The sequence below is a fragment of the Zophobas morio genome, unplaced genomic scaffold, assembly GCF_036711695.1.
Source record: "Zophobas morio isolate AGI-343-1 ecotype UQ-CSIRO unplaced genomic scaffold, CSIRO_AGI_Zmor_V1 ptg000017l, whole genome shotgun sequence".
Classification (NCBI taxonomy): domain Eukaryota; kingdom Metazoa; phylum Arthropoda; class Insecta; order Coleoptera; family Tenebrionidae; genus Zophobas; species Zophobas morio.
The window spans coordinates 16,018,730-16,090,818 of NW_026972122.1; the positions used below are offsets into that span (position 1 = coordinate 16,018,730).

The 72,089-nt window shown below is 34.5% G+C and overlaps 4 protein-coding genes across 4 annotated transcripts; 3 read left to right on the forward strand and 1 right to left on the reverse strand.

Annotated features, from left to right (window-relative positions):
- Positions 1–4,994: 4,994 nt before the first annotated feature.
- LOC135130060 (alpha-tocopherol transfer protein-like) lies at positions 4,995–6,218 on the reverse strand. Its single transcript, XM_064057374.1, has 4 exons — positions 6,028–6,218; positions 5,809–5,968; positions 5,379–5,754; positions 4,995–5,316 (listed from the first exon to the last, which is right to left on the reverse strand). Exons 1-4 carry the CDS (start codon positions 6,164–6,166, stop codon positions 5,062–5,064), a joined length of 930 nt encoding a protein of 309 aa, XP_063913444.1. The 5' UTR covers positions 6,167–6,218; the 3' UTR covers positions 4,995–5,061.
- Positions 6,219–18,808: 12,590 nt separating this feature from the next.
- On the forward strand, positions 18,809–25,274 carry LOC135130252 (uncharacterized). Its single transcript, XM_064057608.1, has 8 exons — positions 18,809–20,085; positions 20,137–20,209; positions 20,260–20,427; positions 22,546–22,632; positions 23,371–23,715; positions 24,547–24,772; positions 24,823–24,912; positions 24,966–25,274. The coding sequence occupies exons 1-8, from the start codon at positions 18,932–18,934 to the stop codon at positions 25,013–25,015; spliced, it is 2,193 nt and encodes a 730-aa protein (XP_063913678.1). The 5' UTR covers positions 18,809–18,931; the 3' UTR covers positions 25,016–25,274.
- An 11,526-nt stretch (positions 25,275–36,800) lies between these two features.
- On the forward strand, positions 36,801–38,757 carry LOC135130331 (centrosomal protein of 78 kDa). Its single transcript, XM_064057694.1, has one exon. It carries the CDS (start codon positions 36,897–36,899, stop codon positions 38,703–38,705), a length of 1,809 nt encoding a protein of 602 aa, XP_063913764.1. The 5' UTR covers positions 36,801–36,896; the 3' UTR covers positions 38,706–38,757.
- Positions 38,758–46,845: 8,088 nt separating this feature from the next.
- Positions 46,846–51,553, forward strand: LOC135129969 (uncharacterized). Its single transcript, XM_064057239.1, has 7 exons — positions 46,846–46,895; positions 46,940–47,015; positions 47,110–47,327; positions 47,682–48,131; positions 48,181–48,853; positions 48,913–49,076; positions 49,183–51,553. Exons 1-7 carry the CDS (start codon positions 46,846–46,848, stop codon positions 51,551–51,553), a joined length of 4,002 nt encoding a protein of 1,333 aa, XP_063913309.1.
- The last annotated feature ends 20,536 nt before the right edge of the window (positions 51,554–72,089 follow it).

Consider the following 72,089-nt stretch of genomic DNA (forward strand, 5'->3'; position numbering starts at 1 on the left):
TGGACTGAGGGTGGGTATTATGAATTTAGTCAATAGATGTTACGTTATATCAATAAACGTTAATTACCACAAAATACTAGCGAAAACTGAAAGGAAAAATCTGCCAAGTAAATAAGCAATCATTAAGATTATAATTTTCCGGAATATGTACAATACCCAAAATCCTATTCATTGTGAAAACTAACAGAAACAAATGCTGAAACCGAAAAATGGTCCGATCGAACTGCGATGAATAGGTACACTATCTCCCCGTGATTTATTTGTAACATAATAATTAATTAGTAATATATCGTCACTGAGCCAGGCTTCGCATAAAATGACCACATTATAATCCAAGATAATTCCGAAAACATTTTGACGTTTTAGTGTGAAGTCCATAAATATTCTGATAAAACAAATATAATGGGTACAAACAAGTTCATTTTTTTTAGTTATTGTTGGTACCCTGTGATATAACGTATTGTTAAGTATTGGTCCCCGATATTATAAGTAATAGGTATGCTGACTAGTCCCTTCAGTTAGGCGGGCTTTACTTGCTTCAGGTACCGTACTCAGTATTCAATAGAGAGAATGTTTGTAAACTTTTTTTTTTAATCTTTAACTGGACTACTATAATTTTGCTAAGTAATCAGATTTTTACTTTTTGCGTCGTGTACATTAAAATGTCATTAGCTCATGAGGAATAGTTGAACAGGGTTGTGGAATAGCTTAATAAAAAAATATATATACTCTATCATCTTTATTCTTAGTAGTGTAAGATTTAATATTACACTACGTTAATGTTCTTCAGCAACTTTGATTTATATTATGTTGGGAAACCATGTATATGTTACAGTGAAAGCTGGAAACCTGTCAATGCCAACAATCACTAGGGCATATTAGCATTTACTGAGAACTTTTGACTAGTGTATGCTAGCATTCCTTAGTGATTGTTAGAATTGACTGCATTTCACTGTAACATACAGGGTTAGTCACGAGTGAATTACTTCTGAAAATTATTTTTACCCAACCCAAAATACTAATACCCTGTACCACTTGATATTATCTAAATTTAAAATGAAATGCCTAATCCATGATTGCTTTGACTTTGGCAGTGTCACTTTGACGTTAATTAATTTTTAACATTTTTTTTTCATCGTTGACTCGCCTCTAGAGCCCCATTGGATCGACGACATACAGTCAGATCAATCTGGGCTATACTGAAGCCGTAAGTGCTCTACCAATGTTGTTCGCTGCTAATGTGCATGTGTTAATTCGCCATCTCTACGTCACCTAGAGCCACTTCGAAGTGCAAATCTGCAACTTCTGGACTTCTTCGGCCATCCATTTACAAAAAAGCCGTAGCATCCCCCCAAAATGCCCAACATTTTCAACAGATTAGTAGTTAAATTATTTACTTACTTGTTTGAGTTTGTGTTGTAACCTTTGAATAAAATGCAGTAAAAGGAATTTTTAGAAATAATTTTCTCGTGATTAATCGGTTGTAAAAGATCAAGAAGCACACTGACAAATTTATTAGCGGCGCCGGAGGAGATTTCCGACTGGCTGCGGTACCACCATGGACATTCGCGTAACCTCCGTTTCCACAATTGTCAAAATGAGATTGCCAAACTCAAAGCAATCATGGATTAAGCATTTCATTTTAAATTCAGTTAGTATCAAATGGTACATGGTATTCGTATTTTGGGTTGCGTAAAAATAATTTTCAGAAGTAATTCTCTCGTGACTAACCCTGTATATACTAAATAGATAGTTCAATAAGATGAAATTTTTTAATATTTCGTAAGTTGCTGTATTACAGAAGTATACAAAGTTCGAAACTAGTTCCTTTGGAACTAGAAAAAAGGAAATTTAAGTTTCTTATTCGCAAACATATTATTATTAATATTATGCATGTAAAACTTGAAGAAAAAAGCCTTAAAAAATAAATGTGATCCAGAAACAATTTTCATCTTTGATCTTGATTTGATCACTTCATTTAATACATTAAAAATTTCGAAGGACCACTGCTACGCTCCCGCAAATGACGACGAAAAATATAATTTGTTTTGCGAATATTAGAATAATGGACAAAGATCGTAAAAGGTACTTGAATAAAAGAAATGTGGAGTACAAAACTTTCTATGAAAAAAATACAAGCTTGTTTTTTCGTACGTAGGCTTCCCATGCTTCAAAAATGTGAACAAGTATGAGTTTACAATTTTAATAAAATGCTCCGGGTTTCACCATACTACATATAGACTAGCAAATAATAAATAAACATGTTTCTTGCATATCGACAATATACAAAGTAGAAAAATGATTCTGTTCATTAATAATTACCTCAGGTGATGCAAACGTCACAGATTTGGTTCAGTTTTAGAATGTATATATTTCAAAATAGTCAATACATACACGGCACAGAATGGAACAACAAATTTTTTATGCACCTATAAAGATAAAGATAACTGACACAAACTGTGTTACAGGACAGATTATCAGTTTCATTTTTATAACAACTGATCTGCTCCTGTATGTATACTATCCTCAAACATATTTGGCGTTTATGACTTCACACCAATTTGACTCCCATTATAATTCAATAGGCCGTCACAACCGGATGTCTTAAACCCGCTCACCGATACCTACCTGAAAAGACCTTTGTGATTTTGTTTGTTAAAATTTTCAAATTTCAAAATTTCCTTACAGAACATGATTTATACTTTGAAGAAAATTACACAAAGACACAATTATTAGAAGTGTTACACACTCGAAAATTTGAGAAACAATATAAAAAGATGCTATGGCGCGAGATCGTGGATTTAGGGTGATTAGACTTCCGCCGTACCATTGTATATTTAACCCCATCGAACTAATCTGGTCGCAAATGAAAAATAATATAAGAAGGAATAATACGGCACCAAAATTTAGTAGTGCAACAATTGACATAATTAGGGAAGAAGCTTCTAAAATAACTGCCGAAATGTGGGCCAATTGTGTACGACATTCCACAAAAGAAGAAGACCAGTACAGGGCACGGTTGATAACACCGTTAATTATTAATTTAGAAGAGTCGAGTGATGATGACAGTGACTATTTCGATCAATAAATAAGCAGTAGTAGTTAATAAGTAAATAGTTGTGCTGTAAAAAAAGATGATTGAGTACAAAGTTACTTTGTTTTTACTTAAAATAAAAAACTCGAAAGGCGCAGTTGTCGGTAAATGCAAAACTCAGTCCTGCCCTGTGCTTTTACCAGAAAAGGTCTTTTCAGGTAGGTATCGGTGAGCGGGTTTAAGACATCCGGTTGTGACGGCCTATTGAATTATAATGGGAGTCAAATTGGTGTGAAGTCATAAACGCCAAATATGTTTGAGGATAGTATACATTGTTGTGGGGAAATATCTCGCCATCAAACATGTTTTAAAGAAATCATATATTCTGTTTTGTTCTTAAGCATAAAAGTATTATTATAATAACAAACCAATCAAATATAATCAAAATTAACCGCCGAACTAACGAATCATATGTTGTCGTTCTACTAATATAGATTAATACATACGGGTTTATTAAAACAGTTATTTGATGACGTCGCCGTTGCAATGAACTTCTAATAAGATTTACAAGACTGTTTGTGGTTAGGCTTTTATCTTTACCCACAAATATTTTATATCATTTGGTGCATATAACAGTGTTTGTGCTGTATCATTTTCTCGAACTAACCAAATTTTTCTGCGTGACGTGTATAAATGTGGGTTTTTTTTATCTACACTAAAGGTAAATTTACTTTCACCTTTTGTCTGGTACTTAGTTAATTTGTTTTAGAAGTAATGTACAAGCACAAATTTTAAATATCCACGTTTACGTTAAATCTATAACTGTGTGTGTATACGAGCTTCACTTCTTTTCTTTTTCGCTTTTTTTCATGAAGAATCTTTTTGGAGACTTTTTGTTCAACCACTCAGTATTTGTAATCTCATAATATTTCAAACTAAGCGCATCGTATTTAAAGGCCAGTACTAGAAAACGTTAATATTTTTTTTCGCCTCATGAATTTTGAAGTTCACTTTACAATCGCAGATAGACCAATCGTAACTTGCTTTTTACACAAGTAGTGTGTAAAAGCTCCAGCAATGCGGGAAAAACATCAAAAAACACTGGCCTTTCAGGAGTATATGCAAAGTTTAAAAACCCAATGAACTGAATTTAAAATGACTTTTTCTTACATTTGAAAGTACGAGTATTACATTAGTAAGTTTAACATTTAACCCGTTTTATAAAACCGAAATCGTCAAAATTAAATCTCGGCTTTGAAACAACGGAATGTTCTCGATTATAATGGAAAATGCGATGTAACAACTGAAAATAGTCATGAAACTTTATTATTTAGACATGTTTTTCTAGATTAGTGAATTTTCTGTGGTTTAAGAGTTATATTTTGTATTAATAATTTTTAAGATGCCTAAACTGCAAACGCATTCACTAAAATGAGCGTATGGAGCTGTTTTCTACCTAGTTTTCTGAATTCAATGTGGTGGTGGTCAGTATATGTTTAAACTGATTTTAAACTTCATTTTGTGCATACTTTTTCCCATATTTGTAACCCAAAACTAACGCCCTAATCTAGGGACATTTTTTCATTTGAAAATAGAAGATATGGGATTTTCAAAAGCGTCTTTTTTCATATTTGTTAAGATTAATATGCTAATCAAGGATCGTCTTTAAAATTTGCGTCCTGGTGAAAATAAAACGCCCTACTCAGTTGTTGTATATGCATAAATAAGTACGATTATTTTTAACACAATTAAAGACTTAAACATAATTTTAGATAAAGAACTGCCATTTCAGCCAAAGTACAGTGAAAATTCATGACATCAATTATCTAGAAGTAATAAATTTTGTTAGACATTTTTTGTTATCTATTATGGTGCAATCAATACTCTAACGTTGATTATATCAATTCAAACCATTTGCAGCCATAGATTTTATGCATTTGCAAAAAAGAGCATACGAGAATTACATAACATAATTTATTTGTTCCTCTTATTGAATTCTGATAAGATAAAGACCAATGTTTATTTTATTAATCAACGGCAAGCTGTCGAAAAGAACCGTCTATTCCATAAATCGATTCAGAGGTTTTCGGTTTTCCTGGTCTATTCTTCTCATTTGTTCCATATTTAGCATCTTCAATAAACCAATCACGATAGCTTTCAACTTTGGTCTTCCAATAGGCTACGATGTCTTCTATTTTGCCACCTTCTCCACCTAGTTCTTCCGGAAGTACTGATTTTGGTACAACTTGATGTAAATCCTCTGGAGTTTTACATATGCGCATCTAAACATAATTTAAATATGAAACTAACAATAAACGCGTTTTGAACTGTTGCCGTCACTCACCCTGTCCCGCACTTTTTCAGTTAAAAATGGTTTAAACACTCTATGAATTGCGTCAAAGACAGGAGTAACATTGAAAAAAATGGCACCTTTAATTCTATTCGGATAGCCATGTTGAACACAAGTCATAATTTTTTTCACCAGTGATGGAGAAACTGTTGAAATTATGTGAGTCATCGATAGATTAGACATATCATGAAGCAAAGTGGTTCCAGCCACGGCAAGATTGTCATCTTCTAGTAACAGGATGTCCTGTATCATTGCACTAACTTTAAAAACTGCAGCTTGATCTAAGTCATGAATAGAGACAAGACTATTTCTTGCTAGATTATAGCGCGGCCCAGCTGGATGAGCAGTCTTTGGTAAGGGCAACATTGGCCTAAAATTATTAATTCAAGACATATTTAAACAATAAATCTAATGTATTATTTACCCGACAGACAACACTTTCTGAATTTCTGGTCGTAATGGATCTCGATCCGCGTAGATTTCCGGGGTAATAGTTTTTAAGGTGTAATGCATATCTATTTTTTCTTTAGTACGCTCTAGACTATATTTGCAGCCTCTTAAAAATGTTAAAAGTAACTGCTCATCTACAATTGAAATAGTTTACTAAGTGGGAACATTTTTCAAAATAAAATTAAAAACTTACCGGTCCTTGCTGTTAAGTACGCCTGTTTAGAAAGCCAGGTTTTAATGTGAGCCAAATCATCAGGAATTCTTTGGGGATCTTCATTTAGCTCTTTTATGGCCACGTCTTGCAGTTCCGTAGAGAGCTCTCTTAAAGGCATGTTGCTTGTTTAAAACCGGTAACAGTGACTGTGTGTGAAGGTTATGTCGATGGGTTTAGAGATAGTAAGAGACAGATAAAAAGTTATTATCAGCTGATATCAGCACTTAGTCTCTATGCAAGTGTTAGCTGATAACATGTAATTACTTCTACCCGTACAATGGCTTTACCAATTCCCTTGTTACACCTGTTAATAATAATAAATGTTAAACTTATGTTACGTTTTTAATATTTATGTGGTCAAAACGAAATACTAACAGAGATTTTTATAAAACAATTTATTAATGATGTGCTAATGATTTTCACAATTAATCAGTAACTACAACAGTGTAACTACAGGTACAAAAAAAATAGAAAAAAATTCTTGTTGAGTAAACCCCTTAAAAAAAAACTGAGGAGTATTTAAATGGCTGTTGTACAAATCGTTGCAGGCAATTAATTATCTACCATCGTTTTTTATTACTCTTTGTACCCTTCATTTCATAAACGTTCCTTCGTGATAAAAAAATTATCTTTATCATAATAAAAAAATACGCCCTGCAAATGCATACTGTTGAACTCTATTTCGTGCAAAAGTACGTACTGAATTACATATCATGTGTTTATACCATAGATGTACGAGTATAGGCGAACTTAGTGATCGTTAGCTAAAAAGACAACTTTTTACGCTGTTGGCCATTTTGAGACATATATTCATATTATTTTTAGAAAATAACTGATGTACTGACCTCAAGGGAGTAACTTCTTGCTTAAAAAAATTATGTAGGTACACATATTTTTGAGAGGGAAAAATTTTAATAATTAATAATACATAGGTAACAAAGTCGATTAAAGTCAGTTATTATGAAATTATAAATCAAGGTCGAACTTGGAAGTATATACTGTCGTTTCCAAAAAATGTTATGAATACATAATTCAGCAGTACATCTGAATACAAGTTTTACTTAACCTAAGTTAACTGTAGAAGAATTTTCTACTAGCCTTGATGGGAACCCGAGGCTATTAGCTAATCTGATCTTGTACATCAGATGCATCAATTTACCGCTACTTGCCTATAATGATGCTTATTGATATCGTCTTTCTCTGTTTGTAAAATTGCTGGGCTCTTCAACATCCGTGATGTAATCAGATTGCATTTTGAAAAATCAAAAAGTTCAAGCAAGTTATTATTATTATTATTATTAGCGATTTATTTCCAACGGGCAAGCCCTTGGAAATACACTTCCACAACATTGACTCATCTTAGTGTTACCACTTTCAAGGGAACATTTAATAATTTGCTTGATTTAAAACAATCCTGAATTCCGATTTGCTCCTCAAGAAAAACTTCTACGTCCTGTGAATCCAACTAAGCCGTTATCTACGAACACAGTTAATATTAGCATTTCGTCCTTTTTTACCTTGATGTATAAACACGGAATACCTTCACTGACTCTAAATCCTAATTTTTGCAGAAAACTTCCGAAAAGGTTCGTTTCAGCAGCTGGCTCTTACTTGACTCTGATTTAGTTGGCAAACTTAAGTTTGTTGTATCTTCTTGATTCTTTCATGTGTGTAGTTCTAGTTCACCATGCAGAAACCGCGTTCATACTTCGAACTACACAAGATGCAGCATGTTCTATTGCAGCAATGTAAGAATTGCGCGAATTGAGCGAATCGTTCCCAACTTTATTGCTGGATTGAAAGTTAGTAAAGCCACAAGACTGACTAACCATTCAGGCCTTATACAAGCTGTTATTGAATTGAATGCAAAAAACTTAACTGGTTGTAGGACTCATTATTAGCGTAAACTTTTCTATAGGAGTATAACATTTTGTTCAAAACTTAATTGTTTTACACCTAAAATTCGAAATACATGAAGTATGAAATCGCCCGCGATGTGTAGTTAACAAATTAATACCTACATTCTTCAAAGCAACAGAAACCATCCGGTAATATCAGGTAATAAGGTCGTCGCTCACATGTGTTCAAGAAACAAATAATAATAAATAAAAGAAAACCTAGTTTATTTTCCAAAGGGCTCATTTATTAACAACAAAATAAATACATGTTGTTCACTGTGGTACCGTGCGTTGGAACAATAAAAACATAAAATATTGGATAGAATTACAAAGTTTTTGCAAACTTATAACACTCGACAAATAGTTTCATTTGAACGATCACAATAAATCATCAAATATGTAAATGCCTCTAGCACCGCAGGCATTTCACTTATTTATAAAATTCGCTCAAAATACCATCCTTCTCTTTTAATTTATGCTTGAATTAGCCGGGTCATTGAAGTCTGTATTCTGTCACTGGATTTTGACGAATTGTTTGAGCCACCACAGCATTCACACGTGTAGTTACTTCTTCCACAGAATTCATGGCGATCGCGTACACTAACTAAAAAAATAACAGCGAGTTAAGTCCGGGGAACGAGACACACACGTTAATGCAGTATGGATGCAATTCTTGTTCGTGAAGGGTCCGTTCTACAATACCCGTACAAAATGGCAATCGACAAATGCTGATATTGACCTCTTCCACAAAAACATCCAAAATTTCGGGTTCCAGATCCAGTACCCGATCTGTGTGTGAATTTCCTGAAATCACGTCGGTGTGAAACTGCTGCAACAAACGTGTGTCCAGCTGGAAGGTTTGTGGTTTGGGTTTGGGAAGTGTACACTGTACTCAACTCTCACCTGCTGGGTATTGTCCGCAGCTTCACAGCTACCCAAGTACCATATCCGTGTATTTTACGTTGGTATAAATCATTGTACTATCTTTTGCACTGCAAAAATTACCCGAAAACTGAAAATTCACCACCCCAATTGCACGTTTGTAATCAAATCACAACGGGCTTAGTCGCTTTTGCGGCAAAAACTTGCACTAAGTGTTTAGCCAAACGAAAATGAATTGATATACTGACCGGTTCGTCAACACGAAGGGGGGGTAGGGGGCAGGCCAAAAAAATGAGTTTTCGGATAAATGCTACCTAGCGAAGTTTCATATATGTACATATTTATGAGTTCTAGTATCAGTTCAATTGTTTGCATTCAATTCCACAACAGGCTCTATGTGTCGATTGTACTATCAGGATTACTTTTTTCACGAAAAATGCATTTATATGGAATCGTTTTTAATCAAAATTTATTGAATTAGCGTCAAAATCAACTATGTCATCTTTCGGCATAGTCCCCATTAAATTTTATACAGGTAATTCACAGTTTTAGAAGAGCTTGAATACCCGTAGAAAAAACTTCTTCTGATCGCAAGCACAACTCCTCATGCACCGCCTATATTACTGTATCATTTATCTGATTTTTTTTTCACCTAATGCCTCTTTAAAGGGACTAAAGGAATCGTAATAGGGTAGGACTACGTTAGGACTGTTGCCACCATGGAATCTGGAGGATATGGCGGTGCTTTATTGTAGTGCAAAAAAAATTCCAACACTCAAAGACCCGTACCTTTCGGTCTGATGGCCAGCTTTGAGACGGTTCTTTAGGAGTTCTCAGTAGTGCTTGCTCTCTTAATCTCGAGAATACACTACACTTAGGACTCATTTCCAATCACAGTCATTGCTAAAAAGACATTATTTTTTTATTTATATCGTTACAGGAATGTTTCACATAGTATTATTGACGTATTATGTCAATATTCTGGTGTAATACTCCAGTGAGGTCCCCATTTTTAAACTGCCACTATTTCAACATTTTACTTACCGAGCGTAAGCTGAAGAAGTATCGTAATCGAATCTGTCGGACGAATAGCCACTTTAATGTTTTTTGACGTAAATTACGATAAAATAAGTCGCCCATTTCTGTTTATCTGTCTGTTCGCCGTCTGTGACAATTTTTATTAGAATCTCGAAACCACAGGACCGATTCTTCTCAAATTTTGTGTGTTACGAATATGATGTAGGTGGTAAAATGCTAACAAAACATTGCCTAATTTGCCCCACCAACAATGTGATAAAACCATCTCCAATTTTTTGTCAAAAGGAAGTTGTTAGTTCTACACAAAGCGTTAATAAAATAATTTTTCTAAAGACGGATCCATCTTCTCTAACTGCTCTTACTTTCAGTGCCGCTTTGCTTGAATAATCATCTTCAACTTTTTCTAGGGCAATGTTATTACCATTACTGATGAATGAGCAAAATAAACGTCAGAGCGAGTATGGAACACAGGTATGGATCGAGTTCACGATCTTCGGTGGTAAGCTTTGGACGTTCTGTGCCTAGTTTCCGTATGACTCAAAATTTTCAATTCTTCTCTTCGCCAATAAAACTGTACTTTTGCTGGAATCCAGTTCATCAGCAATAACTTTTAGAACTCGCGTCAAGTCTTTGTCAAATTATATGCTTCTGAAAACAAGTTAAAGGCATTTGTAGATTTCTATTGCCAAAACTTGAAACTGTCAAGATGACAAATTAAATTTTTTATTGACAATCCAACTCTAAAATTCTTAACCAATAAAATGGCAGGATTGTTCGAAATTTGTCCAATGGCATTCACCGAAAAATGTTTTCAGTGAAAAAACATCCTTCTGTTAGGCAACAACACTGTTTTTCAGCGAAAAAATGTATGTCAAATTAATTTGTCAAACTTGTAAAATGAACTTTAATAAAAAATGATAATGGAACATACAAAAATACATTTGAAACTGAAATTACTGATTACTGATTGGAATAATAACAATTCAAGGTACAATTTTTATAAATCTTATTTTCCTTTTCATCTTCTTTTTTCTCCACTTTCGACAGCTGTAATATCTTGCCTAAATGTTGTTACAATTTTATTGTGGTGAGAACTGTCTAGCTGCAAATAAGGACGGATAGATCCTGCCGAAGAATGTCCTGTAATTTTTGTTAATTGTTGTTCGCCAATTCCAGCTTTTGTAAGTTGACTAAGAGCTGTCGAGCGTGCAGAGTGATTTGTGATTTTTCGGCTTTTTGTATCCAATCCCACTTTTTCAGCACTAGTTTTAAACCGTTTACTGAATTCGTTTACACCAACTGGTGAATTTTTGTACCAAGACGATGTCTTCCATGAAGGATTTTCTGTCAAACATAAACGATCCGTTTTAATAGTCTTGCCTTTCTTTGCCAACATCTTCTCTAAAGTCTAAAAAAGATATTTCTAGAAAAATAAAATAAAAATGCTGTTATTGTACCTGACAGGGCACAAATCTGGATCTCCATTTGGTATTAACCATTTACTTTAATGGCGTAACAGTCAATTAGTGAGCTGTTAACAGACATACATAACTCCTAATTTTATTTTCTGAATTTTGCTTTGTTTACATACGATAGTTTCTTTATTGTCCACGTTCCAGTGAGCGCCACAGTTAGTTCGAGTGTGATGTGCTGTGAGGGCGCCTCCGTGGTATAGGTTTTGTGGTTTTGTTTTGTTTTGTGGACGTTTCAATAGAAATTGTTGCACTAGTTTTGTAAATTAATACCTTCTCTTAAACCTCTTTTTTCTTTTCTTTTAGTTATTATTATTAAAAGTTGTATCCCGGTTTCTCATTTTCTCCAATATGGGCGTTGTTTGTTTATTTTGTGAGGGTGCCGTAACACCTACAACTCCATCCGTAAAATGTGGGTCATGCAAAAAGTACGGGCACATTAGATGTTTGAAATTAAACGAATCTGAGATTGCTGAAATAATTAGCAATCAATCACCATGGTTATGCCCTAAATGTTCTCCACCTTACACTTCAGTTATAACTGATAAAATCGAAGAAATCATGAAAAAACAGTTAAGTATTTTGCAACAAGATCTTAAACAATATATTGACAATTCTTTAAAAAGTATTAATGATAGACTTATAACTGTGGAAAACAAGGTAAGCTTAATTCAGGAGGAGTGGGCTGCATTTAAAACATCACATCCGGTATCAAATATTAATCACTGTGATCTCGATTTCAACTCAATAGCAGCGGAGATTGAAGACCGTAAATTGCGTAGTTCAAATGTTTTATTATCTAATGTACCAGAATCAACGGCGTCCTCTGTTGCTCAAAAAATTGAGGATGATTTGCAACAGATCTCCACGATCTTGTCTCCTCTAGGGTCATTCCCAAATCCTAAAAAAGTTGTTCGCATTGGTTCGTTTAGACCTAACAGTGCCAGACCTTTAAAGATTGTTTGTGAATCCGAAATCGATGCTAAAAATATTCTTAGATCAAACAAGGCTAATAGTAATCGTAACAATCATTTTCGTCCTGATTTAACGAGATTTCAACGCGATTTTAACAACAATGTACGAGATGAGTTTAAGAAAAGGTTGTCTAATGGTGAAGCGGATATAGATCTTCAATATAAAAATAATCAAGCCTTCATCGTTAAAAAAGGCACTTCCCGAACCACTTTTCCAAAAAAGTAATAAATTTCTATTACCAGAACGTTGGCGGTCTTAGGTCTAAGATAAAGGATTTTTCTTCGAAAGTTAATTTGTCAGTGTATGACGTTATCATTATTTCAGAATCGTGGTTATGTAGTAGTATTGGTAATAACGAGTGGTGTTTAAATAATTACAACATCTTTCGTGCGGATCGCAATGTTCATTTTACAGGTAAATTACGTGGTGGTGGGGTGTTGATTGCCATTAACAAATTTTTTCAATCTCAAATTATACTATCCGGGCATTCTGTTGAAAGTATTTTTGTTCGTTTAACTTATAACGATATAGATTTGATTGTGGGTGGGGTATATATTCCTCCTGCATCACCACTTTCCATTTATGAGGAATACTGCAGTGGTCTGGAGTCAATCTTTGATCGTTTCCCCAATTCATCCTACATAATCGCCGGAGATTTTAATCTCCCCGATCTTATCTGGTACGGAGATGATGTTAGCTGTTCTTCAGTTAGTCAGCAGGAATATTGCGATGCTATAAGCTCAACTTCTGCGCTTTTGAACCTTAAACAAATTAACATGATTCCTAACAGTCGAAACGTTTTTTTGGATTTAATATTTTCAAATGTGGTTGATATACAAGTTTCGCCTGCGCTAGATCCTATATTTGTACAAAGCATTCATCATACTCCTTGTTCATGGCAGATGTCCACCAGTGTTACACCATCATTACGCTTCGAATTTTGTATTTATGATTTTGCAAAAGGCGATTATAACCTCTTGAATGGATATTTTGCTTCAATTTGTTGGGATTTTTTATTGACTAGTAGTAATCTTGATGAGAAAGTGTCAATCTTCTACGACATTCTATTTGTTGGTTTTGAAAAATATATCCCATATAAAACGGTAAAGCATAATGCCCAGAATTATCCTATTTGGTTTAATAAGGAGCTTAAGGATCTTTGTAGAAAGAAAAGATCAGCACATTCTAAATATAAAGAATCCGGCAAATTTGAAGATTATCTGTACTTTAAATTGTTAAGATCGCAGTGTAAGGAACTTAGCAAACAACTCTATGAGTTATACATTTCCAACGTTAATGCTAGTATTTTTAATAACCCTACATTTTTTTGGAAATTTATTCGTGACAAGAAAAGGAATGCTAGTACTTTCCCAAAAGAAATGTCTCTGGATCAGCGTTCAGCAAAAGGGGGTTATGAAATTGCGAGTTTGTTTGCTGAATATTTTTCTTCAGTTTATATTGTGGATGATAACCGTAACTTTAATTGTGATTTTGATTCTGTTAGTCAAGTTAATGAAGCCGGTCTAACTATTAATCTCCTTGATGTTTTTACGCATATTTCTAACTTGAAGTCGTCTTGTAGTTCGGGTCCAGATGGTGTTCCGAGTATAGTCCTTAAAAATTGTATATATACATTGTGTAGACCTTTGTTCACTCTATTCAAAAGTTCGTTAAATGAAGGTGTTTTTCCGAAACTGTGGAAAAGAAGTTATATTGCGCCTATATTTAAATCGGGGCAGCGAGATAAAATCAACAACTACAGAGGTGTCTGTAATCAATCTGTTATTCCTAAGATGCTTGATTCTATTGTAACTACCCAGTTGCAATGGGCATCCGGGTCGGTAATTTGTTATAAACAACATGGTTTTTGCCCTGGTAGTTCAACATTGTCCAATCTTACTGAATATCAGACGTTCCTAAATGAAGCACTCGCTAATCGGTTTCAAGTTGACTCTGTGTATACGGACTTCGAGAAAGCTTTTGATCGTGTGAATCATCGTTTACTTATTATGAAATTACACAGATTAGGCTTCAATGACAAAACGGTTTGGTGGTTATCTTAATTTTTGATTGGCAGATCTCAACAAGTTCGCATTGGGAATTACAATTCGACTCCTTTTTGCGTCACATCTGGTGTTCCTCAAGGCACACACTGTGGACCTGTTCTTTTTTTGTTATTTATAAATGATTTGACTTGTGGCTTCCGTTATTCTAATTATTTGTTGTATGCAGATGATTTAAAATTATTTAAATCTGTAAATTCGGTTCAAGATGCTGAACAACTTCAGATGGACCTTAATGTACTATTTGACTGGTGCGACAAAAACTGGTTGCTTCTGAATATTAATAAATGTCAGGTAATTTCATTTTTTACAACGAAAATACACACTATTTATGATTACCATTTAGAAAACCATAGTGTTACACGTGTCTCAGAAATAAAGGATTTAGGAGTGATTTTTGACACCTCCCTTTCGTTTAAAAATCATTACTCTTTTGTTATTAAAAAAGTTTTAAACATGTGGGGATTTATTTGGCGTCATTCTAGCGATCTTTCATCCTCAGCATTGAAATCTCTTTATTGTTCATTTGTTCGGTCGAATTTTGATTATTGTTCTCCTGTATGGTCCCCGATTTATAAGGTAGACTCAGAAAGGTTAGAAAAAATCCAAAAAAAATTTCTTCGCACTATGGAATTCAAATCTGGGCATCGACATGTTAAGGATAGTTACAACTGGATAATGAACATGTTAGATATTCAGTCATTATTTAGGCGAAGATTGATTGCTGATGCCTGCTTTTTTCACGGCATTATCAATGGGCATATTGATCAACCATATTTGTTAGGAAAATTATCCTTCTTGTTGCCTGTAATAAGTAGCCCGATAACACGCAGTAAAAACATTTTCAGGGTTCCAACGTCAAGTACAACTCTAGCCCATTACCATCCGCTGAAAAGAATGATGAAAGCTGCTAACGAATATTCAAATCGATCTGAAATTTCTGTTTTTGAATTGTCGAAAGCTCGGTTTAGGTCTCAGATTTCATTATATTATAATAAGTTATAGTTTTATTTTATTTTAGCTTAGCTTTTTTGTTATATTCAGTTTGATAGTTTTTATTACTTCTTTATATCATTTTGTATTTGTAGTAATGGTAGGAAATGATTATTTACTTTTGTTAGTTTACCTTGTTTATATATATATTTTTTTAAAATGGAGTTTTCCGTAAATAAAGTAAACATAAACATAAACATAAACTTTCACGTGTCAGACTTGCACCCCCTTGCCGAGTCTTGGAAAAAATTGGATTGTATTCATAACGTCCAGTTAGATTACCACAACTATCAACTTCGGGTTTAAAAGAGTGAAGAAGACAATGAGCTCCTTCACCCATGCTAATTCCTTTGCAGCAATGAAATACATTTTTTTCTATAACTGCAAAGGAGTATCTTCGTCCCAATGATTAATCATTTTCCTCTAATTTACTTCGTCAATAGCACATGAACTAATTTTCCTTTTTCCGGGATAGCTCGCAGCTTTTTTCTTCTGGAGTCTCTGGTTTTACGTGCACTCTCAAAGTCGATATCCATGAAAGGATCCATTTTTATATTAAACTTTTTGAAATACCACCAATTTCGCAGTAGTATTCCAAATTGTTTTAAGAGTAGCTTCTTTATATTCAGATCCATATTTTCTGTTGGCGTTAAAGGCATAATCTTCCAAAATACTGGCCATCTCGTTCATTCCGACAGCTTTATTTAGAGGAAACTTCCGTATTTCACAAACTTCTGTAAACTGCTTACAAATTGCATCTTGCGTTCTTGCAGTGTTTCGGTACTGACTTTCTTTCACTGCATTTCGAATTTAAAACACAGTCTTGTTACCAAATCTTGCTGCCATAATTAAGAAAATCAACCAGCAGCACACAGTAAATTTCATGTTTAGAAATTTATTTATATTTTGCCTTGTTGTTTTGTTACTATTTAGAGTAGGTAGGTATGGTTACTCAACTACTACGCTAACTATTAATTATGTGAATTATTGTCCGTAAAAAGTAAATTAGCTATTTATGGTATAAGTGAATAAAAGTGAATTTTATCCAACGAAAAAACAGTTTAGCACACGAGGCGAAGCTAAGTGTGATAATGTTTTTGAGTGGATAAAATTCGTTTATTCACGTGTATCATACAAGATTTTTTCCAATTTTGCAAAATTTAAAAAAAAATATTGTTTAGGTAATCCATATACATAAATATGAATTGTACTATTACTAATATGATGAACATTTGAAGAAGGTAAATTGCCTAAGCTGCCTGTACTTTCGCCACGGTCAAATTCAAACGATGCCCCTGGACTTTCATTAGGATTGTTTCACAGGAGGTGGACTACCAAGCGTTGCAAATTTTATCCATACCAACGAAAATTTCAGTGGTAGTGCGAATTTTTAGTTTTTTTACTTTATTCGTGTTGTCAATGACAGTGTGAATAAAGTGTTGCTATAAACATTTTATTCATCCTTTCGATTAAACTATTGTTTTAATAGCGAGATTTAACATACAAAATGAGCATTTTATTAGTAGAAATTGGAAAAAAAAATTCTCTTTAGATTGTCAAGTCGAATATAACTCGTTATCTGATTTTTTTCTACAAAATTTGTGTGAAAATTAACTCGTAGCTGTTGCTGTTGGAAAATCACACTCGTCTCCTTAACAGCTACTCGGTAATTTGTGTCACAAATGTTGTCGGAAAAAATCAGACCACTTGTTATACTTATTGTAGTTGACAATTGATTAACAATTAATCAGCTTACTACACACTGAAAAAAAAATTACCTGTACCAGTTTTATATGTATGTGTGCACCGACTGTATATCACTCTGAATAGGTAAAGTGTAACACTAATAATAATACTGCATATTCAAATTTTTGGGAAAATAGGGTGAGCCATTCTTGCTTTCAGCGATACAACAGACTGCCACATACTATTAAATGTTTGCCACCCTGTACAAGTAATTCTAAAAAATTTTGCAGCTGGCACAGTTTTGAGTTGACGTCATTTTTTTGGAGGGATATCAACGCATAAATTTTTTTTGACAATTTACCATACTTAGAATAACCTTAAGACGTTTGCAAAATTACAGAGCATTCGGTGTTATTAATTTACAATACTTTCAATGCCACTTCGTTTGACTGATTTTCATCTCGTTGTCGTGCTTATGTTTATTCCTAAGTAGACGGATTATAAACATTACTTGACAAAAGTTAATACTTTTATGGTAATCCGCTACAAAAAAAAATGAAATTAGGATTGCCACTTTCGACTTCTCCGACTATACATTACAGCAAATAATAAAATCCAGAATTACATATATCAAAGGCCAGCTTTTTTTAAAATTATGCTATTGCAATATATGAAGAAAAAATATTTGTTGTAACCGCTGATTTACAATTAATTATTTACATTTATTTGTAGTACATGTATCGTGTTTGATATTATAACGTGCGATTCTTTAAATGCGGATTTTAGGTAGGCTTTGGAAAAAAATTCATATCGTTCATAACACCAGTATTCAACGTGTTCAGTTTTTTAGGTGAGATATCACTATTTCGCACAAACAGGTTTTATATGTATAGAGGGAACACAGTGCAACAGTGCTCATTGTTTTGTATCACACATATACAAGTTCTCTCTTCTGTTCGTATCGTGTTCGTCCACATTCGATAATAATGGACGGATAAGCGAATCAGTGGCGCAACTAGACTTTATTGCTGTGTATTAGTTGTAATATATTTTTTGTCATTGTTCTAGGTTTTCGTGGATGACCAGAACGTGTGGGAAGTGTATTAAGCGCATTTTGTTTAAAAATCAATATTTTTTTGTTTTTCTTGAAATTGTATGAAACTGAAACACGTCAGGTATTGTACTGCGGTGGAATAAACCTCTCGCGCCTCACTCCTCTCACCGGGGAGATGGCGGTCACACTTTGATAATATGGACGATATACTCTATCTATACCTACCTATATTCAATATTTTTGACTCCGCATTTAACTTGACATCGACATATGGTGTACGCACCCCGCATGCGCATTATATTTCTAAACTGTTAGCCTACCTTGATTTGAAATTAAAAGAATTGCATGGTATATTCGACAAGCTCTTACATGCCTAGAAGTGATTCTCCTCCTTCAAACTAGTTTGTGCTACTGCCAAACTCGACCTGCACCGTAGTGCACCCTCTTGAATTTTCTATTACTTCGATTAATTATTATAAAAAAATACGTTTCGAAGAAATAGATCACAAATATTATGTTTTAAACTAATACTTCATGTACTTATCAGATAAGTAACGACAAGTTAACACATTTCGTATTACATTTGCAGTTTTAAGCCTAGCATACTTATAATGAGTAATTTTTTTAATCATTGAATGATTTCGCAGTTCAGTTCGAATAAATGTAATCTTTAGTCGGCACGCAAAACGTACTTTTTAAATATATGTAGGTAATCTTATCTTATCGCGTCAGACATATTTGTGCTGGTGTGTTTCGGTTGTACGTCGTGTGAAAAGATAATGTGTTAAATTTACGACAGAAGAATAAATTTGAGGGAGACCTATGTCTTCAGTATCTGCCTTAATTTCGCACTTCGAAAATAAAGGTAGCACTATGGACTCCAGAACAGTCAAGTTATCGAGAAATAAGAGTAAGTCTCTGCACGAAAACCACTCAAGTAAAGTGAAACGGCTCGTCGCAGAACTGACAGATATAAAACGACCTGCAAATAAACAAAAATTGACAACAGAAAATATTAGTACAGAAATAAAATACCAGACACTGCCCAAAAATTTTAAAAACGCCAAAAGTACTACTATGACAAACGAAAGAAAGATTTACAGAAAAGTGACTAACAGTATAAATGAGGTAGAACGTGACTCTGTCAAAAGTGTCAGCATTGTTAATTCTATTAAGCAAAAATTTTTGGAAGAATCTAAACAAGAGATTGAAAAGAAGGTAGAAGAATTTGGTGAATTACTTAAACACAAAAGACAACACGTACAGATATCAGAACATCCATATGATATTTGCGAACAATCAGGATCCAGTCAAGAAACAACAGATGATACAGAAGAAGTCGCGTACAATGTTCACTGGCGAGATAAAGAAGAAACAGTTGAAGATATGTTTGGTGTCAATACGTTTGAAGATAGTGAGAATGACAATTTTATAACGGAAGCTTATAATAAAAAAGGTTTTGAACTTGTAATTGTTGCTTTAGATATAAAACGTCGTACTGTGATACACAATGAAATTGACGAAGAAGTCCAGAATTTAATCAATCGTTCGGATTATGTTTTTCATGAAAACATTTATGACAGCAGGAGCAGCAGTAGCAGCAGCAGCAGCAGTAGTAGCAGCAGCGGTAGCAGCAGTAGCAATTCAAGTGCAATGTATGAAAATGTCATCAACGAATATGAAAAGGAAGAAAATATGTTTGAGCCTTCAAAGTTCTTATACAACAGTTTCATACAGAATTCAGATTCACGTTCAGAGAAAGATATCCTTTGTGACGAACCTCATCCATCCTCATTTTATTTTGAGCATTATGACAAGAACACAAGTAATAAGGAAATAGAGGACGAAGAAGAAGAAGAAGCAGAACACGACGAAATAGATCGTACCTATGAAAACATGAGCAATTTCTCCACATGCGAAGATATTTCTGATATACCAGTTGAAAATTCTTTCCCAGAAACAGAAAAAAAAGAAAAGTAAAAGTTAAAAAAAAAGTTAAACACAATCTATTTTATTTTGTTTTCCAGGATAGATCATTTATTAGAAGAAATAAAAAGCACAGAAAAAACTTATATTGCTGGACTGATGAAAGTAGTCAAAGTAATAAATTAAGATTAAGGAGTTTTCAATCTAAATTGCGTTTTTCGTAGGACTATATGCCATTTTTACATAAAAATACACCACAGGACCTTATTGGGCGTACTGCTTATCTTTTTGGAAACATAGAAGAAATCTATGAAAACGCAGTAACATTTTATAACTTAATGAAAAAAAATAGTGAAGACCCAGACAGTTTAGCACAGATATTTATTGATTCGGTAAGTAACACTGGCCGTACCAGCATGCAAGTTACTCCTATAAATTAATTCAGTACTAATTAAGTTCTAGTTTGAAAAAAAAAAACAATCGAAGAGTTTATTACCATTTTTTTTTTTCATACGAGAACTCTAAACTACGAACGTAGAAAGTTTGTATGTTCTTGGATGGAGTTGTTACTCTAAATAGACATTTACAGAAATTGTATGAGGAGGAAGAATGATAAAAATATATTATTAACCAAGGTTGTGAAGACAATGATTCTAGACCGAGCGCAAATTAGACTCCGAGACACGCAACGTCCAGGGCTCTAAAGCGCGAGTCTAGAATTGGCTTCACAAACGTGGTTAATATACTATTTGTTTCACGAGTAGAAACCGTATGACAAATCGAAAAAAATGAACATTAAATTTTTGGATGCAAAATAATTTTGTTTTGATTTTTAATCAAATCTAAGTTAAATCTTCAAGACAAAGAAAACTGTTTACACTTCACTGAATTAATTTTATCTTCCACCATCTACCAACTACCAGGCGTATACTCAACTAATGTCGGTAGCATACACTTATTCATTTTAAGAAATTTACATCAAGTATTTCCATACATAACCTATATCTTCTTTTTACTTCCCGAGCGTAAGCGAAGGAAATTTGTAATCGATCATTGAGTCCGTCGGTCGACTCTCTGTCACTGTTCCTTTAAAACTAAGAGCTAACGACCGCCTTAATTTGTATTTTCAGTAGTTGAATGTCCACTCTGGCAGCTGGTATCGGGAAGAATAACTAACCGCAAATGCTCAAAGATTCTTTGCCCTCTTTGGTCACAAAATTTTGTTCTGGCAATTAGAATTGTTTATCGGAATTATTTACCTTTAACTACATTTAAATTTCACCAGTGTTGAAAAAAACGAAAATATAAAAAAATCTACACTTTATTATTCAATTAACGATTGTAGGGGTGTAACAATAATATTTATATAATATTTTTTCTTCACAACATTCATTTCAAATGATAGACCTCTTGCATTATATAAATGATAATTTTTTTAAAGCCTTAACCCCAGCTGCCAGAATGGACATTCCTTATTTAGTAGACAAACGAGACTTCTCCACTGATTTTCATGACTACTGGAATATACAGTGCATCTTTTTTTAAAAATGGCCATAGGGATTTCAATGTTAAATTTCATACCCCATGTTAACTTAAGTTTGAGTAAAGAGTCAGGGTTGAAATTTTTAGTTAACTGGATGAAATTTGCCTCATCTTTTGTCGATTTAATTAAAGATTATATTTTAAATTAAACGACTTTTCTTTAAAAAAAAATTAAATTATTTGGGTATTTTTGCCATTAATATTGTAGGCAGCCATGTAAAAATAGACATTTACGTGACATTTCTAAAATTTGAATACTCGTTTTTTTACCGGTTTTTACCATTTTTACTGACCGGAATTCGTCAACATGAGGCAGTACACAGTTAAAGAAAAAGCAGAAATGGTCACTGGATACATTAAAGGCTTATCGACCGGAAAAATTGCGCAAAATTCTGCTGCAGCATTTTCACATCGTCCCATACTCGGCAAAGGCAGAATTCAAACATTTTATAACATATTTAAAAAAATAGGTCATCCCGATCTTGGACATCAAAAACGCAATTTCAGTTAAATTATCTTTTATTTTCTTCATTTATGTTTGAATTCCATCACTCCGCTTCTTTTCTAAATACTGCAGCAAATGTGTTTAATAATTAAATTAAAATTATGCTGTCAAAAATGATAATTCAACATGATAAGTCAAAACCTCCTATGATGTACCTAAACTTTGTAACCAAAATAATGTTTACTTTTTAAAGCAGAAATTAACAATTTACTGCAAAAAGTGGTAATGGAAATGAAAGTAGAACACTTGGGCTATTTCCACCGTCAAAATCATTTCTGAGTTTTCACCCTAACAAAAGTTAACGTGGGGTCTAATATTTAACATGGCCACTTTTAAAAAAGATGCACTGTCTAAAGTAAATGGGGTTATTTGCTCACACTTCATGAGCTTTGACTGCATACAGATGCAGTAATATGTGAAACTTGTTATTTTAATTTTAAATTTTACACGTATTTTTTTGCAGGCTTCTATGTTTGAACTGTATCCTTTGTATTCAAAAAACAAACCCACGGCGGACATATACTTCAAACAGTTTGAAGAAGTTATTAAGGTATGCATATTTTGTTACTCCTATTTGTGATTAAGTGTTGAAAAAGTAAGGAAAATTATTAGGAATTCACAAGTGAAACTGTACCTCTTATTGTAGTTATTACATCTTCCTGTAATAAAAAATAGTTGTTCTAAGTGTGTTATTGTTACTAAAATTGGCATAAGTGATTTGAATAAGTATTCTGAATACGCCCTAGTCAGAACAAACAAAAATACTCATTGTTGTTACTCTGATCCACATTTTTTCAGAAATTATTAAAAATGTAAGAGGAGCAATAATTGTTTATTTTCATATTCATCATAACATTCGTGATACTTTCGCATTTGACAAGCCTTGTATGAAAAACTCTTATTCACACGTACTTCAAGTTCTGCGTTTATTGTATAATAAACCGCTACATAACTACAAGTAAAACCAGATTTTGATGCATTTATACACTTATTTTTTTAATTGAATTTTTTTGATCATTCGGTGCGTTTCGCCAACCATGTTGGCATTATCTAGACAAAGATAACCTGAAGTTCAATTACAACTAGATTCCATCATGGTGTCCTGGGAGGAGTCCTAGTTGGGGTATAAATAAGCGTCGAGTTGTAATTTAACTTTAGTTTAGCTTTGTTTAGATAATGACAACATAGTTGTCGAAGAAACGCATCGACAAATATGCGCTGAATGTCATGCCTCTTTTTCAAAACGGTACGAATATTTGTTCCAGTTTTTTATTTCTTTATTTTTTAGATTCGACAAAAACAACTAGGTGATAAATTAGGGTTGGCAAGCTTCTTACTCACTCCTATACAGAGACTAGGAAAATATGTAATATTGTTGGAAACAATTCAAAAGGAGTTAAAGAAATCCAATAAACCTGTGGAAACAGCAACTAAGGCAATTGACTTTGTAAGAAGTGTAATGCGAAAAGGAAATGATTTTATTGCAATAGATTCTATAAAGGACAGTCCAGTTGATTTGACAGGAAAAGGATCGTTTATAATGAGAGGCACATTTATGATTCTAAAACCAAGAAAATTTCAATCTATGGTGTTTCTATTCCAAAATATAATTGTATTTACTGAAAAAGCCTCAGTAAGTACCTATATGCCATACGAACAACAAGATTTTAAACAAAGGGAGATGAGGTGCTTGATACATGCAAACTTATCTTTTTTCTTACCAATAAACATTAGCTCTCTATCATGTCTTAAGCCGGAATTCCACTGAGGCAACACTGAACGACATGTTGCTTGATACTTGTTGCCTAGTGTTGCCTGTTGTGGAATTCCGCCTTTACGCGCGCTGATTACAGCTCCCCTTGTTTAAAATTTTGTTGCTCATACCGTCTGATTTGCTTATCTGCATCAAATTAGTTATTTTAACATATTGGGAACGTAATCCACGTTATAGATAGGATAGCAAAATTTTTGTGTGTTTATTACACACATGAAACATGAATTAACACAATTTTACTTAAAATTGCAAGGAACAATATTTGTGATTAAATTAAGGAATTAAAACACAATAATGTATGTAAAGTACAAGCTAGTTTCGAGGTTTAAGTTTTGATTGCAAATCTATCACTTAAATGTTGTTGTCTCTGTTTAATTATTCCATTACAATGGAGACTATTTTTAAGAACAATGTCTTTTTAGTCAGGCATAAATCATTTTTAATAAAAGTACAATATTAGTGGTATTTTAGGGAACAATGCTGAAACCAAATTTTTTGTGTATCTTTGAAAATTCTATATCACCATAACTGTTGTTCCAGCAGAGCCTACAATATTGTTTCGTTGCTACCTAAAATGTACACCAAAAACATCTTTTTGAAAAATACTTAATCAAAAAACTATTAAAAGACATAAGTTACTGTTGATGATGAATTTAATTCACCACTTAACTCCATGTTATTACATTTCAGAAAACTGCAGAACATTTTAAGTATTACGAAAGCATTGCATTGAGTGATCTAAGTTTGGGAAAGTGCGAAGAGAAACCAAATGTATTTAATCTGACAAATTATACTAAATCGAAAAAAAGCCACTCAGATGCTACGTTTATTTTACAAGGAGAATCCCCCAAAGTTAAAAACGACTGGACGGACACAATAGAAAATATCCTGTGGAGTCAATTAGAAAAAGCTAAAGGTACACACAAAAATTTTATGAATACTTACATACAATATTCTTATTTTTAGAACAACAAACTAAAATGAACCACACGGGTCCCAAACACACTCCTAAAATTTCTACATCAAATGGCACCATACGAAGACAAAAGAAATATCGTAAACGCGTTTTGTAGTTTCACTCCAAGAGATATTAATTCTCTGTTTTTCAGAAACAAATGCCAAAGCCAAGTCTAAGTTTTATGACCATCACCATTCATGACATTTTCGACGAACTGCATACAAGATTAATGTATTGTTAATATATGTAATTTCAAAGAAACAAAGGTATTAATATATTTATGAAAGATAAACTAAATTGTTGTAATTTTTTTCCAATATTTAAATTTTTTAAGACTGTTAAAGATTATTATTTTCATGAATAATAATTTTTATTAAAAAAAAAACTTAATAGAATGTAAAATTGTGTAATATTGTTAGTTGTAAATATGTATCTATATATATAAATATTTTAAGTATAATATTATATTTTATTCTAATCCCACTGACAAAAACTAAATCCTGTCGGTTAAGTTTACAATTAAAATGCTACGTGAGATGAACTTTTTGCTCAGAACGAAAACTTTTAGGTAAATTTAGTTTTGACTTTATCTAAATTTAAAGATTCAATTTGTATCAAAAGGTAAATATGTTTAACTTATCGAAACCCCTCAAACAATCTGAATGAGATTTATGAAGACGCTTAAGTAGGACTATTTTTCAAAGAACTGTCAAATGTTTTTATGAACTTGTATGACGTTCAGGTCTATTGCAAATATAATTAAATATCAATTTGAGCTGAAGAGCATGAGAACAACATCACTAAAACATGTAAAATGTTTTAATTTTGAAAATTCCAGCTTTTATATTAATCGCTGTTATCATTCCCCTACCCTGATAAATTAATTTTTTTCGCTAGTAGCATAGACCTGCACCATTATCAATTCTTATCTGCTAGTTGTAAATTCGTTTTTCTCTACCAAAGTCAATAATGATAATTAAATTTGACCAAGGGTAATAATAGAAGTGAAGTTATTATTGACCAAGGTCTATAATAAAGATTGAGGTTATGTAATGTTTGACAATCGAAAATTGGCCATTACTAACGGATTTTTCACATTATTTTCACGAGGAATATAAAAGTGCTAACAGCCAAACAGCATCTCAGGAGGGGTACATAGTTTACTGTCTGACATATTTCCTAGTAAAAATAACTTAAATTAATTGACTATTTGAAATTACAAACTTCATTACAAATCAACTTTGCAAACGTCGGAGAATAACGATGGAAAACATCAGAACCTAGTTAGGGGATGTCAGTTGATGTTATGTTACTTTGAATAAATTGAAAATTTTTCAAATCTGTGTTTTGTACTGGGCTACTAGTGAAAAAAATAGTACCTATATACGCCACGGTAGTGAAGACCATTATAGACCTCGTGCTCTAATCCGCGTTCGGTCTATAATGATTGTTTTCACTACCTTGGCGTATAATATACTATTATTCCACATGGATGGTTTTTGTCCGAGAACCCAATGGAATCTCGGCGTAGGTAAACTAAAAATTCGAAGAAGCAATAAAATTATCCTCTCAAATTCAAATACAATAAATATTTAGTGAAATTAAACTTAATCCTGTGAAGACAGTAAATGCACTCCTAGAAGGCAGTTATATTTTTCCAGTTTGGGACGCCCAGTCCCCACAGTACAAAAATGAGCCAGTGAATTCCTTTAGTAATTAACCGAAACACTTAATATGGATAGGATGTATACTGTTACTAATTTTATTTGATGAAATTGATTTCTTTGAAACTGTTGGTGAAGACAGCGCTAGCGCCTTCTTGAGCGCATGTGCGAGTCCCGGATCGCCGACGTGAGTGACCACCGTGCGGTAAAGACGTGTTGTTATTACTCAATATATCCATGTTGTGCAGTTAAGCTTTTTATTTGCCCTTTTAATACGTCCCCCCTTAACAGAAACGAATATATTTTTCGAGATTTTTGCGATCTTATAATAGGTTGAAAACTGAAAAAACTTGATGTTTTCATATTTTTCTATTAAAATGAGTACAAGTAGTAAACACGCGTCACACCAAAAGATGTGGTACGAGAATATATTTTGTGTTTTTGGCGTGAAGGTTAATTTAGAGGTTATCTCTTGTTCTTCACTTTTTATTGAAAAACATGTGAAATTAACCTACCGTCACTATAATAATTTGTGTGTTCCCAACCTAACTATTTTTACGTGGATTTTACAGTTGTTAGATATTTTTCTTTCTACAATGTGTGTATGTTCTTAAATTATTGGTTATCTAAATTACTTACATATGTCCTATTACATAAAATTAATTGTTGAAATTGATTAACAAAATACATTCGAAGATTTTTTGCGTTTTCCTTCTAAAGTTGTACATAGAACACCCTACATTTTAGTTAATGATTTTTGAATGATTACGTTAGATGAGGAGTTTGAGAATTGGTGCGAATTTCAAATCGTCTTGTTCCTTAAGTAGTTTTGCTTTTTCTTTTTTGACTTATAGATTTCCAAGGCTTCTAGGAGGTTGAGTTTTATCCCTTTATTTTGAATGTCGATCAATTTTGTGTTCCCCAAGTCAATGTCGTTATTTTGTTCGATGATATGGTTATGGAACACTGAATATTTTGTTTCGGTTGTGTATTCCTTGATCCTTATTTTTAGGACACGTCCTGTTTCACCTACATAGCATACGTCACATTTGTTGCACTTAAGTTTATATTCTCCGTTGTTATCCATTTTCTTGAATTTATCTTTGTTGTTAGCTAACTGTTGTAGTTTGTTTTCACTTTTGAAAGCAACGTACAGATTGTTTTGTTTTAGTATTCTTTCAATTTTCGTGTGTTTCCGATGTATGGGATACTTATGTATTGTGGCTTGGACTGCTGTGAAATGTTATTGTTGGAGTTTGATTCCTCTTTGTTTTCCTTTTTCTTCCGTTGATTTGTTTTTTTGGTGATGATTTTTTCAATTATGTCCGGTTTATATCCATTATTATGTGCTATTTGTTTAAGAATTTGTTGTTTTCTGATTATTTCTTCTTCCTTTAGTGTGACTTTAATTAATCTATCGATGAAGGCATGAAATGCTACTGGTTTTTGTGAAGGTCGATGATTTGAGCTGTTGTGGATCAGGAATCACTGTATCTCTGTGTGTGCTTTTCCTGTAGACTTTGAACTCTATTTGTTAGCTATTTCTTTCTGGTGTGAGATCAAGGAAATTTATTTTATTTCGTTGTCCTATTTCTGTAGTGAACTGTAGTATTTGGTGGATGTTGTTCTGTTGTTGCTGGAATTTTAATAGTTGATCGTCTGTACTGTTCCATTCAGTGATTATATCATCAAAGTTTCTAAACCAAACACTGATTTTTTTTGCTTCTGTAGTTTATAAAAGATGTTTTGTTCGAACTTATCCATGAATATGTCCGCTAAGACTGGGTCTAGGGGGGATCCCATACTTGAGCTATCCACTCCTATATATTGTGTAGTTATCATTAAATTGAAAAAACAAATTGTTTTGTAGATATTTCTGCCAACTCTAATATATCCTTTTGTTGGTTTTGGTTGAGATTGCTAGGTTTAAGTTCTTTTTCAAGCAATTTTAGAGTTTCTTCAATTGGGATTTGGTTACATAGGTTTGTGACGTCAAATGATACAAGGTTGCTTTAATTTGTTAGATTAAAGTCCTTTAAATTATTGATCAATTCTTCTCTGTTGTTTATTACATGCTTAGGTTTGATTTTTGTTACATTTCTCAGTATGCCATTTATCGATTTGCTCAGATTGTGTGCTGGGCTATCAATGCTTGAGACTATTGGACGAATGGTTGTTCCCACTTTATGATATTTGGTTGTCTAAAGGGTTTTGGCATTTTTAAGTTCATTGGGACGAAAAATTTGCTTCGATTTAGTTCTTTTATCGTGGCTTTGCATTTATTGATAACCTTTTTGATTTTTGTCGTGTAATTGTTTAGTGGGTTGTTTTTTATCTTTTTGAAGCCTTGTTTTGTTCTGAAGGTTTTCACTTTATCGATGTACATGCTTTTTTTCATTATGGTGATGGTTTGCTCTTTATCTGCTTTGACTATTATGAGGTTATTTTCTTGGAATTTCTTTCTGATATTGTCTAAAATTTGTTGTTCCTTAGTTTTTCCATGTTTCTTCTTTAACTCCTTAAGGTTAATAAGAACTCGGTGCACAACTAAATAGTACTGTTCTGCATAGAGTTCTGTGCCTATTTTTGTATAGCGCAAATAGCATCTAAGGATAATTTGACAATGTTGTTCTTGTTGTGGTTTTCGTATTTTACTCCTTTATTTAGTAGTGCCACCTCATTCTGATTAAATTGAATGTTGGTAAGATTTTCTACTCTAGGGTAGAACTTGTGTCCATTTTGTGGTGTTTGAGGAAGGAAAATAAATGCAGAAAAGAATAACAAAATGGCACAAAGTGTCAGCTTTCAGTTATATGCTAACATCGAAGAAAATCTCAAATAAAGTAAAATTAAACATGTATTATAAGACGATAATAAAACCAGTTGTTCTGTACGGAAATGAATTGTAGGGGCTAAATCAAAAGAAAAAGAAAAACTTGGAGTTTGGGAAGGAACAGAGTACTCATGAAAAACTTTGGGAAAAATAAGGAGGAAGAAATGACTCGAAAGAATAACAAACGCTACCCCAAGAAAAAGTCATAAAGGAAGGACTAACGGGAGGTATTACTGGGAGGAGACGACGAGGCAGACCCACAACAAAATGGATTGAGACAGTGGGAAAAGATCTTTGACAAGGAGCCGCCAGGAGTTTAAGAAACAACCAAGAATAAAATGGAGTTGAGGGAATTGTATGGGTCCGTAAGGCTAATTATTAGAGAGCGGATTTTATGAAATTTGCATATCCATTATTTTTTGCATATAAGTTTTGATATTTAATATGTGAACGAATCATGCTAATTAAAAATGAATACAGCTATAAAAAAATTGCATATTTGCATATATTTTCCTTCTGCTGCATATTTCAGGTATCGGGTGCATATTTTGCATTTTTATCAATTTTTGTTCTAATTTGAAAAAAAAAAATTGTCATTCTATCGGCATTTATTGTAGTCCTAATTTTAAGTGGTTTTTATGACAAGATACTAAACGTTATCACCTCGTTATTACTCCACGATGGACAATATGAGTTAAATAACAAAGTACGGCCTTGCAAAGAAAGCGGCCACGTTCTTATTTATGGCTAGGGATTGACTTCATTGTCCCCATCGCCAACTTCGACACAATGGACCTATCATAAAAACCATTTTAAACTGGGAAGACTATGTCTAGAAAGTCGAAATTTCATTAATCGTATAGCAAATATTTTCCTGAGCTTCAAATAACTAGAAAAGGTTTGGGTTTTATGGTAGTTTGGAGAAACCACTGGGTATTAAACCATTCTTCCAGGGAAATTCGCGCCCTAATTACTTTTGGAAATACGTTCATTCCCAATATTTTTGTTCGTTACTTCAGTGTATTAATGGTATGTTTTTTGGTGGTCAAAGCATTTAAAGCGATACAGGTGTGTCAATATGTCCAAGATAACTTAAATTAATTTATGGATTAAACGTTTTCCTGAACTTATTCTTCAAAAAGTATTTTTACATCTGTGGACGTAGTAGGTACGCAGTTTTTCTATTTACAAATACATACTTTAGAATCACTTTTTGTTAGAATATTTCGAAAAATATTTAAAAATAAATTGTTACCAAAATAGAAATTAAATAGTCGATTACTACTATCTTTTGGTTTGTTCTGTTTACATTTATTTTTTAGTATAAGAATATTATCTTTAAAAATGTGATTTATGTATTTTTTCTAATAAAACGTAAGCTCGGTAAACCTGTTTTTGTAATCCGTAAATCAATTTAGTTCGCTTATTAAGCTTTTTTTTTTAATTTTTGGAGCATATGCAACTGCATATATTAAGAAAAGTACTGCATATTTCCATAAATTTGGTGCATATCATATGATCATATTTCCCAAAATTTTGCCGCATATTTTCCGCTCTCTACTAATTATATTTATAAATGATTTTGGATCACCCTTTTTTAGTCACAGTTAAAAATACTAAAGCGTTAACAACACGAAAATTCAAAGTTACGGGAAAGTATTTTGAAATATGTCAGAATAAGTAAGTACATAAATCTAAGTCTAGAAAATTATAGGTGTGATCCCATATTTTTTTATCAATTACCTCAACGAAAATGTACAATACAAAACGTTGGAATAAATAACGTTGGAAACATAGAAAAAGTATTTGCTACTTTTTCAGTCTTCCAAATCCCAGTTTATACACCGGACACTGCTTTCGTCGTAGCCCTGTTCCAATATTAATTGATGCTGTTGGTGACACGAAAACGTCACGGTGGATCGAAATCCATAACAGCGACCGAAACGAACCAGTTAAAAATAAGAAAATAAGATTAACGTACGAAATCAAATTTTGAATACTACCAGTGACGCTCAATGAACATTTACGGTTTAAACCGCTAATATTCGAGTTATATTTCAAGCTTTATCGTATCACTGACAACGGTGATGTCAAAATAAAATCAACATTTTTTTTCAGTGCATCAAAGTTTATAGTTGTGTAGCTATCTAAATCATGGAATAAAAATCTCTCCGAAAGAATTATAGAAACAGTAAACAGAGTAAAATCAAATTTTTTGCTTTTTCCCTTGCGAAAAAGAGTACCGTCGGTTTGGTCAGTGGTGAGGGGACGAGTAAGTTCAAAACACTGCGCTGGAGAAATTACTTTGCTTGCTTATCTCGTAAAACTTTCTTTTAACTTTAATATAGGGACGAAATAATTAGTGCTTCGAGCTTGCGTGGGAGTGAAAAAAATAGTTGAAATCGACAGATATGGTCCTTTGATACGCTTCATTGAAAAGAAGAATTTTGGATATCCAGTGTAATAACCCAAACTTCTCACCTTTAAATCGACCTTGAAAAAGTTTGAAAGGCCCGCGAAAAATTTAAAAAATCAAAGTTTGGCCTTGGCTGTGGTCGTTTAACAAATAGGAACCTACGTTGTGTTTTTTTTTTTTAAATAGCGGGAAGACGTTCTTTCGAAATGGCACCCTTCCTTAGGAGGAAAAGAAACAAAGAGCGAAAGTGACTCAGCGTGCCCTTCTGGTGACTCCGCAGGGCCAAGGCGTCATCGGTCTTCATTCCCGAAAACTCCCTAGGGCTTTATTCACCGAAGTATTACATTTCAAACACCTTAAGATATATGAAAGAAAAACACTCGCGAATTGACAGACATACACATAGGAAAAACGAACAAACGCAAAATTCTATACATCTGTTTGGAGTCAATGCAAATATTTGAATATCACAAATTTAATAAAACAAAGCAACAACTGAATCAAGTAACTGGATGATAATATACAAGTTATTACAAGCGTGTGGCGGCAGATCTTTTTTTTTTAAGTTACAGCAGTTAACAGGAGCACAACAAAAGTACCCATGGGGCGATGTAGCATAAGCGGAGTTTAGGGCTACCGGTCTGGGGCTGTTCTCCCCCCACGACGGTGATTCTATCTATCACAAAACCTACCCCACACGCATATCTCCATTACGAACGTGCCCTGCGGAACTAGGCCATTACGGTCGCCATACCCGCAAATGGATCTCGACGATTGGTCCAAGTCGAGAGCACTACAAACCGGCGGCCGCCCCTGAATCTATCCAAACCTGTGGGCTTGTACAGGTGTCACGATAAACCTCGCCAGCTCGACTAGGAACCGAACTTCGCTTCTGCCACGTTTTCTGTGTCATTCAACTTCAATTCCATTTTTAAATATTCAATCTCTTATAACTTGGATATTAACAACAACTGAACAAGTGTTAAAGTTTCAACGAGCAATAAACAACATTTAAATTCGCTATATAATCTTGTGAAATTTTGAACAACAAATAACATGAAATTTACATTCAATTAAAATTATACAACAAATAAAATTACTGAGGTTAAAATTGTGAGATTAAGAAATATATTATGAGGTGGTAAAATTGCAAGTTAACAAAATTTATAGGATATTGATATTTGCCACAACGGTTTTTTTATCAACGGTTCAAACAAAGAGTTTACATTATGTTAAATGATGTCTTGATCTAAGTGATTGGTTACTTCAAAAAAACAATTTACTTTGAGAGTTTAAAATACCGCGAACTGGTTATCCCAACAAAACACATAATAAACAAACACAAAAATATCCAATCATCACTCCGAGGGAAAAAGCGTCTCGGTGATGTAAATTTTAAAATCGTTGCGAGGAAAAAGCGTCTCGGTGATGAAAATTTTAAAATCGTTGCGAGGAAAAAACGTCTGGGTGATGTAAATTTTAAAATCGTTGGGAGGGCATGCCATGATAAATTAATCAATCTGTAGCGTTGTGATGGCATGCCTTGATAAATTAATCAATCTGTAGCGTTGTGATAACATGCCTTGATAAATTAATCAATCTGTAGCGTTGTGAGGGCATGCCTTGATAAATTAATTAATCTGTGGCGTTGTGATGGCATGCCTCGATAAATTAATCAATCTGTAGCGTTGTGATGGCATGCCTCGATGAATTAATCATGATAACGATGATAACCGCCCAAGGGAAGAAAACATTTTAAACCCCTTCCACCAGTTCGCGTATAATGAACTTGTTTAACTGTTGTAAATGAACTATTAGCAATCTTGTGTGAAGAATTTAGAAGTCTTATAATGTAACACTTACGTATATGCATCGAGAAGCTTATTCCTAATTAAACAATAATGTGTTTTCCTGACTAAGTGAATTTCATGAAATCTTCTAGTAAGTGGTTTATTTAAATAATCCTGATCGTTAAACTGTGTTTGCACTAGCTGTCTATTAAGAAAAACTAACTTGATTGGTGAATTTACAAACAATGAAACAAATTTACAGCACGTGTTTCGCGTTAACCGGAAGTCCGCATTTCTCCGATTAAAAGGTCGCAAGAATTAACCGCGCGGGTTGGGGACAACTGTCATTATGAAAGTTACGATTGATTGTCGTTAAACAAGGGCTTCTTCCCATTTTATTAACTACCAAACCAACTAATTTAAACCTAGCGCTTACCACGTGTTTACACTCACACAAGCACATTCATAATGAATCTACGCCGTGCAGTTTCTCTCTCTAACAACCAACCAACCCTGTAACTAAAAACTCCCTAGCGATACCAAGCCGTCATCTAACTCAATAACCATGCAAATCTACCCCTAAGCGCTACGTGCATATTTGGTTGCCTATGTTTAACGATTTCCTTTTCGTGATTGGATTTTTTTTTTAATTCAAATTATTCAAGTGTGATTTCGCGCCGCTGTTAATTAATTTCAGCGCGAAAATTTTGATTTAAATTCGGTCACAACACCGGTTTAAAAATCTGAAGATTTACTAAATAATGGTTTATGATATTTAAAATACCATGTTGCCATTGCTTAGTATTAATGGACCTCAGATTTATTACCCTTCAGGATTATATTTAACGATGGATATACTGAAGGCTACAATATAGAAAATAATGATATTTAAAATATGAGAGTTTCGGTAAACAGATAATTGAATAGTTTAGTAAAATCACAAAACACTATTCGTGGACCTCTTACCTGTATTTTTATGTATGGAACCACCATCACGACCTAATTAATGTTTGTAATGTTTGTAAAGAGAATGCTATCTGTATCCGTTTAGGAAACACCCTTACGAGATTTTGTTTTGAATTAGTTTGTTTTTGATTTTAACTAAAAATTGACATTTATTTCAAAAAAATATAAAACAAAACAGCTAACAATGTTTTAGTTAAAACAATAAGGGTAATCAATATCAAACATTTGTATGGTAGTGTATTGTTGGTTGCATTTTGATTTTTTTTAAGTGAAAAGCTCGTAAATAAGTCTGTATATATTTTTTAAAACAGTTTTCATCGTCACTATGCATCGGTTTAATAATTTTGAACGCCATAATGAAACTGTAACACGACTGTATCGAATATTTGAATTTGATACGTATAGAGCCCTCTTCCGTACAGTTTCTGAACACGTAGTTTCCTAGCATAAGGAATAGATGGCGCTCCAGCACGTATATCGATTTGTTAGTTCTAGTTTCAACACTTTTGGTTTTTACGCCACATTGTTTGTTAAAAGTTCCATTCTAAGATTGAATGTAGATGCAGAAAGACCTAAAACAGACTTATGTGTATGTTAATTTAACGTTACATATTTGTAACGTTAAATTAATGAACACATTATACTTTTCTATATGAAGGATTTATAATAAAAGTAGGAATCCTTTGATAATATCTTTTATCCGATATGTTACATTATTAGAAAATAGTAAAGTACACCCTTTTCTATCCATGAGACGAAGAGGGCTAGTTGTAAATATTACATTACCTTTCGCAAAATTTTGAGACGACGTCATCAAATTTTTGGAAAAAATAGTGATGCAGTTTCAAAGATAAATGGTAAAATTTTGTTAAACTATCTTCATTTTTTTACAGAAATCGACAAGCCCAAAGTTAAAAATAATACTAAAATAATAAATCACAGATATGGAAACATATTAATACATTTTTTTACATTTTAGATAGGAGTTACTGCAAAATTTTGACGTCGTATTTCCAGCAGGGATGTGCAGATAAATTTTAGTTAGCGTTTTACCATGTATAGTATAGGTATACGTTCTGAGATTTTACAAGCTATGAAATATCGATACACCATGACATTAGCTATTCATCAAATGGACCCTGTTATAATATTTTCTTAGCCGTGCTGCTTGAATTTGATTTCATTTAAGATAACATCAATTAACTTTTTGGTGAGGCTAAAATAGAAGAGCTGGTACTCATAAAATTACTGTTCTTTAAAAACTCTTTTCCTTTCTATCATTTATTAAATGAAAAAAGAATTATAAGAAACATAGTACTATTACACTCTGTGTATGCATCAAAACTGATATATACTCACCGACAAAAAACTGGCTACCTCGAAATTTCACATTGTTTCTGTTACTTCATTAAATTAAATTCAATTTTGTTTTTATTTGTCTCTTTTTTGTAGATAATTAGTACATAGCAGTGAATAGTCCTTTAATAAAATAACAATCACTAGTTAAATTAACAATTTTAAGTGATTTTGCGCGAAATATTGCAGGGTGGTCGTTTTTTTTTTGTCTCCACTAAAAGTTGATCATGAATTTAATGCCTAAAAGTTGTGAAAATTGTTCTCAATAAGGATATTTAGTTTATGGTTTTAGCAAGTATTTTTCCTTGTATTGTATTTTTTTCTGTTGTGTTAATTTTCTATTCATGTTTCATATATGACTACTTACTTGTAAATAACCTTTCACAAATTACCTCAAATAAAAAAAATAAATAAATAAGGGTGTAGTTTACATACAAATTTTTTTTCGATTTTTTTTGATAATTATGTATTGAAAATGTTAATGCCTTAAATGTCTTGCTGAATTATTGTGATGAATAAAGGAGTAAAATCATTTTAACTGTTGTTAATTTTTTTTATGCCTTGGCATTTTTTGTAAAACTTTTTTGTATAACAGATTCTACTTTATTTTACATAAAAATCAGGTTGATTCTGGCCGAGATATGATTTCCACGTCAGGGTACGATTTTTTTTTCTTTTCCATTAAGAATTTTAGTTGAAGACCGGATCTGCTTAATGTTGTCAAAACGAATGTTAGAACAGATGGTGTTTTTCGCCAACTTTAGTCGAAAATGAAATTTTATAAAATTACGTTGAACAATATTTTAAACTGTATTTTTTTTCTCGACGAAAAAAGATGTCACTGCGAGGAAGCTATCATTTAAATTTTATAAAAGGTGAACTCCTTGTTTTATCAGATTTGACCCTAGTAATCTGCGCAAGCATTGTCAAAAAAGTAACTTATAAATGTCAATCACTTATTTTGTTATTTGTCAAGTTTATAAAATCGTTCATTCATGTTGATTTTTGTTGAACCAACTCCTATCATCCCAAATTAAACTGAAGATTTGACCATAAAATGCCATATCAGAGAAATCCTGCAATTATCAATAACCAGAAACCGGTGAATATTTTTTATGTATGGTACACAGAACTCTGTCGGCGGATAAACAGTACTCCCGCGCCGGTAGTGAAACCTGCGAAGCCTAAAAGTCAAACAGTCCTCAACTTCTTGGCTGACCGTCTGAAGGTTGAGGAGTGGAGTCCAGTAATAAACGCGCTGAGGCATGATACCAGTCTGCACGTGATTGCCATAAAAAGTAGATTAGGAAACTGTCAGTTCTTGCATGACGTCGACACTGAGGAGAAGCTACGGCAAATGAAGAGGCGCTCTGGTTCGTTATGGACGGCCTTCATATTGAAATCTTTGCTCAAATCGCTGTCATGCACCGTTCGGAATACTCAAGTCCTCACATGCCTGGAGTTCGACGGATTGCCAATGTTTGCCCAGTATTTGGAACCTTTAATGAAGGCGTTACAGAAGAATAAAACCTTAAAGAATCTGATATTGAGCCGTTGTCGAATCTCGGATGCTGGATGTCAAATTGTTTGCGCATACGTAAGGTTTGCCCCAAACATTGAAGTCCTAAACCTAAGCGGGTGCGCTTTAACTGCCGAGAGTGGTGAATATTTGGCCAAACTAATTAAATACCAACAAATCAACAGATACTGTGAGAGCTGGCACAATTCACTGAGGTATTCAGACCCTAATATTCAGGTGATGCGGGGTCTTAAAAGGATAACATTAAATGGCAACCCCATGATCGGGGATAATGGTCTTGACTTGATCCTGAACGAGTTGGACGATGATTTATGGATCAAAGCGCTGGACATGCAGAAATGCGGAATAACCGAACGCATGTCAACAAGAATAATCGATCTCATCGAGTACAGTCAGTCGTTGGAAATTGTCGATTTTAGGTTAAATGACGATTTGTCCGTCGCAACGATAGAAAAAATTTTAGAAATTCTCAGACAAAAACACATGGATCTCAATTCTGAGTACCAGTGGTGCAGCACAAGTTTTGCGTTAACCTGCGATTCTGCCATGGAGACAATGACAAGTTTTACCTCAGCTAAAATCCCAACCGTTCATAAATCCAAATCAGCGCCTCTGAGGAACTACGGTTCTAAAATTAGCATGAGTTCTAAGCCTGTAAGAAGAACAAAAACGTCGGAAAACATTCCCACTAAGAAGAGACACGGCGAAGTGAGCATCGAAAAGAAGGTGATGGAATTAACCACCTTACTGCACGAAGAAATTACCAGAAGGAAGGAAACCGAAAGAATTAACGAAGAGCTGAAACGGAAACTCAACGCGTTTAACGGAGCCAGCGAAATACAAACGCAACCTGTAACAAAGGTAGATATATCCGAGAAGGCGCGCCGGCAACAGACGAAGAATTCTACTCCTGTGGACATGCTTAATACGATCTGCAAAAAGAACGGCTTCCAGAGACAGAACGGCATCAAAAAGAATAACGGAGTGAAAAATGGTGTGAAAATTAATGGATATTGTGACGACAATGGTTACAATTTAAATGGTGATGTGGCTACGATTTTCGAAAAGTTGGTTGGCCAAGATGGTGACGATGATAAAAGTTTGGATGATGAGAGTTTACTGGATTACCTAGGAAACGAGAGGAAAAGTAAGGAGGAAGATGCAAACCTGACAAATGGTTATGACATGACGGATAGTCAAATTTCCTTATTTAAGTTTATGGAAAATTTGAAGAACAAGAGTAACTTGCCTGTGAAATTTAGGAACCGTCCGAATTACTCTAAATATTATAATAATACTAATACTCACGTGAAAAAGAAGACTTAAATGTGTAAAAATGATCTTCATTAAAATTTAAGCTCTTTTATCCGTAAATGTAACAAACGACTTATTCAAAATTCGATGTTGAATAAACAAGTATTTCCCATCAAAGTGCTTTATTTTAGTGACTACTTGTCGGTATTGAGGTATTGTCAAGTGCATTGTTCCCTCTGTGGTGTTATTGCTGCTATTTATCTCTGGTTTTTAATAATGACTATGATTTATCAACTTGTTCCAATAGTAACCTTCCGACAGAAACCATTTGTTACATAAAAATATAACTATATTAGCTGGTAGAAAATCGACTAGATAATAAATCTTTGCTAAACTGGAAGTTTTTTAGGATCAAACGCTCAAAATAAAAAGTTGAAAAGTGTTTATTGATTTGCTTGTGTAATAGTAATTCGCTGTTCACTGCAATAACATCTCATATCTGTTTGGGGTATTGAGTTTGTAATTAGTTATCAGTAGCTTCGAATCGGGGAAAGCTATTAATGGAAAGGGATAGTTATACTTTAGATACACGGGGTGACAATGTTATGAATAATTTAAGGAACGTCGTGGTAGACTTCAAACAACTCTGAGTTCAACAGACGAATATGCAAATTAATAAATCTTGCGTCTTACTTTGAGATGTCTCGAATCAGAATGTGTCTGGATCTGCATATAAATGGGAAGACGGACACTTGAGATTTCTTGATTGCCAACTTTCGCATATAAAAAACATGTATCTACTTAATACTTTACTCTTAATACCCCATGGTACTTCCTTTTATTATTTATTACCTGATTGAGGAAATATGTATACCTAACAAACTCGAATAATTCTTGTATCCTACAGTACAGCATTGGTTTTTGCACACGATGAATGTACATTCATCTGATTCTAAAATTACCGAAACTACTCGTGTGTGTATAATATAACACAGAACCTACAAAGTAGTCTATTGGGAGACGTAAAATTAATAATTTATTGTGTGTGAGAACTATTAAAACGGAATTTTCTAGTTGTATTTTTTTTTTAAATATAAATTTTTAACCACGCACAAAAATAAGGCTGTTTTCAAATAATAGTAAACAAAGGAATGGTTAATAAAAGAGTTGTAACGTTGAACTTCTGAAGTTGATGAACGGCTTAAATTTATCCAATCAATGAAGGCAACCTGTTCCATGGATGTAGTTTTCTTTATTTATTTAAGTATTTATTTATTTATTTATTTATTTGTTTATTTATTTGTTTATTTATTTATTTATTTATTTATTTGTTTATTTGTTTATTTATTTATTTATTTATTTATTTATTTATTTATTTATTTATTTATTTATTTGTTTATTTACTTTCCTACCAGTTCACGTTCAATTACAAGAAAATGTATTAATAATATAGTCATTTTTGTTTCCGATAAAAACAATTAGTACCTTAAATACAGGGTGTTGCGCACCAACTGTATGACACGTTATTCAGAATCGTTTATGGAGTAAAGAACAAATAACTTAAACAATTTTTTTGTCTAAATGTTTCCCTCAAAGGTTAATTTTTCTTTTCGAAATTTCACCATATTATTATGTAATTCACTATTTTGGTCTGGGTACCTGAAATCGATCCGACTTTTATTATTTAAAATAATTTTGAAGGTATCTTGTCTGTATCTATCGTTTTCTTAATTTTATAATATTACAAGAAACTTATTAAAGATTGTTTAGGATGAATCTGACGAGTGTTTTTGATCTATATATATCTAAATCGATATTTTGTTTTTATACATGAACGTTAAATTGACGTAAGGAATTGTTTAATGATTTTTTTCGAACTTAAACTTCTGTACTTAATAATGTACCGCTGAGTTGGTGCGGCATTTTTTCAACACCCTGTATATTGTTTTGCAGATTTCATATTTTTAGTGGCACAAATAAATGTAAAATAAATTGATTTGTTATTTATACTCGTAACACACAACTCTAATTTAGATAAAACATACTGAACGTTAACGAAACCTTTATCCCTCTTTTTTCTGTGTTGATGGATTAAAATAAAACTTTGTTATCAAAGATGTCAAACTAATTACTTTTTGGTAGTTTAAGTGGTCACTATAGAATTCATTTACTGATACCAATACTTAACTTCTAAAAGTTCAAAATAATGACGTAAAATAATAACAAAACATTTAAAACTTATATGGGCAGATTAAAATGGGCTATTTTGTTTTCTGCAACCATGGTTCATTGGATGACTTGTCACTTTTATGTTTTCTCGACGTTTCATGACCCCTAAATTATGAAAATATAAGACCCAGTTTCCGTCTGTCTGTCTGTCTGTCTGTCTGTCTGTCTGTCTGTCTGTCTATTGTCTGTCCGAATTTTTATCAGACAGATAAACTACTTGACCGATTCTTGTTACATTTTATATATGTCTATATTAGAAATATGGGGTAGATGGTAAAACGCCAACCAAAATTTGGCTAATCATCTGCATCAACAATAGGATGACGTCATCTCCAAAATTTAGGTACCTTAGTAAATGTTATTTAAAATTTATAAAATAAGGTACTCCTGCAATTGTAGTTTATGAATCCGTGTTGACTTTTTACCCTAGACATCCAGATTTTTAGAGAAAAAGCAAAATTGTATAACAACATTTTGCAAATTAACTTCGAAAGTGCAAAATCGAATGCTCTGAAATTTTCCAAATGATTTAAGTTTATCGTAAGCATGGTAAATCTTTAATCAACATTTTTTCGTTTATGCCCTCAGCCCTTTTAAAGTTGAAGTACTAAAAAAATCGTTAATCAAAATCAACTGTTGATCAACAAGAAGAGCGACCAAATCAGGATAATAACGATAATGATAAATCATTTGAACTACTTCCTGTACCAAGTCCATCCACAAGTGACATCCAACAAAACAATGTCTTCTATGGAACAAAATTCCATTACTTTTGCTACATTATATACATCTCCTTCTTTTTGAAGGACCAGCTTCCGCATCGTCACATTTGGTTTTTATTCCCTAATTTTTCACGTTTTTTTATCCATAACTTTGTCATTGTTAAATGCTAAATCAAAAAGTTACAGAAGAAAGTTATGGATAATTATACTGTTTACAAAAATTTTCTTTATACATTTTTTGTTAGATCCACAGTTACCGACATAAATGAAAAAGCTAATTGCACCCTGTTTCTTTTCAAGATGCTGGCCGAATTGTCTTTGTCACACTTTGGTTGCCTACCCAAAACGCACGGTTGCTGATTTTTTAACGTCGAATTTACTGGACTATTGATGGGCTTGTTTACGGGTACTCAAGTTTCTTAGAGAGCAATTTTGATTATAAAATACGAGTATGCCTTAAAATGCAATATATGTAATGGATTTACTTTGATCTGCTATAAATATTCCTGTAGTTTGTTTTGTTATAATATATACATTATTTTAGTTTTGATTTTTCCAAAATTTTAAAATATTTTTGAAGAGAAATCTGGTAGAATGCAATATGTAGTTAAATTTAGGATACTTTTTTTTCTGCGCCATTGACAAATATTAATTAGTAAAAGTAAAAGTAAAAAGTCAAAATTTATTTCTTGTCTGTCAAGTCCTTTGGAAGAGAGATTAGCAAAACAAACGAAAGTCTATAAGTTAAGACTCAAGGAGAATATTTGACTATTGTACAATGTGAATTACCATGTGTCACTGTGGGTTTATCTAATAATTGCTAAAATGTAGGTATTTAAGGTAGCAGTCTTAAATGGCACAGAGTTTTTTGGGGGAATCGGCGTATGGGATACACATCTGAGAAAACCCTTCATTGACCAAATTCAGTGAAAGATAAGTTGTAAAAGTGCTTAATAAAGATAAAGAAGTTTATTCTTGTATTGTTTTGGTGGGGGTAAATGAATGAGACTCTTATTGTTGCCCATTTACTCTACTTAATTCTATTTTCTAGTAGGTTAAAAATTTGTAAATATTAAGACTTAAAAAAGGTTTTTTATTTTTCAAAAAACAGTTAAAACTCGTGAGGTAAAATTGACATTGTCTATTAGTCTATTACAATAAATGTGCGAAATGACGTCCCACCTTTCTAATAAACGCCGAATCAGTGATTGTTGCGTCCTAAATATCATATTAGGATTAGCTCCAATGTTTGCTGCAATTTCCCCAATACGATTTTTTAGCTGTTCAACTGTGTCCAACGGGGTGTGCTTAAGGTCGGGAGACCGAGGAAGCCATAACACTGGTCCAATCTGCCTATCCACCGTCTTGGGAAGTCGCCGTTAAACCACACACGCACTTGATGGGCATAATGAGCAGTATCCTCGTCGTGGAAATATCACATTTCATATCACGGCGAGTACCTAGTGATACATTCTCTAAAAGATTGCCCAAGATATTAATGAAAAAGTCTAAATAAGCAGCGGTTGTTAATCGGGGCGGTAAAATGTATAGACCTATTGGGTGGTTTCCAACCATACCTGCCCAAACGTTGACACTGTGCGATCCTGAAAGTGCGTTTTTTGAATTGCGTGGGGATTCTCGTCTGACCAAACATGGGTGTTGTGGGAAATGAAAATACCATCTCTGGAAAATGGTGCCTCATCTGTTGAAAATAATTTTTCAATAAAGTGTGGACTTTTTCCGTTTCTCCTCTAAATTACAAAAAAGTCTTCGAACGCTTATGCCTGGATTTTCCTCTACGACAATTAAAATTTCGAGGTCTGTATTTAGTGTTTGGTTGCTTTTTTGGGGACCCCAGTCCGACGAAAGGGGACGAAATCCTCCATGTTCTCGGAAACGCTGAACAACGGCATTGAAAGCTCTGTGATCTGGTAAATTCCGACCGGGGAAAGCTTCACCGTAGAGACATCGTACATTAAGACCATCTCGGTCATTTCGGCATTTGTATAACGTTGCATTTTTTAGGAAAACCTCTTTAAAAGCAATTTTTTGCGAAAAACGTCAAAAAATTTTCACGTGAATCTTCCTGTTGCTTAGCAACGATTGTTATTTTTTCCCTCCAAAGGAAAATTAGCCCACCGCAAGTGTTACTTAACCACCGACAAATTGACGTAAATCAGCAGCGTACAGCAAATTTTAATCAATTTTTTAGCGAATTTTATCTCAAAATTTAGCGTATTTGCGTCAAATAATTTAACAAAAAACTTGACGAATTAAAAATTATGCTCCCTCCGTCCGAAAATATGGTATACATTTTAAATTTATTTTTGTCCAAAATTATGTTGTACAGTTTGTGACACGGAATTTCAAACGATCTGTCAATCATAATGACAATAAGGTATAAGACTACAATGAGAGATATGCATAAAAATTAGTAAATACTTAATACTGAAAATTTTAAGTATGTACTAGTGTTTATATGCATAAAAATTAGTTTAAACTAAAAAGTATATACTACATGCTAGCTAGGTTAAAATTTTTCCAGCATTTACTAAATTTTCCAGTAAATACTCAGATCAATATGCATAATAAATAGTATCTACTTCATTTCACAAGTTAAAACTTAATTTTTTTTCAAGCTGGTGTATGAGATGCTTGAAAACAATTTTGGGTGACTTTGGTGTTCTATTTTTGGAAAATTCTGACCTGACCTGTTTTTGAGTAAATTTTGGGAGCCTGTTTTTTTTTTCAAAAATTTAAAACAATCTTGAAGTTCTAGGTATTCCTGTTTCGAAAGAATTTGAAAATGCTTTGGAGCCCCTAGTGTTTTTTTTTTTAAATAATTTAATTAAATATCTTATAGAATACGTCATTTGTGAAAAGCAGTCTTATCTTAACAGGTACTAGCCCCACCTCCTCGGCCTCTCTTTTCTTAGAGGTTATGTCATTTGCCAAAATCGGTCTAATTAGCAGGTATTAGTCCCGGTCACCCGGCCTCTCTTTTCTTAGAAGGTATCTCATTTGCCAAAATCAATTTTATTTTAGCAGGTATTTGTACCGTCCACCCTCTCTCTCTTTTCTTAGAGGGTATCACATTTGCCAAAATCACTCTTATCTTAGCAGGTACCAGCCCCGCCATTTGCCAAAAGCGATCTTATTTTAACAGTTACTGTTTTATTTGTTCTAAGAGGAATTAAATCAAATTATCATGAGTCGTGAATTGATTGACGTGAATAAAGTTCAGAATGGCTCAATTCATGCTGCCCATTCGGCGACGAAAAATTTATAAGGCTAGAAGGCAAGCTGGTGCTTCTACTTATAAAGCTATGTACCGATTTGAAGAAGACAACGTAGAGTACCTAGCCGATGTGTTTTTGGGCGAAAACAATGAACGAAGGGGAGGTGCTTTGACACCAAAACAAAAAATACAAATATTTTTAAGGTATGTCGGTGATCCTGTTTTTCAAGTTGGTGTTGGTGAGGACAGTGGTACCCATCAAAGTTCAGTCTCCAGAACCGTAAAATTTGTTAGTGAAAAAATCTACGAAAAGGTAAATCAGTGGATTCAATTTCTAGCAGAACAGGCTGAAATCGACGCAGCTAGACACCAATGGCAAGAAGCATTTAATTTTCCTTTTGTTATTGGCGCTCTAGATTGCACTCAGATTAAAATTAAAAAACCTTTAGAACATGGAGATGAATACATATGCAGGAAGCAGTTTGCTCCAATAAACGCACAAGCTACATGTAGGTAATAGCAGAGAATGGTTTACAAGTGTGGATGCCACGTGGCCAGGTTCTGTGCATGATAGTAGAATTTGGAGAAATTCTTCAGTATTACCCATTATTTCGAGATATCAAGGACAAGCCATCCTCTTAGGTGACTCGGGTTATGCCGTTGCTCCTTGGTTAATAACTCCCTACAGAAACCCAAGAAACCAGGTTGAAATACACTTTAATAACATGCACAAAAGAAACAGAGTGATTATCGAAAGATGTTTCGGTCAAGTGAAAAAACGATTTCCAATTTTGATGAATGATATTAGGGTTCGTTTGTCTAGAATACCAAAATTGATAGTTTCTTGTTTTGTTCTGCATAACGTTTCTAAATTTGTAAATGATGTAAACGACTTTCCTGATTAAAAGAAGATTGAAGAAGATGATGAAATTGTAGAACACGAAAACCACAATCCAATTCAAGGAATTTAACGCAGAAATGAATTGGCTCAAATTTTGTATGCCCAAAGATAAAGAACATTTTTTTTACTAACATATCTATTTATATCTATATTAATAAAAATGAATCGCCGAAATGTATGTAGGCGCATAACTTCAGAACGACTGCACCGAATTGGATGAATCTATTTTTTACGTGTTCCTTATTGTCAAGAGAAGGTTTATATGTAAGAAAATTTATAAAAATAAGACAGCTAAAAGATAAAAAAAAAATAAAAATTTTGTATGGGAATCGCCACTTCGAATTAATTTGAATAGTTGGCGTTCCTGACGGACCTGTCGCCTAACTGACGTGTCATACAAAACTATTTCTTCTGTGCGATTGTGAAAAGTATTATTGCATTTCAAATCGTTCTTTGTTTTTTCGTAAAAAAAAACATCGTTTATTTTAAGAAAAGTGTTCGTTAAAGTGAATTTAGTTACGCATTGCGAAAGTTTCTTATTAATTTTGAACTGCCATTCTATTTACCTATGTTCACTTTGTTGGTTTCGACAAAACCTCAACCTTTACCGTTATTCGAGGATTTAATTTGAAGTTTTCAATATTTTAAAATTCTCAAGACAAAATTTACAGATTTGATTGACTGTGAAAATAATTCTGTGTCGTTTTATGAAGTTGATTACAATGCCGAGAAGACGACAAGTTGACATTGGTCCACGAAGTCAATCCGCAATGATTTATTTCATGGGTAATTCGGATATGGAAGTTGATCAGCGTTGTGCTCATAATCAACATAATCAAACATTGAAACGAGACATTGGGTGGTATGAATAAAACTGAGTAGATACTCATATTCGAAGTACGAAGTACCTACTTTAGTATTACTCTTATACACCTGAGTATCTACTCTATGTACTGAGTACCTACTTGGAAACATTGTATCTCCCCGGACACAAATTGAACATCTACGTGTTTTGTGAGCATTTAATCTAAAAATGAGCATCGGCGTGACAAATGACTAAGCTGTCTGTAAAGCAGCTTAGAAAACGAGTAGGATCGTTGTAAGAGTGAATTTTGACTAAACATGGATACTTTCATGAACGTGGAACGTCGTCAAAAGGTGCATTCAGTTTGGTTAGTTTAAGATTTAATTTTAAACTTTGCCGCGCAATGGGAAGTGCGTGGCGTGGGGAGACTAGCATCAAGAACATCACGAAGAAAGACTGTCACAGAACAACGAGAACGTACCGTTTTGTAAAACTCGTATAATGTAGAATAAAATACAATCGATTGTAAAAAATCAAGTTAACGATCATTCCACAACCCCACAACATAATGGTCCTTCGAGCCGGATTTCATAAGAAGTAAGAAAAAGCAAAAATCATCACAACACAAGCAAGAAGAAGTTTCTACGATCGACGCCATTTTCAAAGAAAAACAGAAAAGTGCGAGAAGGTTCTTCGTAGCTGGACAACACGAGGCCTCCACGAAGCGCCAAGCAGTCTCCAGCGGCGTGGGGCAGCGTGGGGCATCAAGGAACATCGAGGGACATCGCGAATCAGCTAAGTGGCAAATTATTAGATTTCCTAACCTCAATCCTTACATAAAGAGTTGTTATCACAATCATTAAGTTTCTAACCTCAATAATCTCAATCATTTTGCATAAAGTTTTGGAATCTCAATTATTTAAAGTTTTCTAACCTCAACTTGTTAATTAAAACGCAATATAGTAAATTTATGTTTAAATATTGCTACAATTGATCAATTTAAGTTAATATTTGTTTATTAAAAAATACATAATGGCAGAATTAAAATCTTTGAATGTGAAACGGGGCGCTTTGAAAAGGCAGTTGAAATCCTTTGTTGACTTTGTCGATCGAGCAAGTGTAATTGAAACAGACTAAATGAAAGATGCGAAAGAATAACAATCGTGTGGGAAAAATTTGAAAACTCGAGTGTGGAAATAGAATGTTTGTTGGAAACTGAAGAAGCTGTACAGAAACATATAGAAGATTTTGAAGGTTATGAGAAGATTTATTACGAAGTCATGTCGAGAGCAAAACAAATGTTAAAGGAATTTGCAATTCAACAACAGATGAATAATACCATTCAAGCTCCAGCCACCAGTGTCAAAGTAAAACTACCTACCATTTCTATTCATCCATTTTCTGGAGAATATGATCAATGGCTCTCTTTCAAAGATTCATATGTAAAATCAGTTCATAATCAACAGGATATCCCGAAAGTACAAAAGTTTCAAATTCTCAAAGGTCTACTGAAAGGCGACGCTTTAAATATAATATCATCGTTAGAAGCAACAAATGATAACTACGATGAAGCATGGAAGCTACTTCAAGCTACATCTCAAGGGTCTGTTCGATCTTCCAGTTGTATCAAAAGTAAATCCAGGTGTTCTCAGGAATGTTATTGACAAAACGAGAACTCATTTGCGTTCGCTCAAGACACTGGGTGAACCTACAGACAACTGGGATACCATCATTATTTATCTGATTAATAACAAGCTTGATCGACAGCTAAGAGACGAATGGGAAAAAGAAGTTGATTACGAAGAAGAAGCACAACAGCCAACATTGGACAAGTTTATGAAGTTTTTGGAGAAAAGATACATGATGATGGAGATATCGTATCGTGGCAAATCAGGACAAGAACATTCACAAGCAACAAACAACAAGAAGGAGAAAAGGGTAACTCTCACCACAACAACAACAGGTACGAAGGAGAACGGGAACCCTACTTTAAAGTGTGCATGTGGTTCTGGTCAGCACAACATATACCAGTGTGAACAATTTCTAAAGTTAACACCAGAACTTATTAACCACGAAATTGTTAGATTGAAGCTATGCGTAAACTGTTTGAGACCAGGGCATTTTGGCAAGGATTGCAGATCACAATTATGCAAGAAGTGTGGATTGAAACACAATACACTACTGCGCAAAGAAAGAAATAAGACAGAAGTTCCACATAATGAAGGTTCTCCGATGAATTTACAAATTCAACGTGATCTTCCTGTGTCGACTCACTGCGCTCCCAAAGAAATAAACAAGATTCTTTTATCAACTGTTCAAGTCTACGTGAGTGATAATGAAGGCAATCAACATATATGCAGAGCTCTTTGGATTCTGGTTCTCAGGTCAACCTATTAACTGAAAAATTTATGAAGAGATTAAAAATCAAGGGCAAGTCTCGTAAGCTTCCAGTAGCAGGTCTCAACGAAGCCAATCACAATATTCAAAAATCCGCAGAACTTACACTGAAATCACTACGTCAAGATTCACAACAAAGTTGGAATGTTTGGTGATTCCAAACATTACACAAAATTTGCCGCAAGTGAAACTAAATCTCAAGAAGCTAATTATCCCTCCAGGCATAGATTTAGCTGACCCAACATTTGACAAACCAGGAAGAATAGATATGCTTATAGAAGCAGGACTTTTTTGGACAATTTTGAAAGTGGAAACCACATTCAGAAGTACAGGCAACCTGCTTTTCAAGAAACTAAACTCGGATGGATAGTCGGTGGTGAATTGCACATAACATGCCAACCGACTTCCTTGAATTGCCTCCTTTTGACAGAAGATTTGGACGAGAAACTTGAGCAATTTTGGAAGATAGAAGAAGTACACACTCAGAAGAAGAAACAAATACAGCAAGACTTTTGTGAGATTCACTTTTCTAAGACGCATACCAGGGATCGAGAAGGAAGATTTATAGTAGAGCTCCCAAAAGACGACAAAGTAAAACTTGGCGATTCATTTGAGCAAGCCCTGAGAAGATTTAAATCATTGGAACGACGTTTGGAGAAAAATGCTGAATTGAAGAAAGAATATACAGAGCTTTTACAAGATTATGAGAACCAAGGACACATGTCTCAAATTCAAGATGAAGAAGATGAAACAACTCATCAAGTCTATTACATTCCACACCAGCCAGTCATACGAGAATCAAGCGTATCGACAAAGTTGAGAGTTGTGTTTGATGTCTCCGCGAAAACTTCATTAGGCACCTCACTAAATGATATGCTTCTACCAGGTCCCAATTTACAAAATGACCTTGTTCAAATCTTGTTTAGATTTAGAACTTGGAGATATATCATTACTGGTGACGTGGCGCAGATGTTTAGACAGATATATGTTTCCAAACTCGACCGCAATCTGCAAAGAATTTTATGGCGTAAAAATCCTGGCGATCCGATTCAGATATTTATATTAAATACAGTGACACAGGGCACCGCAAATGCACCATTTTTGGCAATGCGTTGTTTGAGACAAATAAGCCTAGAAGCACGAGCAGAATTTTCAAGAGCCGCTGAGGCCATGGAAGACGATTTTTATATGGACGATTTCCTCTCAGGGGCAAATTTACTACAAGAAGCCATCGAATTACAAGAACAAGTATCCACATTGTCAGAATCAGGCAAGTTCTGTTTAAGAAAATGGAGAGCAAACGATAAACGTATCCTTCAGCATATTAAAGATTCTGAAAAAACCGATGCATTATTGATTCTCGACGAACAAGCATCTTCAAAAACATTAGGTCTGTTGTGGAACAGCAACCTGGATGTTTTACTGTTTCGCATTAATTTACCAGAAGCAGATCAAGTATCAAAACGACAAATTTTGTCAGCTATCGCTCCAATCTATGATCCTCTAGGAGTTCTAAGTCCTGTTCTAATAAAAGCGAAACTCATCATGCAAGATTTATGGAAGCAGAAATTAGGATGGGATGAAGATCTACCTCAAGAACTCAAAGGTAAATGGACAACATTTTCTCAATCACTGAAGCAATTAGAAACACTGCAGTTGAAGCTTAACGTACGTCTGGGAAATCCGGATAAAGGTATTGTCATATACGGATTTTCTGATGCATCCGAAAAAGCTTACGGAGCCTGCATTTACATCACGACCATGGATGACAACAATGTACCAAGCTCATCACTTCTTTGTTCGAAATCAAAAGTCGCACCTCTCAAAGTCATAACACTTCCAAAGTTAGAACTGTGTGCAGTTGTACTGTTATCAAGATTGGTCGCAAATGTTGTCACTGCACTAAAGCTCGAAAATGTGGAAATTAATCTTTGGAGCGATTCAGCAGTAACTTTGTATTGGATTCAAACTGCACCAAGTAATCTCAAAACCTTTGTAGCTAACAGAGTTGCTGAAACTCAAGAGTTAAGTCAAGATTATCAATGGCGCCACGTTCCCTCAGCAGAAAATCCTGCAGATTACGTCTCAAGAGGAGTATCAGTTGAACAGCTGCTCATGTTAGAACACTGGTGGAACGGTCCCACTTGGATCAATTCATTGGACGAGTGGCCAGAGCAACGGTTACCGAGCATTGAAATACCGGAAAGAAAATTAGTCAGCACCTTGACAATTCATCAATATGACATACTGAGACGATTTTCATCGTACAAAAAATTGCAAAGAGTCATCGCTTATTGTTGTCGTTTCATCAACATAAAAGTAAAAAAAGCGATTATTCATGGACCGCTGACAGTGAAAGAATTGGAAGAATCTGAGTTGCGAGTACTTGCTATGACTCAAGAAGAAGCATTTCCGCGAGAATTAGCAGATCTACGAGCGAAAGAGGATCTTGACAAGAAAAGTCATCTTCTTTCTTTAAACCCCATTTTACATACTGATGGCTTGCTCAGAGTTGGAGGACGACTCAGAAATGCAGAGATACCATATGCACAAAAACATCCCGTAATGAACAACGCGCGGAATTGTATCTCATACGCTAGATCCAGTGCTGTCGCGGCGATAGTTTGATTACAAATATATTTTTCTTTTGGACTATATCAACATAACATAACATTTCAAGATCACAAATCTGTGGTTTTGTGGTTGAAAAATTAAAAAGGGCATCGAGTATTATTATTTGAAGTAATATAGTAATGTAGAAGTAGTTTTTTTACTAGCTGTAAAACACACCTTACTTCAACTGGGGGATTGCACCGGTGAGATAAAATCCCGCGTACTGGCTAATGAATGAATGCTGTTTTGAGTGTAGTTGGTCACCGAGTTCGACCGTTTAATAATTCAACAAGCTTCAACAGACTCATATTTTTTGACATTTTTGATTTGACATGCAGGAAAGAGTCTAATTTTTTAATTTTATTAATAAACTATTAATGACAATAATTGCATCGATTATTAAGAAACAGAACAATGCCAAAAATGTCATAATTAATTGCATTGCACGACTTATATCAGTGCAGACTAACGTGGAACATGTGCTGGTCCGTTGCAATTACAGGTTATGTTCGTATTGTCACTTGTCTTTACTGTGATAAATATGAAGGTACATTTTGTAGGCCTTTTCGTACCACCTACTTTTGCTCTTTTGTGGCAACAGATTTTGCGGAACTTCGTTTGCTGCATTTAATTCAGGAGGAGTTAAAGACTCTGAATCAAACATTTTTTAATAGAATGATATTTCTTGATCAGATTTTTTCATCTTCAAAACGTTAGTCTAATTTTATTCAGAGGCGTTCAGAGGTAACTTGATTGTTATGCATAGCCTCCTTGTACTTATGAACATAAACATTGTGACGTATTTTTTTTTTTATTTTCCCAAAATTTATTCAGGTGATTGAGAATAAAATAGTATACATACCTCGGCGGAAAGTTTCCTACAGCATCGGACTATAGTTCACCTAGGGGATGCGCCCTTCGGTAAATTAACCGTCTCGGTTGTAATGAAACACTTTCCACCTCAGTAGGTAATTTACTATTATTTCAGTTCCATTTACAAAGCTTATAAACGAATGCATCACTAAGAGTATTTCCTGGTTGTCTAAAGATATCTAAAGTGATATCTTTACACAAGGACATTGTAAATGATCTTAACAATTGCAGACCAAACTCCACAACATGAATATTGGGAAAAATCATTGGATAGTAATTATATATCAAAGCAGAGAAGATGCTTGTCTGACCCGAGATGAATGATTTTAGGCATTTTACTTTACATTGATTAATGATGTTCCAAAATTAAGGTGTTTTATCTGAAGCTTTTTTATTTTACAAAGAGATATTACTGATTTTATGGTGGAAGAGCTTTACATTTCCACATTTTCTGCGGGTTTTTTCCTGGCAGAAGTGTTAGTAAACGGTCATTTGTTGACAGGTCCATTATAGACGAATTTTACTCACTTAGCGCCTCAGACATAAAAAGAACCATAAGAAGCACGTCCGGATGTGTAATAGGGACGATGGTACGTTTAACTCCTGACATGGCTATTGCATTATTTTTATTTGGCTGGTCTAAGCTCCTTCCAGCCATAAACCTACATGAGTTATTTATTACTGAACACACGTGACATAACGTTGGACCCCAGGGCAGGCTCACGTCTATGAAACTAAACATGGGAAAACTTATTTACAGTCAATAAAAATACATATTACGAAGATGCCACAAAAAAGTCAATTTTTCCTAAATTACGTGACGAGAAATTATTAGACTCGACACGGACTTTGTCTAAGTGTTATTCGATAACATCTGTCCAGATATGTAATTAAAACGTAATTCTTAGCAATATATCTTTTCACTGGGGCGGAAAATTTGGTCTCAAATTGTCGATTTTCGGTAAAATCATGCCGGCGAACTTCGTCTCTTCTCTATGGTCCGTTTACATACACGGATCTACGAGTTCCTAAACAACTTGAGAAACTTAAATAACTTAAAACTTTTCACATGATATAGAAATTGAATTCGCGTTACAGAGAAGTGTACAAAGCAGCAGGAGCTTTTCGAGTCACGTTCCAATAATGCGATAAAGCCGCGCGAGGGCAGCACCGAATGGCGCACGACGACTGACAATGAAGACACAATCATTAGTTTCAATCAACATATTAATCGGATTTGGCGATCCAATGTTCGGCGTTATACCCTCCATTACTTTTCGATTGGTTTTCCTAACGGATAAGCGCATTTAGCTTCATTACATCATGACGATTTTACTGGAGTTTCGAACGCTTCCATTAAAATCAAACGTAAACCATTGAAATTCAGTAGATGAACTTAGATTTCATCTTGTACAGTTTTTATTTTTTTTTTTATAAAATATGATTTATTACAGTAAACAATGATTCAATAAACATTCGAACGTAGTTTATACACGTTCATGGTAAGAATATTGTGATAAATCATTTTTAAATAAAAAGTCAATATTTCCAAAGTTACAGTTGTGCAGATTTTACACTTTCAAAATTTGAATTTTACTTTCGGAAAAATTAGGTAAGCACTAAAGTTATTGAAAATTGAAAGTTACAACTAGGAACCGTTGTCCTTTTGGTTGATTTATACATTTTAATTCTATGTTTTAACAATATCGTTAATTTTTTATTACCTGCAAAACTGATGCCATATGATAGGTATGGTATACCTATACCGAAATCTGTCTAAATGAAGGTGTTCGAAAATTTGTGCATCAGAGGGTTGCTACGTTGAAAAACCAATTACTATGCCGATCTATTACTGAAATTTTCTTGAAGAACAGTATTTCGTAGAAAATAGATCACAAAATAAAATCGCTACAAACTGACAACGTTGCATTTTCTTGAGAATTATTCATTATTATTATTAGGTACTAAACTAAAATTGCGGACAACTAAACTTTGAGAAAGCAGATGTTCCATCTTTATATTATTATATGAGCTAGATTTTTCCTCTTTGGATTCGATAACAGCGATGTAAAAACTGCAGTCTATCTTCCATTCTTATGTACCAATTAAGAGGCGTTCTTCTAGAAACTTTCCTGTAACACAGAAATTACTGAATACCTAAAACAAAAGCAAAAAGCTTGGTTAAATTACAAACAAACTAAGTCACCTCGGGCTTTACAAATATTTAAAAATCATCGTATTTAAAACTATGTACAGTTTTGAGTGACGTCATCACATTGTTGGTGAGGATGATTAGACAAAATTTAGTCAGGGTTTTACCACGTATATGAATACATAATACACAAACGGCGGATAGACAGATAGGTGGACAGACAGACATGCGGGCGGACAGGCAGGCAGGCGGAAAAACGGGCAGGTGTGTAGACGGACAGACGAGCAGACAGACAGACAGACGCAAACGGGAGACCTATGTTTTTGTATTCTTGGGGTCATGACACATAGAGAAAATGTGAAAATAACCAGTCGCCCGATGGACTTGATGACGATATTTGCTTAGCTTATACGCTCGGGAAGTAACAAAACAAAGAAGTTTGGAGTACCAGCAATAATGAATTATGACAACAATGAGTTAACTTCTCCTTTAGAAATAGTTAATGCTTTTGCTGATTTGTTGGGTTAAGTCCTTTAATGGCCATAATATCATTAACAATATTAATAACAATAGCGGTGCATGATCCCAGGCAAGTATATCTAGCCTTAACAAAAATATTTCATATTTTAGACAGGTGAATGTAAGTGGAATTTACAAGGCTAACCTCTTACCACCCAACCACTTTTTTGAGGTTTTGGAAAAGGTGGAAATCACATGGGGCTAAATGGGGTCTGTAGGGAGGGTGGGGGAGCAATTCAAATTTTAATTCATGAATTGTAGCCATCGCAATGACTGAAGTATGGACTGGGGCATTGTGCTGATGAAACAGCACGTTTTTTTTTCGCTAAATCTGGCCGTTTTCTTTAATTTCCTATTGTAAACGTTGTAGTAGAGTGGCATAATATTCCCCACTAACTGTTTTTCCCTTTTGGAGGTAGTCAATTATTCCCCTCGCAAAAGATGGTGGCCATAACCTTACTGGCCGATGCAACTGTGGTTCTCTTTTTTTGGTCCACTGTCTCAACTGCTGTTTTGTCTCAGGGATGTAATGATGGACCCATGTTTCATTGACAGTAATGAATGGACGTAAAAATCCATTTGGGTTACGCCTGTAGTGTGCCAAACAATCAGCCGAAACATCCTTACGACGCTGTTTTTGGTTTGGAGCGAGCAAACGCGGCACCCACCTGGCGCAAAGCGTTTTCTTTGATAAGTATTCATGTAAAATATTTCGAATACACTCTGTTGTGATCCTTATTGATTCTGCTACCTCCCTCACTTTCACTCTCCGGTCAGCCAAGATGATTTTATGATTTTTTTCTGTAATTTCTGGAGGGATCACCTCAACAGGGCGCCCACTGCGTGGTTTATTATTTGTGCTGATTCGGCCCATTTTAAATTTAGCAACCCATCACTTAATTGTTGTATACGATGGAGAGGAGTCTCCCAATGTTGTATCCAACTCTTTGTTGATCTCACTTGATTTTAGGCCTTTCAAAAAAAAAAAAATTAATCACTGGCCGAATTTCCACTTTCCCCATTTTGTTAGAATTGTTTGATGCATCTAATCTGAAGGACTGCCATCCAAATACTAAACGACATATTGACATGAAATTTTTAAGGGAAGCTGATGGAAGATGAAATTATGGAACGCCATCATTATACTGATCTTATTACTCCCACATCTATGTGAGGCCCGGTACTTGTCACCCCACCCTCGTATATTTGATTACGAACAATTAAACGACTAAGTAAATCCATGACTACATAAAGGAACTGCAGCGTAAGATATAATTTTGTTATTTGAATTTTTTTTTCGGAAATTTGCTTTGGATGTACTCTTAAACATGGCGACTTGATTACACAACATTTTTCCTTTTTGTATCGCTCTCGGTTTGACAGATAGGACCGTCTAAGTTTTTTTTAAGGGAACACGATTTTTTTGCCATTTTCTGAAGCAGAATAAAAAACTACTTTCAGAAATTATCAACATGTTTATTTCTGCTGATACAAAAAAATAGAAAAGAAAAAAAAGACAAAAGAGCACCCATTTTGTAAAATCATACATAATTCATTGTGACATTTTGTTGATCAATTACATCACTGCCAAATTGTAAACAGAGAACACTTTGAACATTTATTGTACTCCCACTCATAGTTTATTATTTATTAGTATTTTCAAAGATGACACTATTAAACGTAACATCCAAAATTATTTCGCGTACAAAATCTAGCTACTGTTTTAAATATTGTAGACATGGTAACCAAATAAAAATTTACAAATAGAAATAAGATTATTTCAAAGAGTATTTTAAATGTTTTCTTTTTCGTGTGTTTTTCTGAAAATCGGGAACGACAGTGATGATGAAATGGCCTGTATCCTGTATCCTACCTGAAATTAGTGAAGCGTGTGTTTCAGCTGGTACTTTAAGTTTGTTGCCCGAAAAATCTAAGAACAACTACAATACATATATCGACTGGAGAACTCTAAAAAAACACCAATTCTTTTTTGAAAAATAATATCTTAACGTATTTTATTGATTTGTCAAAAGAAATACAAGTCTTCTTTGTTATCGAAGACGTACTTAATGTTACCCAAATATGGAAGATTATAAAACGCTCGGTTCCTGTTTAAAAAGAACATCCGATGGCTACAAACCGAAGAAAGGTGCAGTCTTCACAGCGGAAGAAATACGAAAATTCATTGACAAAGCTCCTGATGATAAATACTTGTATACTAAGCTAGCAACTTTCTATTTTATAAATTAATAATTAAGTAGTTAATAACATTTTTCATGTTGAAGGTTGCCCTGATTATGGGAGTTATGGGTTGTTATCGTTCCATTATACTTTATCTATTGAAAACAGATCATGTTCATGTATCAGTATTACTAACTATAACGTCACAATCAATTTTGGAAAATCAAAAATAAATTTTAAAAACTTCAGAATTTTCAGTCCTAGATAAAATAGTGTCTGTTACTCGCATGTAATGGGCTATTACTTCACTGGGATGAACTCTTCATCCTCGTGTAAAAATAGTCTTCATTACATGCTCGTTAGAGAATATACAACATGTTAGTCTTAATGCAGTTATATTTATTTGATTTGCTAGTTGTTTGAGTATTGTATACTAATCTGTATGCTACGAGTATATTTCAAATATTCGCACAAAACTACACGCTAAATATTTACATATGTATATACACACCAGTAGCGGCTCGTGGTCTTTTCGTTAGGTGAGGCAACAATTTCGTTTCAAAATCAGCAGGTATTAATTAACATGTTGGCAATTACTTTTGTTAAAAGACAGATTGTTTATTCGTTTTTATGAAAATAATACAAATAGCTTTGAGTCAGTAACATGTCTCTATTCTATATGGGTACACTTCTCGAATAAAAAACATTTAATTGCTTCACACAAACCAACGAGAAGGTTTAAAGACTACAGAATTTGCTTTCTTAGCATTAAATATTAATTCATATGATCTAGGGCTAATTTAAATATATTAATCAATTAATTAATAAAGTTCTCCTCAAATCTGGATGAGAGGTTCTAAATCTTTGACATACAATTGTTCGTCGTAAGAAAACCGTGCTTAAATATTTAAACTTTATAAGAAATTCTGGAGATTATAGATTCTTATGTTGCTATCAGCATTGCAAAACTGACATTTTCATTGTCCTACTCTGTTCAAGTTAACTTAAAAGTTTTAATACATAACCTTGGCAATGCACATGCAGTGAACACCTTTCCTCGCGTCTAATTAATGCACGACTAAATGCACACTAAATGCATTCAGCATCCCTGTTCAGCATTGTGCAGTTTCACCGTGAGATTAAAGAATCCGATCTGATTGGCTTAAGGACGGTAGGCGTTGGTGCCTCCGCTGGCGCTTTGATAAAGCACTGATGACTATTGTCTTACTCAAAAACATATTAGCACCACTGACTAATCATACTGAAGATATCCGTCCATCTGAGGCATGCCTCTGTCTGAAGCTGGCCTACACGGCGGTGATCAGCACTTATTCCTGTCGAAAGCGCGTACTTCAAAATATGTTACCAAGACGCGTTTTAATAAATCACAGTGTTCCATAAAAGTTATTTGCTATATCTTTAAAATATATTTGAAGTTAACAGATATTAAAACAAAAACTAATAGTCAATTTTTCCAGGGGAGGCACTGCCTCCCCTGCCTCCCCTGACGAGCCGCCACTGATACACACGTATGTTGGTTGTGTATTTCAACCACTAGTCTTAAATAATACACATAACATGAATGTAGTTAATTCTCTTATTCGATTGACGATCCAGTCTTTGCGATTTTTCCAACTGAGGAAAGGATGTCTCCGTAAAAATAATTTATTAACTTAAATACATTAGGCAGTTGCGAAAAGGCAAATGAAATTAGGAAACCCCGGGTGTCTTTTCTTTCTCAGTAGTGTTTTCCTAAGGGCAGCAACGACGTTTGCCTTGTCCTGAAATTTTAAACAGCCTGGCCGGGTCATAAAGTGAGCACGTGTTCAAGCATAAACTGTTTTTATTTTTTTCAGACTCTTTTATTGCCTCGGCAAGGGCTTATTGTTATAAAAAATGTACTTTATACTTTATTAGGTACACATTTCAAGACGAGATGTACGCCGTAATCCGAAGTTGATTTTCTTTGCCGGAAATTTTATTTTTATTCTCGATGGTATGACGATAATTAGTCATCCTAGTCACGTTTCCACTTCCATTAACTTAAAATTTGAATTTTAAGCTTCGGGAAAAAGCTGTCAAGAACACCTATTACAGAATGCTAATTTTTCATCGATTCACTCCTACTCATTTTCATTTGGCTTTTTTAATATCGGTGCTTGCGCTATTCTGAATATAAATGATTTTCAGATTACAGAAATTTTCTCAATCTCATTATCAGTGTTTTATCAGGAGTACACACAACAAACGCTACGAAACTCTTCTCTCAGCAATACATTGCAATTAGAGGATTACATCGACCGTACCTGAAGAAATTTTCTTTTTGCGTAAAATTAGTGGTCGAGATCCAAGAGGAGATTTCATATAATACGAGAACGTTTTTATTAAACCTGCAAAATACAGATAATTTCATAGAGGATTTACAAATCGTAAACTCATAATCTCGTTACCTAAGCTTTGAAACAGCAATGGAAGCGCCTGGACTTTAATCCTCGTCTCGTGGACGTAATAAAAACATAATATCACTAGTTTGTCAACGCCTGCACTGACCCTTAAATTTACTTTAGATACGCTTTTATAACACATTTTCTACTGAAATTTTCAATTTATCAAGTTTGTAAGGAAATATTGCAGAGCAGTTTATTGACACATCAAACAGTATTGAAAGTAAACAAGTTGGCAAAGTACCGCATGAAAAGCTGTAACTGATAATACGTCTGTGATTTAACGGTGGCAACAGATTCTTTTCAAGTAGGTTTATATATCCTTTCAGTTTTTATTAAAACTGGTAATAAATCTAACTCATTTACTTTGATAACGTAACGGTTTGGAAATTCATACCAAGAAACTTTATTGTTCCAAAGGAATCTAATATTATACCTAAGCTAAAAATGCCGAAGACTAATCAAAATAATAGTGAGTACTTAAATCAGGACTACAGAATTAGGGTTGGTGAAAAGAATTTTGTTTTTAATAAATGCCCAAATCGACTAGTCGTAATTAGAAGATTTTCTACTTAAATATACACACGAGTATTTAGATTAATGTTTCTTGCTTGATTATTATATTTCCTAAATAACTACATTAAATTATTAAATTTATGCGCGTGTTAACTTTGCTGTGAATTATGTTAAAGTCTTCCTTCTATTTTAATTCAAACTTTTTTTTTTACTAGATCGGTGTTTGCTAATTTACTTGGATTGTAGAGAATTTTTGAAAAATATTTTTGTGGTCGAGTAGTCTGATAAATCTGATACTTGCCTTTCGAGTTTCGACACATCAAAATTTATAATCTGTGACTTTATGCCACGATTTTATTATTAGAGAGCGGATTTCTAGGTGTAATGCTTTTTGTGAAAAATGTAAGCACTTCAAAACTTTTTTATATCTGTAACTATGATACAATTTGGAGTCATTTGACACATTTTTGTTATGCTTATTTGCTTTTTTTTTCAATTTTATGCATATTAAAACTTATATTCTTATTTAATGCTTTTTTCGAGGAATATTATAATATGTTAACTGCTTCAAGAACAGATTCGACGCATTCAATCTATAAGTTGTAGTATATCCAATTATTTGTGTTATTTAGGAGTGCAGCTTTGTTTTTTTTTTTGTTATTGAAATTGTCTCTTATTTCTATTTGGATGCATAGGTTTGACCTCCATCCTTATTTTTGTATTAATAATAATAATAATAATATGAGTTTTAATGCATATTTTCTTCAAATGCCGGCCTTGTCGTGATGACAAATACTTGTTAGTTAGCCGTATCGTATTGTATGCATTTTACCTGGACTTGACCATTGAACTACACTTACTCAAGACCCTTTCTGTGAATAGGTTCCGGTCGTTTGAGTAATAAAATTTTATTATAGGATTGGAAAAATACTCCATAGATTTTATGACTTTAAATCCTTACTTCCGTTGATAATGAATTAAAGCTTTTAACCAGATGTTCTTTTTCGGCATTTTGCGGCAAGACCGTTGAAGATTTTCTATAAAAAAGGGTTATTGACCCAACTACCTACCTTAAAATTTTTCCAATGGAAACTTTTAAGTAAATGAACCGTTTATTTCACAACCATCAGTCTATCGCATCTGTCGTAGCACAGTGTTATACGTGGTTCTCCCTTGTTACATGTTGAGTTCTTTTTGGTAATATTACTAATATTTTAAAAGAATGCCGAAAGTAAAATCGACGCCGGATGAGTGGATAAGGGATTTTCCAGAATTAAAATTAGAAAACAACAAAATATTCTGCTGAGCTTGTGTGAAAACCGTAAGCCCACTAATTTTTTTTTATCTATTTTCCTTTGTTAATCGTGTATATGTACGTTGTTTTAGATTCAAAGTGATAAAAAATATAACGTGACGCAACATGTCAGAACGACTCTTCATGTAGAAAGGAAGAAAATTAAACAGCAGACCATACATGAATCTATTGCATCTACAAAAGATGAGCAGTTTCAGTTTAATTTCGATTTATGTAAAATGATGATCCAGTCCAATATACCTTTAAAAAAATTTAAGAAAGGCCCTCTTCAAGAATTCCTTGAAAAACACTGCAATCGACATATTCCGCTTGAAAGTACTCTCCGAAAAAATTATGTAGGCCCAATGTTTGAGCTACAACGAAATTAAACATCGCATTGGAGATAATTATTTATGATTCGCTGTCGATGAAACAACCAATAGTTGTGGAAGATACGTGGCAAGTTTAATTGTTGGAATCTTAAATGAAAATTTCCCTAGTCGAGGGTATGTAGTAAGTTTGAAAATGTTAGATAAAACAAATGGCAATACGATTACCAGATTTGTAAATGACAGTCTTACGTCACTATTTTTGCCAAATGCCGTACCGGCGAATAAAATTTTATTGATGATCTCGGATGCAGCTCGTTATATGTTGAAAGCAGATATAATCTAAAAATATTGTACCTCAATTTAATTCACTCTATTTGCATTGCCTACGGTTTAAACAGAGTGGCTGAAAAAATACGTTTGCAGTTTCCTACTGTTAATAAATTAGTGGTAAATGGTAAAAAGATTTTTGTTAAAGCCCCACTAAGAGTGTAACATTTTAAGGAAAAATTTCCAAACATACCATTGCCCCCAGAGCCGATTATAACGAGGTGGGGAACATGGTTATAGGCCACATTTTATTATGACAAATATATCAAAGAATTTGGGGAAGTAGTTACGGAGTTTAATGAAGATTCTTCTCAATCGATTAAAGATTGCATACATATTTTGGAAAACAAAGATTTGCCGCAAGATCTAGGTTTTCTAAGAAGCAATTATCAATTCGTATGTGAGGTAATAGAAAAGTTAGAAAAACCCAACATGTTGTTGGTAGATGCCATAAACTTAGTGAAAGAATTTGAACAACAAGCAAACGTAGTAAGGGGTGATATTGGTACTAGAGTGTCTCAAAAACTTGACGAAGTGTTAAATCAAAAAATGCAGGTTTCGGTGTTCTTTCCGACGTTGCTCGTGTTTTACAAGGCCAGAAGGTGGAAAATTTGGAGTTAGATTCAACATTAGTTGTAAAATTCAAATTTGCGCCAACAACGATTGTGGATGTTGAACGCACATTCTCCAATTCTAAACACATTTTAAATGATCGGCGAAAAAATTTGGAACATATTACAATCATAAATTGTTTTAAAGAAAACTGAAATATATGTGTAAAATATAAAGTCTAGGATTATTGTAATAATATTTTATCCAAAGTTCTAAGAAGTGTTCTTTGATTTGTAATATGATTATGTTTTTAATGCTTTTTTGCTTAAAATAAAACTTTTTTAATGAAAGTGTTATGCTTATTTAATGCTTCTTTGCTTAAAATAAAACTTTTTACTTATTATTATACAATTTATAGTGCCATAAATTCACGTTATGGTAACAAAGTACACCTTAGGGATTTCTCATGAGACAATTTGAATTTTTTGAAAAAACGTTAACCAACATGAATTGCCATTTGTATTTTTACTAAGCAAAAGACAAAAGTAGTATTTAGAAATTAGAACTGATGTTTCATTATTGTTATACAAAATAGCATATGATAATTTTTTTAATGCGGGATTATGGAAGTCATGAAATTATCGCATTCGCTGCACAAGAATTTTTTTCAAGAAAATGACTAGCGAAAACATTTTGAACACCCGACAGGATTGTTTACGTAAATAATTTTAAACATTTAGAAGTAAGTTACTAGTAGTTTTGTTATTCTATATTTTCAGCAAAAATTTTACATATTGCACAGGACATATTGTACAGCCCATCCGTAACCCATTTTTTGCAAAAATTGCGTTGTAAACAAGTGTTTTCAAAGTTTGAGTTGCTAAATATTGAGTTACAACACGGCCAATTCTATTAATGAATCTGGCCATCTCAATTTATATTTTGTTGGGTTATGTTCTTGCCATAAACGGAGCAAAATGGTTTGAAGATGTTAGACGTGGTCTAAGGAAGCTTTGGTGTAGACTTAATCGACTACCAATTTTGTAATGCATGAATTCAAGGAAACCCCGGAAAAGTCACGAGGCATCGCTGCTTTTAATTTCTTCGTAAAAATTCCAGATCAACAGAAACATTGACATTCTATCAGAAAATCATAAGATAACTGTCAGATTTTCTATCACAAATTGTTCATCTGTCAGTGCTTCGCCGTTTACTTCAGGCAGCCCTCCTCGCTATTAGACATTTTTCGTTTTCCTAGAGTTAAATTCGGATTATTCTGCAATACAGAAAAATACATTTGACTTTCAGTTTGACATTTCTGATACGATAAGAAAGGTTCTTTATCATTTTGTGGTCGGTAAGATTTTGCTAACGTAAATTAATTATGTTTTTTAGACCTACTATTTACTTGTCAGTGATGTAGAAGAGGCAAAGTTGGAGATCAATTTTCCTTTGTAGAATTTTGACTATAAAATTAAGGTTTATTTCAATTCTTCGAGTTCACATCATACTACCAGGCGGTATATATTCGCGAAATGTACACTCTGATTGTAACATGTATATGTAGAATAATTTCTTCTGTTACCCATAAGGTGTCGAAGATTGGTTACGTCATCTTGCTTGTTCTTCTATTTTGTTTTACCCCTTGCTATGTCTTAAGTCTGCTGTAGGGTGACAAATTTCCTTTCTATTACTATCATCATCGTTTTATCCCAAGTATTTCAAGATCTGTCTCGTCTCTTCTTTTCTTCTTATTCGTTGTTTTTGCTTCCTATACTCTTTTCACTAGTGTCTTTATATCTGTTACAGTAAAAACACGTTTCCTCTAGTTAAAACGCGTTTTTACTAAATGTTTTTTTCTAGTAAAAACTAGTTTTAACTAGAGAAAACGCGTTTTAACTGAAAAACGGGTTTTAACTGTAACATATCCATTCGTTGTAAATATCCTCATCAATTCAGTTGTCTTTTGTTCTTTTATGCTTAATCCCTGTATTCTTCTTAAATATTTCATTGCAATTGCTTGTATTTTTCCTCATCTTTTCTGTCATAACCCATGACTCACATCCGTGGGTGAGTATTTGTTAGAATATTGTGTTAAAAACGTTCATCTTAGTCTTTTGTATGATTTCTCTTTTGTTAATAATAAAGTATTCTGCCATTGCGTGGAACAGTTTCATCATATTCTGTATTCTCTCGTTGTACTTTTGCTACAGTTTTCGTTTCATTTATATATGTTACAGCTAATATCCGAAATCCGTTATTATGCATAATAACTAGACATTTTAGGAATTATGCGTAATAACTAAACTTATCAGTTATTATGCATAATAACCAGAAACATTAGGAATTATGCGTAATAACTGAAATTTTCAGTTATTATGCATTATAACGGAAACGTTTAGGTAATATTGATAATAACTAACACAGAAACAGGAATTATGCATATTTTCCAAAAAGCTACCCACCCTGCCTCGCTTTCTCCTACATACCACATGTACAGTTGATTTAAAAAAAATGGACAAATTACAGTTATATAAACGTCATATTCCCATTGCTTTTCATTGATCTATGAGAACCCGAATTGCTCATCTTGTCCCGTTTTTTTGAAATCAGCTGGACATGTTATAAGCCTTTGAAAATGGTAAAAAGTGGAAAAAAAATTAGAACAGGATTGTGGGTATTGTTGGTGATTTAAAAGCGACGGTACGGTTTTGAGATTTTATTTCGTTGTTTACTGTTCGAGGGTGCCAGGAAGAAGAAGGAAGGGTGTTTAAAATGGTACACAGGTAAGCTCGGTTTCGAAGAGGTGGAAGTAGGTAAAAACGGAGTTTAGAAAATTCTAGAAGGGAAAAGAGAAAGTATGTAGGATCTTAGGGCAGGTAGACGAAAGATAGGAAGTATTTACATTTATACAATTACTATGACTGCCCTCAGGTAGAACACCTGATTTTGTGGGAACGGTTGTTCCTACAGTACCCCCCTGCTAGTGTTTTTTTTTATGAAAAACCGCTTTGCAGGCGCTCAGGGAAGCGCACCCGTCTTCCTGACCTCGTGGTCCTTGCCGTTGTGGAAGCTGGCATCTCGTCGTCGTCGTGGGGTTGATCTGCGAAGGGCGCTGGTTCGTCGATTGTGGGCGTCGTCCTCGTAGTGTCGCGGCCAAACTCTGACGTGGGCGTGTCGTCACTGAGTATGTACGCGGGTTTGAGCCGATCTATTGAAACGGTGACATCTCGACCTTTGATGTTGACGACGAACGTTTTCGCCGATCGCCTTACGACTCTGTACGGACCGTCGTAGGGCTGTTGAAGCGGCTGCTTGGGACCGTCGTAGCGTACAAAAACTTGTTCGGACGTGGCGAGATCTTTAAAAATGAAGGTCTTCTTTGTTCCATGTCGTGTTCCCTCACATGGCTTCAAGTTACGCACGTGTTGACGTAACTCTTTGACGAAGTTTGCGGTGCTGTTGTCTGCGCTGTTTTCGTCGCGTGGGATGCCTAGGAATTCACCGGGCAGGCGGAGAGGTTGGCCATATACGAGCTCCGCGGAGGAACCCTGGAAGTCTTCTTTCCATGCTGCTCGAATGCCGAGCATGACGGTGGATAGGGCTTCAGTCCAGCGATTATTCTGGTGGCACATGATTGCCGCTTTTAACTGTCGGTGTAGGCGTTCAACCATTCCGTTGGCTGAGGGGTGGTAGGCTGTAGTTCTCAAATGAGTGGTTCCTAATAAACAATTTAGTTGTTTAAATAGGTACGACTCGAATTGTCTACCTTGGTCGGTGGTTATTCGTAGCGGGGTGCCGAATCGTGCGATCCATGTGTCGTAAAAAGCTCGTGCCACGGTTGCTGCTTCCTGGTCGCTAATGGGTACGGCTTCTGGCCAGCGGGTGTACCGATCTACCATGGTAAGGCAGTAACGATAACCCTCTGAGTGTGGCATAATTACTATGTCCAAGTGCACGTGCTCAAACCTCGCTGATGGTGGCGAGAATGTACCGATGGGCGAAGAGACATGGCGTGAGATTTTCGAACGCTGACACTCTACGCAGTTGCGGGCCCATTCTCGACAATCTGATTTGACCGATGGCCAGACGTAACGTTGCGTCACCAGTTTTACGGTGGCTTTAGCGCCTGGATGGGATAGACGATGAATCGACTCGAATGCAGCTCGCCGAAATGACTCGGTGACGTAAGGACGCGCTGTTCGCGTGGAGACGTCGCAGAGTACCGATACGTCGCAGCCTGGGATTCGTACCAGTTTGAGCTGCAGGCCTGTATTACCTGTTCGAAATCTCTCGAGTTCCTCATCCTGCTGTTGTGCTGCTGCCAGAGCTTGGAAATCAATCGAGGTTTCCACAGCCTCGATGCGAGAAAGAGTATCTGCGACAACATTTTCGTTCCCTGCTATGTGGCGAATGTCAGTCGTGAATTGACTGATGAAGTCCAGGTGTCGTATTTGGCGGGGCGAGGACTCGGTATTCTTCTTCTGAAAGGCGTACGTGATCGGCTTGTGGTCTGTATAAATGGTGAAAGACCGCGCCTCTACCATATGCCTAAAATGTTTGACTGCGAGATAAATGGCTAGTAGTTCTCGATCATAAGCCCCGTAGTTTGACTCGGTGGGACTCAGTTTTTTGGAAAAGAAGTCCAACGGTTGCCAGTGACCGTCAACCTTCTGCTGGAGGACTGCTCCGACGGCGAAATCTGACGCGTCCGAAAAAATAGCCAATGGTGCGTTTGGCTCGGGATGTGCCAATAATGTGGCTCCGGCGAGGCTCTCCTTGCACGCCTCGAATGCGGCCACCGTTGCTGGTGTCCAGTTGACCGGGGTTTTTCCTTTGACGTTGCCCTGGAGGAGGTCGTTCAAAGGTGCTTGAGTCTCTGCCGCCTTAGGTAGGAATCTTCTGAAAAAATTCAACATACCCAAGAACTGACGCAACTTTTTTACTGTACTTGGTTGCGGGAAGCTGCGAATTGCTTCGACCTTTTCTGGAAGTGGACGTGTACCTGCGCCGGAAACGAGATATCCTAAGAATTTGACCTCTGGCTGGCCGAAGACGCATTTCATGGGATTGATAACGACGCCGTACTTTCTCAAACGCTGAAACACAGTTTCCAAGTGCTGGAGGTGTTCTTCTGGTGATGCGGATGCGACGAGGATGTCGTCGATGTATGCATAGCAAAAATCGAGACCCTGCAACACCTCGTCCATGAATCGCTGGAACGTCTGCGCTGCGTTACGTAAGCCGAACGTCATGAATTGAAATTCAAACAAGCCGAATGGGGTGGTAATGGCAGTCTTCGGAACGTCTTCTTCTGCGACCGGGATCTGGTTGAATGCGCGTACCAGATCGATCGTTGAAAATATGATTTTGCCGTGTAAGGATTGCGCAAAATCTTGGATGTGCCTCACCGGGTACCTGTCGGGACAGGTTCTCGCGTTGAGGGCACGATAATCTCCGCATGGCCTCCATTCGTCGCCCTTTTTGGGCACCATGTGAAGCGGTGAAGACCATGAACTTTGGGAAGGGCGGGCAATTCCTAGCTGGACCATGGCGTCGAATTCTTTTCTTGCTGCCTGGAGTCGGTCGGGCGCGAGTCTTCGGGGACGTTGCGCAATGGGAGGGCCCGGTGTGATTACGATGTGGTGGCGGGTGGAATGTTTCACCGCCTTAGGGGTTCCGTCTGGACGTGTGACATCGGGAAACCGTTGGAGGAGTTCGTGGAACGGTGAACTTCCGGCGATGGTTTTTACGGACGGGATCTCACACTCAGTCACCTCTCCGATGGAAGTGAGTTGGGTAATTTGATCGTGTAGTCGCTGGTTTCTTATGTCCACCAGGAGTCCGTAGTGAGCCAGGAAGTCGGCTCCGATAATGGGTTTTACCACGTCCGCGACAACAAATCTCCACGTAAAATCGCGCCGTAAGCCTAAATTCAACGACAACGTGATTGTTCCGTACGTCGCGATGACGGTGCCGTTTGCCGCGGAAAGTTCATATGCGGACTTCGTACGCGGTTTTGGTAGCAGGGCATGCGGGAACACACAGAGATCGGCGCCGGTGTCGATGAGGAATTTTTTGCCTGTTGTCCTCTCGGTGACGAATAAACGGCTCGATGTTGTTGTAGGGGTGGTGGGGCAGGCGTCAATGGCCGTCTTTAACGACTGCCCTCGGCGTTTCCCGCCGGTAGGGAACTGTACCTACACGGCTTGTCGCATCTTCTTGACGTGTCGCCGAAACGCCAGTGGTAATAGCAAATACCGCTGTCGCCTTTCGTTCGATGACGGGATCCCGATCGCGAACGCCAACGCGACGATGTCTCTTGCCGCGAGTCTGAGGGCGAACGGTTCTGGGGCTGCGATACCTGGGGGACTTCTATTTCAGCCAGCCTCTGTAGGAGGACCGCCACGGTGTCTTCCATACAGGTTAATTTTTCCAACTCGGCTGATGACAGGGGCGCGGGTGAATTCGCGTTTGACGCCATAGTTTTTATTTCACTCGAAATTCCGCACAATACTCGTCGCGAACACTGGTAATACTCACGTTTTTTTCTTCTTTCAATCACGTCGGGGTCACCAGTTGTGGGTATTGTTGGTGATTTAAAAGCGACGGTACGGTTTTGAGATTTTATTTCGTTGTTTACTGTTCGAGGGTGCCAGGAAGAAGAAGGAAGGGTGTTTAAAATGGTACACAGGTAAGCTCGGTTTCGAAGAGGTGGAAGTAGGTAAAAACGGAGTTTAGAAAATTCTAGAAGGGAAAAGAGAAAGTATGTAGGATCTTAGGGCAGGTAGACGAAAGATAGGAAGTATTTACATTTATACAATTACTATGACTGCCCTCAGGTAGAACACCTGATTTTGTGGGAACGGTTGTTCCTACAGGATGATACCCACTGGAAAAGGAAGAAAATGTAACAAAAATAAAGGGAAAAATAATTTACGGGCTATCTGAGGTCCGGAAGGGGAAGAGGGTGAGCTTTTAAGGGTAGAAAACGGTTTATCACGATTTCCGGCAAAAGGTTAAATGGCAAAGTTGTAGGTAATAAAAAGATCTACAACTTTTGTATTTACACTTTCTTTCCTCAAAATCTATGCGAAAAATGCAAATAACCGAGTTTTTGGTTTCTTATTTTTATCTCCCACAAAAAAATTTTTTTTTCACAAAATTTGGTGAAAACTTACCTATTTATGTATAACTCACTGTAATTTTTTTGATTCAAAATATTTATTTTTTTCCCTTATTTTGATTTAATATCGAAAAACCACCCTAATTTTCAATCGAAAATTCTCACGTCAAAATATTTGCTTTTTTAAAAAAATCGGTGTGCTTTTTGTTCGCTGAAATCTCTACTTTCTGAAGGTGTAAAAAAAATTATACATTACTATGGCAAATTTTCACAGGAAATGCAAAAAAACGAAAAAACTCGAATTCAAAAATTTGTTTTTTAATTATTATGTAAAATTTGGAGCTATTTATTAAAATGTACACGTTAATTACTCGAAAAACGTAATATTTCATGTTACATTGATAAATTAAAAAATTGCAAATCGAAATATACTGCTATAATTAACAACCAAATAAGTTAATACACTTAATACTTTATAAGACATCTACAATATTTTGTTAAAGTTGTAGGACAAAATTTGTTATTTTTATTTTTTTAAGATTTGGCTTCAAAAAATACAATTAACCCTAAATTTTCACCCTTCTACCACCAACCCCTATTTTGTAGTAACGATATTAGTATCTTTACTTTCATCCACAGATACGCAAGGCAGGTTTCAAGATGGCTGTTGAATATAATAATCATTGTCGTACGATAAATTTTTATGTATAATTTATAATTTAATTTAATTATAATTTATTTATTTTGATTTAATTTTTTATTTAACTACTAACATATTCACTGGGTCTGCTAGTCAGATGATAAAAATTTGTCAAATTTGGACAATATTTTTTATAAAAACATGCAAACAAAGAAGATATCGCAAAAAATGGATTACAATTAATCAAATATATTTATAAATGTAAAAATGAAAATATAACACTGAATCAATTAAGATTTCGAAAATCAATTGGCAAGATAATTCTTGCCAATTGATGATTTAATAATCATCTTTCATATTGACAAATCTCCCACCAACAGAAGGCGTTTGTTTCATTTATTTTAAATTTTTGAGTTTATCAGTGTAACATGGAATCTTACTTTTTTCGAGTAATTAAAGTGTAAATTTTAATAAATAGCTCCAAATTTTACATGATTAAAAAAAATTCGAATTCGAGTTTTTCGTTTTTTTGGATTTCCTGTGAAAATTTGCCATAGTAATGCATACTTTTTTTACACCATCAGAAAGTATAGATTTCAACGAATAGAAAGCACACCGATTTTTTTTTAAAAACAAACATTTTGACGTGAGAATTTTCGATTGAAAATTAGGGTGGTTTTTCGATATTAAATCAAAATAAGGGAGAAAAATAAATATTTTGAATCAAAAAAATTACAGTGATTTTGGGACATAAATAGGTAAGTTTTCACCAAATTTCGTGGAAAAAAAACTTTTTTGTGGGAGATAAAAATAAAAAACCAAAAACTCGGTTATTTGCATTTTTCGCATAAATTTTGAGGTTATTTAAAAAAGTCTAAATACAAAAGTTGTAGATCCTTTTATTACCTAGAACTTTGCCATTTAGCTTTTTTCGATAGGACTTGTAGTTTTGCCGGAAATCGTGATAAACCGTTTTCTACCCTTAAAAGCTCACCCTCTTCGACTTCCCGACCTCAGATCGCCCGTAAATTATTTTTCCTTTTATTTTTGTTATATTTTCTTCCTTTTCCAATGGGTATCATCCTGTTCTAAATTTTTTTGTTCTCAAAAATTATCGGCCCTGGCCTATTAGACAATATGCTTAATGACGACTAATGTTTCAGGTATTATGCATAATTCCTGTTCCTCTGTTAGTTGTTATCAATATTACCTAAACGTTTCCGTTATTGTGCATAATAACTGAAAAATTCAGTTATTACGCATAATTCCTAATGTTTCCGGTTATTATTATGCATAATAACTGACAAGTTTAGTTATTACGCATAATTCCTAAAATATCTAGTTATTATGCATAATAACGTATTTCGGATATTAGCTGTAACATATATATTTCCTTACCGTTCTCCTTTAAAATTTTGTTCCATATATTTAAATTTTCTTGGAGCTGATTTTCTCTTATGGCTGTAATCGTTGGCAAACGCATATTTTGATATCTCTACTTTCTGTAAGTTTATGTATCCCACAAAAAAATCTGCTTGTTTCTTTATTGTTGCATTTTTTTATAATGTTATCCATGTTGTAAATAGGACTGGTGC

Coding starts and splice junctions, on each gene's coding strand:
- LOC135130252 (XM_064057608.1), top strand. CDS start 18,932: ATGTCTTCAGTATCTGCCTTAATTTCGCACTTCGAAAATAAAGGTAGC. Junction 20,210..20,259: donor GACTGATGAAAGTAGTCAAA/GTAATAAATTAA, acceptor CGTTTTTCGTAG/GACTATATGCCATTTTTACA. Junction 20,428..22,545: donor CACAGATATTTATTGATTCG/GTAAGTAACACT, acceptor ATTTTTTTGCAG/GCTTCTATGTTTGAACTGTA.
- LOC135130060 (XM_064057374.1), bottom strand. CDS start 6,166: ATGCCTTTAAGAGAGCTCTCTACGGAACTGCAAGACGTGGCCATAAAA. Junction 5,969..6,027: donor GTACTTAACAGCAAGGACCG/GTAAGTTTTTAA, acceptor TTTCAATTGTAG/ATGAGCAGTTACTTTTAACA. Junction 5,317..5,378: donor CTGAAAAAGTGCGGGACAGG/GTGAGTGACGGC, acceptor AATTATGTTTAG/ATGCGCATATGTAAAACTCC.
- LOC135129969 (XM_064057239.1), top strand. CDS start 46,846: ATGGATACTTTCATGAACGTGGAACGTCGTCAAAAGGTGCATTCAGTT. Junction 46,896..46,939: donor CAAAAGGTGCATTCAGTTTG/GTTAGTTTAAGA, acceptor CGCAATGGGAAG/TGCGTGGCGTGGGGAGACTA. Junction 47,016..47,109: donor CAACGAGAACGTACCGTTTT/GTAAAACTCGTA, acceptor TGGTCCTTCGAG/CCGGATTTCATAAGAAGTAA.
- LOC135130331 (XM_064057694.1), top strand. CDS start 36,897: ATGCCATATCAGAGAAATCCTGCAATTATCAATAACCAGAAACCGGTG.